We start from the raw sequence: 62,485 nt of genomic DNA on the forward strand, positions 1-62,485 counted from the left end.
AGCAAGCAATTTGATTGAACTCTTGCCAACTCTTGTCAGATTCTCCAGTCTTGTGCACTTGAAAATTCAAAATTTGGCTTCGTTTTATAATCACCTTAAGTGATCATAAGAATACTAAGTTTACTAAGAATACTTTTCATCGAACAGTGCCTGTTCGATTTTGACTCGGTTTGAATTTGGCAACACGGAAATCCATGTACACAAAAATGGATCATGGTCAGTCACACATCCTGTCAATCTCAATGATTATGTGGGCCTTCTTAAGGCTTACCATATTCAAAATTGGTAAATTTAATTCGTGGTCATTATTACGGTGATACAAGTTTTAACATAAACAACCATTAAATTTTGGAACGGTTTAATTTAGGCAACATGAAAAAATTTGCATGTTGCCAAAACCGAAAAGGCACTGTTTACCCTTCCAGTTTGTCCTTGTCTCTTTCTTGTCTTGTCCCGCTTTCCCTACTATAAAAATGTTTATAATAAAATAATGTAAAAATGTTCATAATATGTAGAAAAATGAGCTGAACATATGTGGCTTTCCCTAAAATTTATTTTAAAATCTCGACCTTCCGTGATTCGGTATTTTGTATGTTTCGGCCTTTCTCCTTTGGGCCATTTGTGGAAGACCCTCGAAAAATTATTATTATTATTAGCTTTATTAAGGAGATTTTCAGCCCGTGGCTGGTTCATCTCCAACCCTCGAAAAATACAGTATAGGGTACCAGCAGTGCTCATAAGAACACCAAGCTGAGAAGCAAGCAGGCTCTGTCCCAGTGAAGACGTTAATGCCAAGGAGAAGAAGAAGGTGCCAGTTATAGACACACCTAATAATTCCCTATTTCATGATACGTGACAATTTAATAGTTTTCAAGTTTTTAATCGTTCTTGATATCAAATATATGTATTGATGTTAAAATAATCAAAATGCTGCAAGTTTTTGAGAATTCACATATGGGCCACATAGGGAACCACTATGGCCATAATTGATACACCTACCCTAGTGGTTCAAATGAAACATGACAAACTTGTAAAACGACTAAGGCATAGTTTCCCAAACTGTGGGTCGCGACCCCCTGGGGGGTCGTGAGCCAATCTTTGGTGGGTCGCGAAAAAAAAATCCAAAATACCCAAAGATTTTTATGTTTCCTAAATTTTTAGCTACTGGTTGGAACTTACTCATTATATTCTTACTTAATCGCTAAATCAGTTTTTTTCCAGTGATCAAGCAAGTGATCAGTTGGCACTATCAATACTATTGTTAGGCTAAGATCTAAAACAAAGTTCCAAGGCTAAAATATTTGAATAATAATTAGATAAAGTGTCGTCAATAATAGAAACCAGCCTTCTTTAGTTTTCCTTTCTGAATAAACCATACTTATTCTACAGTTGAACTTCTATTAGTCAAATAGATTGTCGGCCAATAGAAATATCGAGTTATTATTTTTTGGCAAGTTGTTTGACATAAGCCTCATAGTACTCTTATTTGTTTTTTTTTTAGTGTGGTACACGGTGTCAAAATCTCAATTATTATCGAACCTTCAAGCTCTTCCGAAGTTTCTACGAAAATGGTTAGCATTTGAGCTTAGATTTTATGGCTGGATGGATAAAAAACATTCCCATACATTTTGTATGGGACAGATTAGCTGTAAAATTGATTTTCTTTAATTAAATATGTAACATAAGCCCTTAATTTCTAAAACATCAAATTTTCTCCGACAGAACATTTTCAAACTTTCATAGTTTGAACATATTTGTTCAGGGTTTGGAGGCAATTTTCATGGTAAAAAAACGCATGTACATGCAACTTCGATTATAATCGAAATATTGACGCCGTTGATTCTATGAGTCAATATTGAGCAATGAAACATCGACTCATGGAGGTTTGATTTAATCGGAAAGTTTTGCGAGAATACACTTAATTCTGTATTGAGTTTTGATACATTTCTAGACATTCAAACAATTCTTAATGTTGTTATGAGAGATTTCTGTGTTAATTTTTTCAACTTGTAACAAACAGTTGCAAATAAAAGAATAGATTTTTATTCACTGTAGTTTTAATCAAGCATCGTGCATGTCAATGTCAATTACGTTTTGTAATTAGATCCCATTCCCAACAAAGTAAAAAGAGACCTCAGAAGCTTCAGTACAAAACTTGCCTCTGAACAAATTTCCACTGGTGGGTCGCAAGGAATATGCTTTTTGGCTAGGTGGGTCGCACAACTAAAAAGTTTGGGAACCTATGGACTAAGGGGTGGTCCATTAATTACGTAAGGGTTTATGGGGGAGGGGGTATTTGTACGCGCCATACGAATTACTTTTTATTTTCATACAAAAAATTCTACCATGGGGGGCTGAGGGTCGGAAAACGGTGTGACGTTACCAACAAAATTTCTAATGGATTTCTTACCTCCAGCTTCTCCAGGGCATTATTCAGCACCGCAGTCTGAATCATTTCGGAGATTGTTTTACGGATCGTCTCATGCTTCTTCAAGAGCTGTTGCTTTTCCATCTCCACCTGGGAGAACGCTATTCCCTGAGCCGTGTACTTTTCGCCGTAGTTTTGCTTCGGAAGCTCCTTGTACGACTTTGCGCGATCCTTGTAGACCTCCCGTTCGGCCTCATTCAGCTGGTTCCAGTGCGGTCCGGCTTCGCGCATCACTTGATCCATTCCGCCCGGGAAGCTCTTGCCTCGGCTCTCTTCGCGCCGGCGAAATTCCAGCATGAAGAAAAAGAACGGCCCTTTGGCTGCTGGCTTTTTCGGCATTTTGCAACTGCTAGGTTGAAAAAATTAAGCAAAGAATTTTTCATACAAATGGAGACTCTTAATAACGATTAAAATTTACTTTTTGTATCAAAGTATCCAGCACACTCTTCGTAGAACACAAACAGAAGAAACCGGACGACCTCTTGGAGAACCAGACAACGGAAGTTCACTTTTGAGCTAAAATCAAGATGTTTAAAAAAAAAACCGGCGCACGAAAGGGCCCATTCACAAATTTCATAACTCTGACGGGGATGGGTGGGTGTCCTAAAAATGTTGCAGCTCATATTTATAAAATTCAAAAATATTCATACAAAATTCGTCACGAGGGGGTGGGTGTGCGTCGAATATTGTCATTTTGGCGTTATGAAGTTTGTGAACAAACCCCAAATAAATTTCTACTCGGATGATGAGAAACAATCTCAACCACGATGCACGAGTTCACTAGTTTGACTTTTGAGCGGTGCCGAATTCACTAGGCCAGGAGAAGTGGATGAACTTGTCATTCATTTTTCTGTCAAATCTCATACAAAATCTACTTTTTCTTTGACAGAAATTCAGTCTAGGTGAACCACTTCCCCTGGCCTCTTGTTTCCATGGTCACGTAAATAACACGGCACCGCTAAAACGTCAAATAGTGAACCCGTGCATCGGTCCATAGGTTCATTCAGCAGTTCATCATTTGACGTTTTAGTGGTGCCGTGTTATTTATGTGACAGCGCAGGGGAAGTGATTTACCTAGCATAAATGAGGGATGAACTTATTGCTGAGAAAAAGTAGATTTTGTATATAATTTGACAAGTATTTAAATGACAAGTTCATGGACCGACGCATGAGTTCACTATCTGACGTTTGAGCGGTGCCGTGTTATTTACGTGACCATGGCAACGAGTGGATTCGGCACCGCTCAAACGTCAAATTTGTGATTTCTTGCATTGGTCCATAATTGTTATTCCAATTCTCCTACACGCAGCGAACTGGACTATCGAAATTCATACATTTTGCCTTATGAAAGGTGGAACGGTTATTACAATGCGAGCGCTTTATGTACCGTTCTAGCATCAATCCTCATTAAGGCGTCGATAAGCGCGTGGTATACGCACGGGCCTACCGATCGCAAGGTTCCTGGTTCGACTCCAGGTTGCCGCGTAACATATTTTGTTTTCAAATTTTGGTTTCATAAGGGATGGTACACAAATTATATCACGCTGAATTTCAACTTTTTGGACCCCCTCTCCTCCCCTTTGTCACGCTTTTTGTATGAGTCTTCTGAAATTTTTGTAAGGCTTGTCACGCTTGGTGCGTGACATAATTTGTGCACGACCCCTAAGGCAAATTTATGAATTTCAACCCGATTCCTTGTGGCGAATTTTCATAAGGGATTCTTATGTATTTCGATACTCCATTTGCCTGAGTGTAGCCTTTGCTTCTTATTCCTCTTGATGCTGCATGGCTACGAACACGGAGAAATCAGACTACCCAAAAAATAAGTTCTTTTTACTCAAATTTGGGTAAACTGCATTTAGTTTTTACCCACGGTTGGGTTGTTTTGCCTCTCTCTCAACAGCAATGATGTCAAAAACAGAGAGAGACGCACCGACCCAGCGTCGAAGTTCAATGGAATAAGCCAAATTTGGGTTCTTTCGAGTTTACCCAACGTTAAGTTGTTTTAACCCATCACGGATACTTCGAAAGCTAACGCTGGGTAGATTTTTTTTTTGCACTGAGTTGTTTGTTTTGCCGCTGTCAAATGGAAACAACCTAATGATAGGTATATATCAGTTTACCCAAATTTGGGTTATCCCACGGAAGAGCCGAATTGCGTCAAAAGAAGCCAAAGATGGGTTGATTTGCGGCTCCGTGAAAGTCTGTCAGTCCCTTGGGGCTTGTTCACAAACTTTGTAACGCTAAAGGAGGTGGGTGCGTGTCTTCATGAATTTATGGCTCATAAGAAATTTGTAAAACATTCCTACAAAAATCGTCAGTGGGTGGATGTCAAAAATGACCATTTCCAGCGTTATGAAATATGAGAATGAATCCTTCGGTTTGTTTTAATTTGAGATTCTTATTGAGATGAACGCAAAATGAATGATTCGAGTGTCACGTCTATTTGTCTGGGGGTTTGAATTTGCATTTTTCTGAAGGGCTCTTATTTGAGCTAAAGTTTAGAGGCAAAAGAGTGCCTCGACCTCGATCGCTGCGTCAAAATAAAAAGAAAACCAACCAAATCATAACAAAACCAGCTGTTTTATGGAGCATTATTTCTAAAAGTTTAGTGATTATTTCAATAATTCGTTTCACTCCAATCAGAACCTAACATAACTGTGCAGTAAGTTGTGATTTGCTCAGAATCTCTTTCCGTTGAATGATTGGTAATCGATTTCGCCAACTATTGCTTAATATGCCATTCTATGCCGTGGCAAAGGGAAGAGCAGTTGGTGTCTATCTGACGTGGTAGGTTTTCGGACCAGTTTGATAATTATGATATACGTATATAGTTTTTAAATACTCAATATCGTTTCCTAAAAAGGCCGGAATGCCAACGACAAGTGACCGGATTTACAGGTGCGAAATTTAAGAAGTTTCCTACACGTCAGCAGGCGGAGACTTTCATCCGAGAAAATGGTGGAAGCATTTCCAGCTCCAGCTCCGACAGTGCGAGCAACTCTTCTGTGGACTCACAACCCGTTTGTCCTCCGACACAGGCCGTCCGGGTGTTGGTAAGGCAATATTTTAATGTTGATTCGATTTGAAGTAGATTCTGAAGTACAGTGGCTCAAACTCATATTGGTGCAGACTCTGCACTGCAGAGCGATATTTCCACATCAAGTTGGAATAATTCTCGCGTAACTTTTCAAAACGTCCTAAGTAACAAACGTAAACAAATCGAGATTAGCATTACAAAGCATTTGTTGTGAACCACTTAATATCACATTGAAACACTCGTATTGATACATACACAAGAGATTAATCTGTTAAAAGCTTGACGAAATGTCAAAAGTTCAAATCAGCATGGCTTTTAATCGATTGTTACTTTGGACTTTTGATCAGAGAATCAGCCATAGGTCCTAAGTAACGCAATGAATAAACACAATGCTAAAAAATTACTTAAGACATTTTTAAATGGTATAATTCTTGACGACGTACGAGGGGTACGATTATGGAATTGGGTCCTGGGTCCGTTTTAGACACAAATTCAAAGCTTTTTCATTATTCCAAAAATGGAACCATTTTATGAGTTCTATGACGATCCTCATTATTGATGAAGTATTTTAAACTCATTCAATATTTCATTCAATAGATTTTTACCTACTTGATGGGAAAACAGTTGAGTCACTGTATGGGTTTGTTCATATGTTTCATAACGCTCAAAATTGGTCATTTTTGATACCCACCCACCCCCTCCAAACGCTTTTTGTATTGATAATCTACAATTTTTGTACGAGCCGTAACAAAGTTAGGACACCCACCCACCCCCTAAACTTTAGGGCCTAAGCGTTATGAAATTTATGAATGGGCCCTATATGTTGGAATATTTTCTTAGATTGACAACTATGACGGCATAAATGCGGCTTGCTCAAGGATTGAAAGTATGAAACGAGAGCTTGATGAGCTGAGATCGACAGCAGCTGATCCAGTTTCGAATGAATCGGATGCGCCACGCCCTGCCAAGCGTAAGAAAACGTCCAACGAGCCGCCTAAACCGGTAACGAAGCTGGAAAAATACGGAAGCTACAGTTTCCTGCAGGACGAGGATGGCTATGTCCATGTGTACACGGATGGTTCTTGCGAAGGAAATGGTACCGCAGCAGCTTGCGCCGGTTTGGGAGTATATTTCGGGGAAGGACATGCTCTGTAAGCGAAAATATTCTTTTGGGGTTTTCAAGATTCTATAACATTCCTCAGAAAACCATTCCCAAGAAATCCGTTTTCCATAATTTCATTCTCCATTTCCTTCAGTTTCAAAATTGATATAATGGGGAACGGTTTCAGGAGGAATGATACTCTGGGGAATCGGTTTTCAACATAAATCTCATTAAATTTCATTAACAGGAATACTTCCCAGCCTGTCAGTGGACGAGCAACTAATAATTGTGGAGAAATCCAAGCCGCTTCGTTGGCCATACGGTTAGCGAAACAACATGGCATTAAAAGACTGACTATCAATACGGACTCTAAATTCCTGATTGATTCCATAACCAAATGGATGCCAAACTGGAAGCGAAACCAGTGGAAACTGTCCACTGGGAAACCGGTGAAGAATCAGGTGGATTTTATGGAACTGGACAAAGAACTGGCGGGCAAGAACATTGATATCAAATGGAACCACGTGGATGCTCATTGCGGTATATTGGGTAACGAACGGGCAGATGCATTGGCCCGTGAAGGCTCGGCAATGTTTCGGCGCCAAAAGGCTTCTCGTTGATCGTCGCAGTGTAGTAAGTATTGGCTAAGTTTTGCCTGTTTGTTCGCGGTATTTTCGATTATTTATGTAACGCTAATTAAACTTTTTGATTATATATAGTCGTGATATTATATATGAATGACTTCCCATTATTAGAAGATTATTATTATTATTTATATTTGTTAGGGAGATTTTCAGCTCTTGGCATTAGAAGATAAATCTACTTTTATTTTCTGTTTTTTAAGTTTAAGTGCTTACTAAACCCCCTTACCGACAGAATTAGTTTGTTTAAATCGTAACAAAATTCGTTTCTTGATATTTTTGCACCTTTTTTTTTTAACTTGTCTATTTTGAGAACTTGTGTCGATTTAGATTATTGATCACATGATTTTGAAGATAATCCGATGTTCTGTGGGGGACCGACATTCAGAATATTTTTTTTTTTCGACCGCTATTTTGTTTTTGGTCAACGCATAAAAAAATGGGTATCATATCCCTTCATTCAAGTTACTCACCATTACCATTTTGCTTCATTTCTCCGCTACAGACTCTCATCTAAGTGTTGTTTTAAGAAGCAAATAAATGAACATGAATTATGTTCTGTAGTCTGAAATGTTTACGACGGTCGATCCCACAAGAAATTGATGATCAATGATCAAATTTTTCAAAAAAGAAAAGCTTTTGGGAAATGTTTAAAGAAATGATGCTGCCGAAGCGAATGTTTGACAAATTTATTCAATTTCACCTGATTCAAGATCTGATGAAACATCATCGGTGCCTTCTATTTTGAAAATTTGGACCGAACTGGCAAATGTTTCTTTCTCCACTTTTATGGCATTACTTTCTACTGCATCCTCGACTTTGATATTAGCCAACACTTTCCCGACGCCTTCTTTGAGTGACGGCTTCGCATCGAAGTCTTCATCGGACTCCGAAATAGCTTCCAACTGAAGATCGTCTTCCTCCGATAAGGACTCGTACTGTTCCACCAAACTGAATGCTGACGATACGACTTTTTCACATTTATTTGCCACAGAGCGTTCAGCAGATCTAGACTTCCTCGGTGGTCGCTTAGATCGTTTCTTATCCCGCTCATCGGACGCATCACTGTCACTGTCGCTTTCCTTGACCTGATATTGCTTCGGCAGTTGTGGCGTATCTGGCACTTTTTTGCGCTTTTTTCGGTAAGAGTCAGACGATTTTTCATTATTATAAGATGAGTCGGAAGAGCCTCCATCGTGTCGATCCTGATCATCAGATCTATCGTCCATGGAACCCCTCCGAACACGTTGCCTTTTCAAGCTCTGTGCAATGACTCGTTTTTGATGATCCAACTGCGGGAACAGATCCTTCGAGTTCTCAAGCGCCTTTTTAGCAGCATTCATTTCGGCTTGTTGAATGCTGTGGCCATTTGAGCAAGCCAATCGTTTGCCACGGAAATAAACTGCTACAGTATAAACACGGGTATTAGTGGGACCATTACATTCGATCACCTTGTAGATGGGAATATCCGGTTCTCCTCCGTCCATCGTACGAAGTGTTAAGCAACACTGCTGCAACTTCGATTTAGGATCGTTCCAGTCTTGATTCATGATAAAGTCTTGTAATCTTGGAAATAGACATACATGACAGAAGGTTTCACAATGCTCAAGCCCTTTATCTACGTAAAGAGCTCCAAGGAATGCTTCCAGAAGATCGGCACGATCTTTAGTTTTCAAATCAGCTTTTGGATTGGAATACACCGCATAAGTTGTCATTCCCAAATCGTCACAAACAACAGCCTGTGTTCTATTGTTGACCAACGAGCTTCGTAGTAGCGACAAGTGACCTTCGTGATGTTCGGGAAAATGTCGATATAGGTATTCCGAACAGATCAATTGCAGTACGGTGTCTCCTAGAAATTCCAACCTCTGATTCGAACCCAATGTTAAGTTAGTGAATCCAATCGATCTGTCTGTAAATGCTCGAGCCAATAAACGAATATGGTTAAAATTCACTCCAATCGCATCCTCAAACTTGGTCAATGTTTTCAACATTTCGAAGGATTCAATATGATGGCGATCGCCCAGGGGTTCTTGCTCTTGCAACGGGTGCGGTGGATAGTTGACCCAAATGTTACGTAAATTTGTATCTTCTTGAAACAATGCGTAGGCAAATACTCGGTCAGCTGTTTCAATGCCACCATCCAACAGGAGGGCGCCCATCAGTGCTTCAAAACAATTTGCCAAGGCGTGTCGCAGTTCCAGCTCATGGCATAGATCGGATCCGTGGGCGTACAGCATAAATTCTTCCAGGTGCAGCGTTTTGGCAAGCACGGCCAAGTGTTGATTCTGTACAATGGCAGCACGGTATGTTGCCAAACCACCTGTGAATATAAATAAAGTTTTTAGAATGAGGCTCGTGCGCGAATGCAAATGGTTTAAGAATTTTCAGTTAAACATCAAGCTTATAGAAGCACTATGGTGGTTCAGATAATCGTTTTCATTCCATTACGACCATTAGAAACTTTGTTAAACATCGTTAAAAAAATTACTCTCAGTAATTAGTTATTGATTTTATGGTTAGGCATCTACAAAAATGGCTAAACACTTCTTTTTTTCTTTTTGGCATTACGTCCTCACTAGGACAGAGCCTGCCTCTCAGCTTAGTGTTCTTATGAGCACTTTCACAGTTATTAACTGAAAGCTTTCTTTGCCAGAGTTGCCATTTTCGCATTCGTATATCGGGTGGCAGGTAGGACGGTGATACTCTATGCTCAGGGAAGTCAAGGAAATTTCCATTACGAAAAGATCCTGGACCGACCGGGAATCGAACCCAGACACCTTCAGCATGGCTTTGCTTTGTAGCCGAGGACTCTAACCACTAGGCTAAGGAAGGCCCTATTCGGAGCTATCCGAAACATATGATCACACGATTTTACCAATAATTCAAAAGTTATCCAAAATTCTTTACCTTCTTCCAAATCCGGGAACATATGAAACAGATGGATCGACGTTATAAACTCCACCACCGCATCGCCCAGGAACTCCAACCGTTCGTTATGCGTAATATTGCTGTCGGTTTCGTACTCCTTGCCGAACCGAGACATGATGCTGATCAGTGTGTTTATACCACGTTTGCGGGTATTCATGAAATGAATCTTCCTGTCGCCGTACTCTGGCTGCCGAATTCCACAGTTGGTCAAGCTGTTGCGAGCGTGGTCCGGATTGGTACCGAAGTTTTCCTTATACGAAGGATGCGTCAGAGCCAGCTGTAGGGTATATCGATTGATGAACTTGTAATCGATGTGCTCCTCCAGCACGTCAAGTGCACGATGGAATCGCAAGTGTCCCGTTAGAACCGGGATCACCATGGCATGTTGTACCATGTCACACATAATTCCTGTCCGGTGGAATCCTTTGGCGCTAACAGCAACCGTTATGTTGCGCTTCATTCGTCCTTGGGTTCGCATCTCGAGCAGTCGGTTCTCCTTTGCTTCCAGCTTTCGTTTGTCTTCGAACGATGGTTTCGACATGTTCGCTATCAAATGTCTGAATTTCACGTATTCTCTCCAGGCTTTCTGGTATTCTGGGTTTCCTGCGTAACTCAATTGAGGAGGTCGGATACCGAAGTGGACGATAACCGGATGCACATTGCCCTCCTCGTCGGTCAAATTAGCTTTTGGGACGTCCGTTACATTTCGGTCCAACTGATCTACTCGCACCGAGCAGGGTTTCATGCCGGGATTTGTCACTACCATTCCTTTCACGTAATCCACATAATCCTGCCATTCGATTTGACTAAGATCATTCATTTCTTTCAGTATATCAGGAGCCACCAAGGGGCCAGAATTATCCAATAGATAGCGCAGAACTTCACCCATCGCCAAAACTTCCTTTCCATTATCCGGTAGATCACGAACGAATCTTGGTAGGAAATGATAGCATGGGCACGAATTTTCCGGACCAGCACCCGAGGGATATACGGTAAAATCAATCAGCTCCAGTAACTCTTTGAACATAAATTGTTCGAACAGATCTAGCTCACGAATTGTGAAATTTTCCGGCATTTGCTCTTCAATGTAAAGAATTGTGTATTCGATGTTGAAACGGATGACCTTACACGTGGGTAGTTCTCCGATGGGTTGATGCGATAGAAGGGAGAATCCTTCAAAAAGGAACTCGTGTTGATCGTGTTTGATAATTGTTGGAGTTTTAGTGAGAAAGTTAGTCGGTGGTGAAATGGTTATCCTGGAAGTAAACGTTAAAAGCGTTATTGTAATGAATTTGTAAAACTCTTAAGCACCCACCTGTAATGATATAGTTTGTCGGCGTTATTCGAATTCGATATGCATTTGCCAAAACCAACTTCTCCGGGATACTTTCCATGCCGTATGCCCGTTCTCCTAGATCTTGCTGAACATCGGCACAGCGGACCGTCATTCATTTCCCCCGGATCGTTGTGCCAAAGATCCGCGTGCAACCGATAAGGATGCTTTATCTTCACCGTCAGTTCTTCCATGCTGCACTCTTCCTCAAAGTTCAGTTCATCATCCGACGAATCCGAGGAAGAACATTTGTCATTCTTATGACGACAAATGCGAACTTTGTGCTTTCTTGGGGGCGGTTGATAAGGAGCCTGTTTGGCACGAACTCGATCGGATCGACGGATGAGCTCCTCATCAAACAGAGCACAGAGTGCATCCAACCGGGGAGTTCCTTCAACAACTTTATCGGAAATCCTTCGGTAGAACAAATCGGCCGGAGACGATCTCACCCACGAAGTTTTCTCTTCATCATTGGTAAGCTCGGCCAGTTTCTTACGGATGTCTTCTGGAGTCTCACAGAAGTTCTTGCGCCACTTGGACAATATTGCTTCACGTTCAGAATCCTGAAATTGTTGAATAACCATTATTTTGAAGCCATATACTAAAATACTTAATTCAAGGTCTGCTAGCGACAGAGTGTCTGGAAAATAGGAACTCTGAACCGAAATCAGCAAAGAATTTGATTTGAATCTTGAATTTGAATGTCTCTAAGAATTATGCATTACTTTGTTTTGTCCAGAAATTTCTTTAGACCTTATTCAGGTAACCGTTTTTTCAAAATTTACTTTCGATATTTCTTTTCATCTAGAATACTTTGGGATTGATTTCAATATTCTCGTTTCGAAAATCTTCAATAACTCAAACAGTAATTTCTCCACAGATGCCTCCAGAGGTTTTTTAGGATTTCCTACAAAACTGTCTTTAATAGTTCATCTAGGAATCCATTCACTAAGAATACTTTCAGAAATTATTCGAGGTTGCTTCAGGAATTTCTTCAGAAATTGGTTGATAAACTTCCCGACGAAGTCTTTCAAACAAATGCTCAAGCATCTTCTATCGATGTCTCCAAGAAAAAGTCTTCTAAAGGAAATGAATGATGAAATACGTGTAACTTCTAAAATAACCTTTGTTGAACTCCTTCTACAAAGATCTCTGAAAGAACTAGGGATATCTCAGATAAATTGTAAACATAAATGAAAAAAACATAACTTCATAACCATGGAACTTAATGAGCAATCCCTGGTTAAAATTATTGAGGAATTTCAACAGAATTTTCAATAGATTTCTCGGCATAATTCCTGAATGAATTTTCAGAGCGATATCTGGGAGTAATTGTGGATGAATTCTTAAAGGAATCCGTAAAAATATGCCGTGAAGAACATCTGGAGAAATCAACGTAAGAATTTTTCATTGAGAAAAAAGTTACTAAATTCCGTTTTGGTTAAAATAGAGACTTCAGAGACTATCCATAAAAAATGAGACTTTTCAGACTTGCATAAAAACAGTGACCAAGTTTCTGCTACTAACCCTGTAGTTCATCTTTTATAATATTCTTACCACTTTGAATCTGGAAACGCGCGGTGGCCGCTCTTTGCTGTCCCCAGAAGCAGAATCGGTCCTTCTTGTGTGTTCTGTCCGAGTAGAAGATCTCGTTGATCTATCGCGATCACGTTCTCGGTCCCGACTTTTCGGTCTACGGTCGTGATCCCTGGTCGGAACAGAATGACTGCGCCCGCTACGGTATGAGTAACTGCCGGGAGGTGGAGAAGACCGACTTCGCGAGTAGCTGCTTCTTTTAGAATGATCCGAGTATGCCTCCGATCCTTCTCTCCTCTCATTAGTCCTCGAACCAGATGAGCTGTAATAACGCGAAGATGTCGACGCATACTGACCATAGTACGGCTGGGATCCGGAGGAATGATACCGTGACGATACGCCATTTCCACTTCCGGGCATGGCACCATGTTGAGCCGGTGGTAAGGACACTGGTCTTACGGGTGGAATTACCGGAGGAGGTACACTAAAGTTGGTTGCTTCCGCGAGCAAATAGGAATCGGCAGAAGTTCCCGGTGGCGGAGGATCTCTTGATGATGAATGACTGGATCGAGGATTGCCATTTTCTTCGCCCTTCGATGAACGTCCTGCGTAATACGATCCGGAGTAACTAGATTTTGGTCGGTAGTAGCTCATTTTCCAAACTTTTGCAATAATACGGGAATCAAATTAAAAAATAGTGTTCCATTATAAATCCGCACTACGACAGAATCTGTTGTTGAGCACTATGCGAAAAACGCTGAAGAGTCGGACGAAATTGGTAAGCAAAACAAATATCAAAACTGTCAAAGTGTAAAAATCGAACGTTTCTCAAGGGGCACGCGTAAGCGTTAAATTCTAGAGAAACATTAGATAGGGGCCTGACTGCATAGACGTTGAGCCGTACCGTATTTGTACCGCATCTTGAATTATTTTTTTGTGTCAGTGTTCTCAAAAATTTATAAAAAAAACATGAATGCTTATGAACAAAATACACACTTAGATTAAATTACTGGGGTCGGTAAAATTTTACTGGGTTTTGGAACTACCGAAAAAGTCAGTAAAATGAAAACTTTCGCCACGCGTAATTGTAAAGCAAATTTCACCATGTTTTATTTTTTATCGATATATGATATAGAAAGAAAGCTCTCTGCAAAATTTAAATGAAAAATCTCTGTTTTTCGATTTCTGACATTTTTTTTTATTTTACTGAATTTTTCGATAGTTCCAAAACCCAGTTATTTTTACCGAACAGATTGAGTGTGTACGAGTGTGACTCTTACCACTCGGCTAAGGAAAGCTGAGTGTTTATTATATTCATTAAAAATTATTATCTTTCAAAGAAAAATACAAAACTGGGGTTTAGATCTGACGGAAATGGTCTACTCTATATTATGTTTCTGGTCGATTAAATCACATGATGCATTTTTGTAGGATCCATTACAATAATACTAGCAAAACATTGTATTTTTTTTCTATCTCTATTAACGAGATTTTTAGCCCTGGGCTAGTTCATCTCGGGACCAACGGCTTCACAAATTTCATAACGCTGGAAGGGGTGGGTGGGTGTCCTAACGATGTTACGGTCCATACAAAAAATGAATGATATTCATACAAAAAGTGTTACAAGGGGGTGGGTGGGCCAATGGCCAATTTCAGCGTTATGAAATAAATGAATGAGCCCTTACTTCCCTTCCGAAGGAAGTCGTCACTGATTTTTTTAGTGACTATCTCGGGGATGGGATTCGATCCCAGGTCCTCGGCGTGAGATGCGTGTGTTCTAACCACTACACCAGGTCCGTCCCCTCACATTGTATTTGCCAAGTTAAAAAACTTAAAACTGTTGCGCCACCCATCCCCCCTTTTTCAATTTGACAGCAGCCATTGCGCAATATCATCATCAAAATCGAAGTTTTGTCTACCTTCTTTGACACGAAGGGCGATAGTGATCCTTCTGCCACACTCAATCTCAAATGCCCGGTTACCGCAGGGGGGAAGATGGGTGAAATTAACATAGAAGGTCGTATCGAAAGAGAATATCAAATTCGCCTTTATGCTTTCCTCATTTATTTTATAAAAAACGTGTTCTCTAAGGAACAGTTGTGCTTCATATGACAATGTGCTTTTATATCACATTGCTTCATATGATTGTAATTTAAAAAAAAAATAACTGTTGTATTCTCAGTTTTTACATTTCTGGAGAAACATTTGAAGAGAGCCCAAGAAGTCTTGAGCCTTTTTTAGAAACGTTGCTGTTGAGCTCTTTCTTAGCCCGCCCACGCAAACTAACGCCACCAGTGAAGCGTATAATACATTTTTGATGCTATTGTCGCATTGCTGTTACATTCACATGCAAGAGGTTTCAAAACATTCATTTGTGACATTCAGGTTGCTACTGATACATTCCTACTGCAGCCATGAATGTATTACCTGACATGGATAAGAGTAGCGTGCAATTCTTTTCAGCCTCCCATGAACGTTATGCTGTTGTGGATGACGGGAATGCGAAATGAATGTAAAAAACAATCACGACGCAGCTGCGATCGTAGCGACAACTCTTCATTCGTTTGCTTCTGATCCAAATCGCCACTTCAACACAGCTGCGTTTTCACTGCTGCACAATGGACCGATGCACGAGTACACTATTTGACGTTTGAGCGGTCCCGTGTTTTTTACGTGACCATGGCAACGAGTGAATTTGGCACCGCTCAAACGTCAAATTAGTGAACTCGTGCCTTGGTCCATGGACCTTTGCACAAGTTCACTAATTTGACTTTTGAGCGGTGCCGTATTCACTAGCTACCATGGTAACGCTCAAACGTCAACAACTGAACTCGTGCATTGGTCCATTGGAGGAGAGGGCGTTCATTGGAAGCAACAAAAAAGTGGTACAAACGGAGCACCAGGGTTTTTTAGGTTTGCTTCTACCCTTTTTATTCGTAGGTTTCTGCTTCGAGCCGTTCTCGCACAAGGTGCTGTCCATAAACAACGTGGTCATCCATGGGGGGAGAAGGGCAGGGGTAGTTTGTTTGACCAAAGATCCCGATCGGCACATTTTTTTTGTATAGACGAAAAACCGACCGACGAAGGAAGAGGAGTCTAAAAATAGAGAAATAACCCGTGAGTTATGGACATTGAGGGCTGGTGCGGCTGGTTGATAAAATAATGAAAAGAGAAACATATTTCAATCGGTGCACATTGTGAGTGGTACATTATGATAATACAGATTAACGTCTACTACAGTAATTCATTACAACCATGATACATTTATTGCTGACCAAAAAATAGTCACAGTCGTGCATGACTTTTATTTTTAGTATCACATGAAAGTTTTTGTTGCATGAAAGTCATGGTAGTCTATGTGTGATTGTCACGCTCACTACAGTTTTTGACGGTACATTTTGGTTCACTGAACGCCACTATCAGAGAGATTGGTGTTAGCTATTCCTGATAGTGGTATTGGTGAGCGTGATCGAGTTGAATTGGGCTCAACAGCGTCTTACAAGGTCAATGTGCCCTTTTGTAATGTGTGTCCAGATTTGTCAGTTACACTGGTACTGGTATTGAAATAACAAAATTGAATAAACACAATAAAATTCATTTCCATAGGCCTTTTCATGTGACAGATCCGTCTATGCATTTGTTTACATCGGTGGAGGACCGGTGCTAACACGAGCCTGTCATTTTCATAGAAGAACTGTCAAAGTGCTTCCCGATCAGCTGATTTGAGACGTCATATGAATAGGCCTATTGTTCGTTTTTAAGCAACAACCAACGAGGAGTTTTTCAAATGTATCGCGCGAATGAGTGACCGAAAAGCTGTCAAAGTTGAGCGTTCGAAATGAACAAAAACACAAACGACGAAACGTCAAAAATTTTCTTCAAAAGTCGCTCACGTCTCCTCGGCGGTGGACGTGTTTGCTGCGCGTTTCCGTGCTTGGAAAAGTATAATCTAATAAAATTGTTGTGTAAATCGGTGTCTGAAAATATTGAAAGTGTTGTAAAATCATAGCTAGTATATAATGGTTGCAGTAAAGTGTTGGAATAGATCCGTATCTTAGCTAGGCGGAGAGTATTGGCGAAATTATTTACACCTGTAACATCTCGCGTCATCGTATTCGTCGTCGTGTACTGGTGAATAGGGTGTATGTGGGTTGAAGTGGGTAGTTCTTTGTGTGCACCCGATAGTAAAGTGCCACCGAGTGCGTTTTCTTCGTGTTATCAGTGAAATAAGTAGTGTCCTCGTTTGCATGACCCCGGAGGAATAATGGTGTCTATAATCAAGAACCAATTGCTGAAGCATCTTCAACGGTAAGGATAATGATTATGGAACGTCTTGCTTGTGGTCCTCACTCCAAGGAACCTTTTTCTTACACTCATACACTGTTGTACAATCCTTCAATGGAATGTCATGTCAAGGAAGTGATTTTTTGATGATTGGGGTTTATGCTAACAGCTGGTAACGAAAAAGTCACAGTTCGACGGGTTATTTCAAAGATTAGGAGATAAGTTATCGCTTGCCAGATTTAGACCACGCCTTATAGGATGTAGTTATCATCAAAAAGTCAGCCAAAGAAAACGGGCAATTTGCCATTTTTCAGCCAGCCATCCAGCACTGCATTAAACTCTGTCACCCCCATTGTAATTCCATTACTTTGTCGCTAGCTGTACCCATTCTATCATCTTGCCCTTTTTTCCTAGAACTGTTAGTGAAACCGCAGAGATGCCAGTTTTGATTTAGTTTCTCATTGACCATCATAACTTCGAAGATTTTTTTTAATTGCTTCAAAGGTTTGCAGCTAATTTCAGATTTCGGCCTAAGTGCGTATTTTCCGTTTTGAAAAGCAAAGTTAAGAAATTCAGATAAAGTGATTCGCTTTAAAAGTTATTGGAGCTTTGGTTGGTCAACAATATTATTAGTAAAGTAGTTCAAAATATCGTTTCAGTGACCAGGTGTGATTTTTTCTTGGGCGGGACAAAATTATCTCCGATTGCGATAGGAAATACATTTTTTCTTCTGTAGAAAATATATAAAGTGCAATGGTACAAAACAAACAAATATTGCAGTTTGTCCAGAATACTTTGAGGCATCAGCAATTCCAACACTTGTAAAACTGAACAAGCCAGTCAGTTGTGAAGTTTCTTATGAAGAAATAAAAAAAGACAATTACTGCAGAGCATCCTGTTCAAGAATCTATCAGAATTCCTCTAAAGTATACTTAAAGATCGAGGTTTAGAATTAGAACCTAGCCCAGAATTCTTTGAAAAATACTGTGATAAAGATCTTCAGGATTTTATATAAATCCTACCTCCAACTCTATCAATGTTATCTTTATCTCAGGGCTGGTAGCAAGTCACTTTTTAGTGACTTGATCACTTTTTTCGACCTGGTCACTGAAAAGTCACTATTTCCAACAAAAAGTCACCAAAGCCACTTTTTTTCAGAAAACATTGTTACTAAAGTCATCATTTTCGTGATCTGATGCTCAAATTTAAGGCTGGTTTAAATATAAAAGTCACAATTCTTCGCAGTTAGTTTGAGAAAACTTTATCGATAGACGACATATAGGGGGGCTGGGGGCAAGAAGGACACCTTAAGATATATAGCTTCTAATCATGGTTGATTAGCACAATTTTGAAGATTATTCTAGTGTGGGGGTAAGCTCACCTCTGGTTCTAAATGATGTTATCGATAGATTTCAAAAATATAAAAAAAACACATTTTTGATTTTTGAAAATGTCCCTTCTTATGAGGTTTTTCGACGAGGCACGGGGCAAGAGTGCCACTCGTATGGGGCGAGAAGACCACCAGAGCAAAATGCCACACATTTTGTATATTATTATTTCCCCGCCTAAACGATACATTCTAGAGTAAGTAAAGATAAAAACTGAGGGATAAAAGTTGACTTATAGTTAAACAGTAATTTTACAAAATTAATTTAGTTCTCATCTTATTTGACTGTAACAATAAAAGTAAAAAATGTCAGAAAACATTTTGAATGTCCAAGACCGTTTGTTTTGATTTTATTTAGTAGAAAACATTGATTTAATACAATATTAAACAAGAAAAATAAAAGTTCATTTGATTTTATATGAGAAAATTGCGGTGTCCTTCTTGCCCCATAAGACATACTGTTTTTATATATGTAAAACTTAATGTCAAAAGAACTTTTTCAAAAAAATTTCCTCAAAGCTATACTAAACAATTGTAAATCATCAATACTGTGCGGAAAAATCAATATGTTTTGTATTTACTGGGAGTCAAACCTTGTTTTCCAGTCTTACATTCTTATAATATATCGCACTTTTCGCGTTGGTGAGTTAAGGACATTTTTCTAATTTTTTGTACCAAACATTTTTAACTGTAATATTCACACAACCCTCAATTAGTACTTATCCTGCGTTAAACATACAAAAATTGATTTGAACTACGTGAAATTAGAGGTGGCACTTTTGCCCCGGGTGTCTCTCTTGCCCCATGTCCCCCTACTTTGAAGTTTTGGACCTATGTTTAGGATTTGTTTTCCAATCGTTTAAAATAGCGCTCGGAGCCCGCATTTTATAATTGCGACACACATTAATCTAACAGATTTGTATTACACTTGTATCTTTAATTGAAGAAAGACAGTGCTTCGTTGCAGCACAAGTAAATGAGTTCGTTTTTGAATATTTTGTTTCATTCTCGGTGTTTTGCTGAGTAGTGGTTCGTTATAGCCAAATAAGCGTATTGATGAGCCTGAACAATTTGAAGGTGGTTCCTTTTTGCTCAGTCAAAGATGGGTTATCAACTGGTGAGATTGTTTTATGCTACTGTTCTAAATGGGCTCAATATGATGGTTCACAAATTATTCGTGACAGCGTAATCGATTATTGCCAAAATAAACCTTGCTTCATGCTTTCCATAATATGTTGATGCAGTAAGCCTTATATTTAGTTTAGTTTTACATAATAACACAGGATCCTTAAATTGTTGATACTATAAGAGCAGACTTTTCCTTTAGGTACCGATAGATTTCTTTTTGAATTAATGTTGCATGATTTGCATCATAAAAATTGTTTGAACGGTTCGTGATCAAGGGTGTCTTCCATAAAGTTTTTGACTTGTTGATTTTCAACGTGAGCTGTTGTCAGATTCTCCAGTCTTGTGCACTTGAAAATTTAAATTTTGGCTTCGTTAAATAATCACCTTAATTCTTCATAGCATGCATGTTTTTTCTCATTATTCTCCCTAGGAATTTCATCAGAAATTTATTCAGGTATTTGCCCAAACATTCAGATATTACTTCGGAGATTTCTAAATAAATTTATTTGGTGATTGTTTTCCAATGAATTTCTCCACGAATTTTCCTATGGAATTTCTACAAGAATTTATGGAAGATACCTTTAAAAATCAACGTGGATTTTCCAAGAGGAACCACAGAAATGGAAATTCTTCGAAGATTATTTCAGAATTCATCTGAATTCCTCCAAAATTTATTTGATATATTTTTAAAGAAAGTCCTAACTCCTCCAAGATTTTATTCACCGATTTCCCTGGGACATTCTCCAATATTCCCGGTCAAAACATCTTCTAAATTCCAATCAATAGCTTCACCAGAAAATTCTAAGATTTCCTTTAAAATTGTTTTTCAGGATATGCATAAGATTTCAACTAGAAATTTTTCTAAAGATACCTTCAGCATTTGCTCCAGAGGTTCCATCTAAGATTTGTAAAAAAAATTATCCAGTATTTCCTTGAGAATTTCTAGGGAAATGCCTGGGAAAAAAAATTGAATATCGGGATAGTATTCCTCAGAGTTAAAGAAATTACTCGAAAAACAGACAGAATCTCCATAGAAATATATGTAGGAATAATCGAAACAAATATTGGGATATTGGCTGTAGTATAAACTGGTAGGAAAATTTAAACAAACTTTTGAAGATTGCATTGAAATTTTATGAGAAACTTTTTAATAAATGCTTGGTAAAATTGGTTGTTTTAAGGACACGTCAAGGAATTTCCGATTACTGAGAGAAAACGTGGATGAATTTTTATAGGAATCTACATGAATCGACGGAGGCGTTCTTGCAAAGTTCATTGAAAAAAAAAAATCCTTGAGCTATTATTTTCAAACACTCTGGACTAAACTTATTATTGTCCTCGAAAGAAATTCTGTAGAAATCTCTGGAAGATCTCCTGGAGTCAGTGTTGTGAAAAACTCAATTTCTCATAACTCACGCTTGAGATTTTTCATGCGTGAGTTGTCAATCAAGCGACTCAGCAGTTGAAAAATCATGGATGAGTTGGCTCACCTTTTTGACTCATTGTCTCGTATTTCCACTGTTTGTGGCAATAATTTGTTGTTAGTTTGGTAAAATTACAGTAACCCTTTCTAACGTAAACAACAATATTCGGGTTCCACGAGTTGACGAGTTTTGCGTCTGAATCAGTTTTTACGGTTTGAGTTGATCGCGTGATTTTGCATCAACAATTCAAGCGTGAGATTGGCGAAGCAGATCTCTAATGAGTTTGCTCTCGCGGGAGAGCGTATTGATTGAGATTTGAGTGTGAGTCTATCAACACTGTCTGGTGAATTCGGTTGAAGGATTAGTAAAAATATATCTGGAGGAAATTCTAGAACAGTTTTGAAAAAAAAAAAAATCATAGTAAGGCCCGAGGAAATTACTGGAGATAGTAGCTTTGGAATTTTTATGGGTTTCCTGGATCAAATTCTATAGGAATTTTTTTTTGCATCCTTTGAAAAATTGCTTGAAGAATTTCTGGAAGAATCGATAGAGAAATTTCTAGAAATATTTCTCGAGAGATCCCTGTAGGAAACCCTGAAAGTATACTAAATAAAATCACTATGATAATTCCTACTGCTTATCTTCGGGTTTCTTGGTGCCTGTACAATTTTGCATCAGGATTCAATACAAGCAGAATAAGGAAAAAGAGACTTTAGAGACCTTTTTGGATTGAATAGATACTTTAGAGACCTTCATTTAAAAAATATAGACTTTTTAGAAATTTTCAATAAAACGGAAACCAAATCTCTAAAAAGAAATCTCATTCCAGTGCTGCCTTTGGCATTACTGATTGAATCAAATTGTGTTATCATTCATTAAAAAAATATGAATATCCTTTATGTTTATATCTTATCCAACTTTACTTAATTAAATTATAAAATAAAAAATTGTTTGAACATTGTTTTATCTTTCAGAAACTCCATTAAATACCTTATCGTATCTAACGACGTTGATTGAGTTTTATGTATAATGAACAGATAATAAATAGTTTAACCTTCCAGTCGTCACGCGGTTCGCCACCGTCAGGACCACCACGCTGCTGTTGTGAGCGAAAAGCGAGCTTTTTTCACCAGTGTTGTACAAACTACAACAGCGTGACTACTGAAGTGTTAAGCTATTTTTCAATCTTTCTGCTAAACTTGTTTTATTTTAATCGTGGGTAGTACATCCCTTTGACTGTCCTGTCCTCCCAGGTGTTATCGTGCATAGGACATGTCCTACCTGTCCTACCCACTTCCCGCGCCACTGTTTGACAATAATATGTTGCAATAAGTCATGGTTAAAATATTGAACGTGCTAATTAAATATTTAAAATTTGCTTTATAATAGGTCCAAAACATCAAAGTACTCTAGTTATGTTGTATTTTGATGAAGTTTTCTCAAATGCACTGCGATAATTTAAACTTCATAAAATAATTGAAATTTACAAATCACCGTAACTTCTGATTTTCCCGAAGAAATAATTTTAAATTTATAGAGAAGATGCTTAGATATCACATGTTTTGAATGCTTAATGCAAAGATGATGGGTGCTTGGCTGGTTTGCAAATGAATAATGATGCACTGTTTGATTAAAATAGCATATGAATATCCCTTGTATAATAGCTCAAAACATTAAAACCTCGATAACTTTCGATTCCCTCGTTAGAATATTTTCAAATTCACGGAGAAGATGCTTGAATACTATATTTTTCGAATGGTAGATGCCACATTCTTAGACATTTTTTTGCATTAACCCCTCTACTAGCAGCTTCATTTTTTTACCACAAAAAAAAAACTCGGATCGCGATAACTTTTTTCACAAGTTCTCAGAAACTGTGCAAGTTCAAGAATCTTTGTCCATATTGATCATTCGTCATCGGGATCCGGAGATATCTCGCATAATTTATGATCTCGCCCTAAAAGCCATTGGTAACCATGTGTGTAGCTCGTTGTTTCTGAGCATGTGAATGGATTTACACGTTATTTAACAACTTTATCGTGAAGAAAGGATCATTATCTACATGAAAGTGATGTTGGTTTGGATGTTTATTCATTAATTTGCTCAGAAACAACGAGCTACACACGTGATTACCAATGGCTTTTAGGGCGTTAACTCAGATTATGCGAGATATTCTACAATTCCTTGGGTACCGACGGGTAACCATAACCCACGTTAATTTCCCAGACTACAGAATTTTTATCGCATTTGAATATTCACTTTTCGGAACAATACATCAATGAGAGCATGGTATGAAAAAATGAAGCAATTTGGTGCAGCCGTCTATGAGTGATAAGCATTTAGGTTTCTAGTACCACGCTGGACGAATAACTGGAAACTGAAACTGAAAACTTCAAAAAACATCATTACGTAATTTTCAGATATCTCTTAAGGGGCCGTCCATTAAATACGTAAGGGTTTATGGGGGGAGGGGGGGTTCGAGATTTCTTACGCGCCAAACAAATTATTTTTAACTTTCATACAAAAAATCTTACCATGGGGGGAGGGGGGGTCTAAAAACTGCCAAAATTGTCTTACGTAATTAATGGACCGCCCCTAAGTATTACCGATTTGTATGCTATTTTCATAGTAGCTCCTTACTACTTGGGATTGTATAGTCCACATTTTATTTTGTTTTGGTAAATTGACCAAAAACAAAAGGGTCGCCTAAGAAATTTTATATGGAGAATGTCGGTCCCCCAAGGAACATCGGAATATCTTCAAAATCAGTTCACCAATGAATAATAGCGACAGGGATTCTCAAACTAACAGTTTTTTTGAGAATTTGTGAAAAAAATGTTGCAAAAATATTGAAGAACAAAAAAGTTATCACGATTAGAATGTATTTTTTGTGGTAAAAAATTAAGCTGCTGGTACCGTGACATGCCCTATTACCGTGAGGCTAAAAAACAAGTTTTAATTAATCAGAAAAAAATAATGTATTATTATTTTCAAGTTTTTTAAGTTTTATATAGTAGACCGTTTTACATATTTTGCACAAAAAATATGGGTTGATATATTTTGATAATTTTAACCATAGTTACAGTTGCTATTGTTAAACATACCATAATTCCAAATACCGTGCATCTGACCCCGACTGCCGGGTGACATTTTGAAACATCTCTCAATTGAACGAATGAAGCGCATCATAATTAAAACTTTTGTATCAAATAACCTTTGGAGGTTTGTATGAACGATGCGGGAAATGAAATATTTGTTTTATACAGCCTTTTTGGAATCATAACCGAAACACGGTATTTGGAACTCAGAAGCAATCATGCCCTAATACCGTGTGTTGACACCAGGTGATTACATTCTAAACTTATTTTTATTTGTTTTTGTTTTCAACTTTAGTTCAAATTTGTTATGGTTTTCTAAAGACTACTTTATATGCTAGCGTTTGTGAAAATCGTTTAGAAAAATAAATAATCTAATAGGCTGAAACCCTTTATAACCCTATATACACCCCCGTTAATTTGAACGATACCTCATGCAAAGCATCGGGGTTCATTTTTAATTTGAACATCTAGTCACCCTTGAAACGTGTTTCTGGTCACCTCTTTCACTGTTTTGTTTTGATTCTGCGTTCCGTTCCACAGCGTTCCATTCCACTTTACCTCGTTCCATGTGCTAAATGACGTTTGAACCATTTATAATCTGAATGATGTGCAAATTAGCGGGGTACAGATTAAAAAGTGTTCAGATTAAATGTAGTCAAACCAACGGGGGTACCCGGTACACGGTATTAGGCAACACACGGAATTAGAGCATGTCACGGTAGAGGGGTTAATAACGGTTTTTGGCACACCGTGAGGTTCATTTAATCTCACTTAAATCAATTCAATGTGTGAGATCCGTGAAATCGGCTCGAACATTAATGCAACAATACACATATAGAAAATTATTACTATTTTTGCAGTGTAAAAAACATCGTAAATTTGTTAAAAATCATGCATTTTTTGTATAAATAATACTATTTCATTCATGTGTAAACACAATCCAAATGTGTATCATGTACGTATCCGATATTAATCAGTCCAAACATGTTCTCAAATACGTGTCCATACGTGTCCCTACATAAAATAATCAAAATAATACAAATCTTGTAAGTTTTTGTCATGAAATATGGTGATTTAAAACTTAACTATTTGGCAACACGGCTTTGCTAATGCTAAAACTGTCGAGACTGTTTCTAGCTCTACTCTGAGAAGTTACGAAAACACCTAACAGTCTGTGCTTAAGAATCTTATGAAGATTATAGCCTGCCCAAAATAAAAAAAAAAAACTGATGGATTATAGTTGCAGAAATTTTCTTTCCAAACATCATGTCTTCACAAGTATTGGACAATATATTTACAACTTTTTGCAAATTAACAGCTTTGGTAGGCTATGTTTTATGGGCACTTCCACAGTTATTAATCGAGAGCTTTCTTTGCCGATTGATCATTTTTGCATATTTATATCGTGTGGCAGGTACGATGATACTTTATGCCGTGGGAAGTCGTAAAAATGTCCAACACAAAAAGATCTTGGACTTGGTTTTGACGAATAACTGCGCGTTTACTGGTACTCTGGGCACGGAACATTGTTTGAGCTACGTCAATCATTTAAAATTTGTCAAAAATCACCTGTTACGAGTTCAAAACTTGATTGAAAAAAATATTCTAAAATATATGTTAAAATTCAGGTAAAGCCCCAACAACTGTGAAAACATAATTCAAACTAAAAACTTTGGAAATGTATTGTCCAATACTGTATATTTAGTGATGCCCACAGAGTAGCTTAATAGTAAAATCCAATTTTTAATTCAGATAAAAAAAACAATGACAAATTATTGCGACGTCCGTTTTAAAAACATTGTCCGACAGAGTTGTAGTTTATTAATGTATATAACGGTATTAGCATAGTTCTAACCATCAAGACTACATAGGAAAACATTGCAATCAATTGCAATTTAATATAACTATAAATAATGCTCAAGATTAATGAAAAAATAAGACTTTATTTATAATAATTGTTTTTGTTTGAGGAATTCAAACATTGCAAATTGATATTCCAAAAAGCTGGCAACTCTGAATCGAGTGATTTTGTTTCAAAGAAAACACGACTCGAGTTGTTTCACGTACGGCGGCAAGTGAAGAGTGGTAAAGTAGTAGCCAGTAGAATGCAAGGAAAAATAATTCATTGGTTTTGCTGGCACGACGACCTTGTCGGTTGCGGATACTATATCGAGCGGCCCCGGTGCTGGTGAAATATCGATATCAATTTTAAATACAATTGAATTATAAATTCAAATTAAATTATTGCGCAAACACAGCCCGAAATAGGTACACAGGAAAGTAATTATAAATTACTTAATTTATATTAAAAAATGGAGAACTAGACTCTGGAACAAATATTGCGGAAATTCTTGAAGTTGTCCTAAACGGACATCTTCTTAAAAAAAACCTAACGAAACCGATGGGAGAATTTTTAGGTACACTCCAAGAGGACTTTTCTTGAGAAATTTGTAAACAAAAATTTAGAGGTATTTTTGAAGATATTTATGGTGAAATATTTAGAGTAATTTCTGGAGTTCACCTTAAGAAAATTCCAGATCAATCTCTTGAAGGCATCTTGAACGAAATTCATAGAGGAATTCTTTGAGCCGGCCAAGCCAGTCATTAAAGAATCAACAAATGAATTTTTGAAGAAATCTTCATAGTAATAACTGAAGGAAGCTTTGGGCAAATACCTGAATTAGTTTCTGTTTAACTTACTTAAAAGTTATAAAAGTTGGTGTTCGTGACTACTTTTATAATTTCTTAATCCTCAGTTGCACTGATTCGGTATTCTATGTCTCGATGGAGTCAAGAAATATTTTCTCTATTCTTGCAATCTTCCTTTTCGTTTCTCAAGGGTGATGAAATTCAATCTGATAGCCTGTAGATAAGGCCAGTGAAACAAAATCGTTTCCATAGCTGAATGTGGTTCAGGGTTTAATTAAAATCACCCATAATGTGTTCTTGTGAGCCTCTTCGTCTAATCGTTTGAACGAACGGAACAAACAATAAAGCAGAAAAATATGCGAGGTAACTTGAGCTTGAAGTGGTCAAGTGATTTTAGCTCACGTTTTTCCCTGCAAGCAATACCTAACGTTTTCTTTGCTACAATGTTCGATTCGTTATCCACCTTATAGAACCGTGGTGCCCAAAGTGCGGCCCGCGGCTTACTGTCAATCAGACAAAAGTGTTTATTTAGTCACTTCAGAAGGGACGAAATACGAAAGACGTTTGGTAAAATCGATTTCATATTTGTATGAAATTTAATAATATCAGGCTTAGATACATGTAAGTTTAAACTTGTTACTAATGATTCCACCATACCGTGAATTCACCACCCGTCAATGATAATCAGATAATGATGATAATAAGATAATTTAGTGAATTGTTTGTAAATCACTACTTGCTCAATTACTGGCTGTTCATAAACAGTCGTCTGTAAACGATCTATCCAGCATCGCTCACGTTATCGACGACAGAGTATAAATAAATGTATTAGAATAATGACCAAAGAGTGCGTCTCTGCCCTCCATTTAAGGTTAAGATGCATCAAAGCCAAATCTAGAGAACCAGACAACGTTTTGAGCTGCAAATTTGATCATTTGGTCACCAGCGAGTGACCAATCGATCAAATTTTCAGCATAATCGGTTGTCTGGTTCTCTAGATTTGTGCTCTTGAAAATTTGGATTCGATGTACCTTCAACATAAACTAGTATGCAACTCTTCGTCAGATTGCCAATACATAAACAGTAGGTTTGATTTCTGGCACAGTCAAGAATATTTTATGGTGTATATTCCATGTTCTATGTAACCTTATGCACAGTAAGGCAGTTGTACGTAGAACGTCAATATAGGCGTCTCGTATATAGGCATATGGATGGTAGACAATCCATCATCAAATCTCTATGAATCATTGTGCCTTTACTCGCATGAATCTACCGCGACGAAGATCAGGCACAACACAAAACGTACAGAAATTCACTTGATTGCAACCTATTTTCTGTGGCAGTGCGACAGTCAGTCAATGGTAACAAGTACGAGGTAATAAAGGTCAAGACAGACACATATCTGTAACGGCTGCATTCAGGCAATACTTCTTGTTCACTTCATTCCAACGCTTGTTGTGAACAAACCATGATTAACCACCATGTCGGTATAAATTAGCTGGATTTCTTTTGTGATTTGATTGACTACAGTAATATGCAGTGGCTTAGTTTTTTTATGCCGAATCTCCAGTATCGTTGTTATTAAAGCCAACAATGATTTTTCGAAATTACATTTATTTCGTTTGAGATTATTCAAATAAAATTCAAACAAAACAAACTGTACAGCTGCTGTACTACAGCAAGTGAGAATTTTATTGTCAGTGTTCCTGAAGGAACGATTCTTTTTTTTTTTTTTAAATTCTGGCAATAATAATGAATCAGATTCATGAAATTTAGCTTTCAAACTATACCTAATTATGGACTTTACCAGCATAATAATCAAACATTTAGCTTTCAAACTATACTTAATTATGGACTTTACCAGCATAATAATCAAACATTTATTCGATGTTGATAAGTATTAATCTGAGCATAAGGCTTGATTCCTGAGGTCATTCTAAACCTCTAGGCCAATTTAAAAAAAATCGCTAGGAGGAATTTCAAGAAATCTTTATTTGAAGTTTTTGACTTAAAAATTCAATATAATTCATATTAAAATTTTGAAATAGCACTGAAAAAAAACTACAAAAACACTCAAAAATTTGGCCAAACTGTTCTCAACTAGCATATTACTGTTACCGTTGTTATAATTATAAAAAAAATACAACTGACTCAACTTACCAGAGTGGCTTAAGTATGTTTTTACATGGCTTACACCAGTAACGAAGCTTAGAATGAAATCTAAGAAATACATGTCAATATACAATTGATGTCACGTTCGATAAACGTGAAACATTCAATGCCGAATATTATTAATATGGCGATATTCATAACTGAAAATGCAATAGATGAATCAATAGCAGGTTTGGCAATGCTGAGCATGAGCATGATTGACCGCCCAACAGCAACTGTTACTCCGTTATTGCAAGAACAGCTGTACTTACACACGGAACCAACAGACGCTACTCAGGATCAGTAGCATCCTCAATGTGTTAATACTGCTGGTGCTCTCATTATTACAACAAACAATACCGGCGCCTGGCTGCATACGAATGCAGGTCAATTTGGGGATTGGAGGGAAATGTTGACGAGTTACTTGCTTTATAGACGCCTGCACTTCCACAAGAAAACACTGGGAGTTTTGGATATGGGAAAGGAACCGGGCCAAATTGATTCGGATTCCATTGCCCGCCCACAAAGGAGTATGCAACAGATCAAGATACTTCATCCCTACATATAACAGCTCACGAAAACTTTGATGGGATGCATCGAGATCCTGATAGTTCTTCCAAGTTTTCTAAACCGGCACAGCTGCCCCATCTTCTTCTATTATCGAAGGGGGGTTTTCTAGGGTGTAGGGGTTCAAGCATAGCGTGAAAAGCCCTACAAAATTTGTAGAGGACTCATACAAATATCATGACAAAGGAGGGTGGGGAGTGGTTACCGAAAAAGTAGAAATTTTGTGTGACATAATTTGTATACCATCCCTTAATGCTCTTGAGGGTTTGGGTTTTTGTTTGCTACGTTTCATCTTAACCGGAAAAAATAGTTTTTTTTTGCGTCACCGAAGTTTTTTCTAGTTTTTGTTTGCACGCGTTCTGAGTGCAATCGAGTTCAAGCTTTCGCGTCGCCGGAGTGATATTTTGCTTTTGTGAAATGAGCATGGTGATAAAAATAGCAACCGCTGCTCAATCAAGGATGGATGATCAATTTGGTGAGCTCGTTTAATGCTTTTATTTTGAATGTACAATATATCATAAAATGTATTTTTCTCATTACAACGTAGAAATGTTATTTAAATAAATTGATTCAACAAAATATGAACAGTTCGTCACTGTAAGTGTCGACATAGACTCTTGAACATTAACATTAAAAACCCCGTACCTATTCCCAAGGAACAATTGGTAGCTTTTAAGATACTTACGTCTTTAATACAAGCTGCATAGCAGCAACCATTGCTGAACAAATTTTTAGTTGAATCATTAATTGAATAAAATTAATTTCCGCTTATAAAAAAGCTGTTATTCCACTTGCAGTTTGTGTTTTGAATAAGAGCTGAGTAAACCTCCGAAAATGCAAATATAGTAGCTTTTGTTCTACAACACATAAGAAGTTTAACAATTGACTGATTAAAAGCTTCTATAGGTTGTAGCCATCATTTTAGTAGAATATTGAACATTTGATTAACAACAAATCGTACAAAAGTGTCAGTGTCTAATACTTAAAATGTTGACCTGCATGATTAGTTAAACTTATAAACAATGTGAATAACAGTATATGAGTATGCTCTTATTCAAGCAAAACATATTATGTCTTTTTATGTTATTTTCAAATGTTTAAAATGTTTTTCAAATCAAATCCAAGACGTGTATGCGATGGATGGATTAACGTAATGGAAGAAATGGCGACGTAATGGATCAACGAGGGTAAAGTTCGAATCACATTGGATTAAAAATATCAAAATTTAATTTTTCCACATGTAGTGATCATCATCTGCGACGTTATTGATATCGGAAAAAGTTACTAATCATAACATTTTTAATGATAATCGAAGTATAAATAATAATTTAACAACAGTTACATGAAAGTGGTTACCCAACTTACAGTCAAGTGTCACAAATAAACATACATAGTTAATGATGACAGCTGAAAAAATGCCCTACAAAGAGCTGAGAAGATGGTATTTAGATCCAAATTTAAGTCAATGTTCAACATTTTTCATTGGAATGAATAATAGTAGAATCAACACTTATTAAACTTCTCCAAAGAATCTCTGCCGACTTGTCAAGATTGTTTTACTAATGAGTTGAACAAGTCATTTTTCCTTCTATTAAAGAGCCAATATTCCACCAAACAAATATAATTGTGTAAACAGATGTACAGGAGACGAACTAACGTTTTGGTTGCTTCGCACTTCAGCTGTTTCCATGTTTAACATGAACATGATCAAAAGCTGAATAGGTATTTTATAAAATCCTAATACAACATAGATATATCATCCGAGCAGGTCATCCAAAGAAGTCCAAAATAACGATTACTAAACACATTGTTCAGCAACAAAGAAGCCTTACAAAAGAGGTCACACCATAGCCAAATTTTTGAAAAATGGACAAAATATCTAAAAATTGCGTTGTATTCCTAATGTATTGCAATGTTCAACTTACTAATATTATTAATATTTATTTTTATTTGAGTGGCTTTTCGCCCTTGGCGAATTCGCCACTAACTTACTAATATATAAAAACATGTTGGATACAATAATAACTGATGCTTTCTCAATACAATATTCAATTATGTTTAGAAAATATTTTGAATTAGTCTTCTGACATAGGATTATTGATTGAAATATATTTTATATTTGTATAATGTTTAATAGATGGAAAAAGTACGACAAATAATTAAAGTATTAACCTAGTAGAAATATTATACATTTAATAAATGAATTTTAGTATAGTTAGATGAACAATTCAATTAAAGTTTTAACAAGTTAAAACTTATTATGAAATTCGATTAATCATTTCATGTTTTTACTTTGTGAATAGACTTTATTTTTGACCAGCATTGAAATAAATTTTCTCACTGTGCGCTATAAATAGCCGACTGAGTTCAGCTCGCATCAGTACTGAACAGCAGCAGAAGTAATGCGCTTATTCAGTTGTTGATCAGCATAGCACGTGTTGATTAGTTATTGTTGAATAGAAGCTCAAGCATGATCAATAATCAGCTACAAGAGGTTTATATTGGGCACTGGTAGGCTGATATATGAATTCAAGGATGGCGCAGATGGCAAGGTATACCGCTGACGATGGGAAGGTCTCGAGTTTGAATCCAGTATTCAAGTAATTATTAAAAGTGTGGTTATTAATTCATGGTAAAGGTATACACTGCATTTGATGTATAAAGTGTTAGCTATTTTTGATCATTTATTTGTTTTCAATCAATTTTGTGGCAGTTGAATAAAAGCTGAGATGAATGCTTATAAAGCGATTTTGAAGTTGTAGAATAAAGTCAATATACAACGACACGCTTTATAACTTCTCCAAATTTGTGTGAACAACGCCTGAACAAAGGCTTCACTTGCAAATAGTTAAAATGTTGTTAAACATGATGCTGAATTAAACTGCAATAATGTAGTTTGTTAAACTAGCGTTGTTAAATCATCAAACCTTATTAAGCTGAGTGAAACCTGAATAAACATCATTTCAATATATGATTACACAGTGTTGACCAGACTCATTTCCCCGAAATTCGAATTGTGAAGCCATGAACTGTTATAACTGTGCGTTGTATTCCTGAGATGGAGGAGGAGGTGGTTGGACTTGTGTTTTGCACATGGGATCCGACAGTTTCGATCTCGGTGGGCCGCAATTCAAGTTTCGGTGAAATGATTCGCACTCACTCACTCACTCATTTCATTTCACCGAAACTTGAATTGTGGCTCTCTGGGATCAAAATTGATCGATTTTGTGTGCAGTACTCAAGCTTGACCATCTGATTTTCTATCTTAGGAGGATAGAGCATGGTTGTAGTAGTTCGTGGCTTCGTAGTTCGGAAAATGTTATTTTCGGGGAAATGAGTCTGAGCAACACTGTGATTACAGTCACTAAATGATAAGAAGCTTAATAATTTCGCCAGATTTGCTTGAACAATGTGTGCGTAGCAGCTGCAAAGTAATATAATAAAGCAACTATTCAGTATGTAGTTGTGAAAAATTGCTTAATAAATGATTATAAAATAGGCAAATGTTTCTTGGGTTCTTTTAGCTGATTTTTATAATTATAAAATAAACTTTGAATGGTTCGATTTACCGTACGTCCACGTTGTCTTTAGAGAACTGATAGATGATCACTGAGGTTGCATCACTTACCAAGGGGAATCCTGATCATGCAGCTAGGTTCCTTTCCCGCTAACAAAATTCCTTTCCATTACAACCATGGAGATGCAGAGGTGATCTCGGTATCTAGTAACAATGAATGTCACACCCATATTCCTTCCCTTCGCCGATGATCGTAAGGACGTGGCCTGCGCCGTTATTGACTTTTCAATGTTTGGGGTTCTCGAAAGTGTACATTGAAGATGGAAAGCTAATACCATGCATCTATTGATTCCTTGTGCAACTTCGATTATTCTGGTCAATCACGGAGTAGCAACTACGAATTGCTGCTTATGCTTATCGAAGGGGGTTTTTCAATGATATTCTCTCCGTCTTTGTGGTCGAAATATTTCAATTGGACTTATTCTAAGAATAATGTAATATGCTAGCTCTAGTAAGTCTACAATAGGTGGGAGTATTACAGTGTTTATCCGGCGTTTAATTTTCTGCATTACTTCATTAACTCATTCGATCTAGGGCTGAAAATCTCAATAATAAAGAATAAAAAAAAAACTCATTCGCCATTCATCCTCGTAATGTCCCCGTGAAATGCTCACTTAATCATCTACAAATACAAACTTATTATTCCGATTATTCCACCCTTCTATCAATCTGTCAGTGAGTTCATATATCTATTGCATAATAAAAACTTAATTATATTCGGTGGTAAATCGAATTATCCAGGTTGGATGGCTTCTACTAAAAGCTGATATGTATCAATATGCATGCACTGTACACTGTGTGCTCTGTTTTAACTCAGTTAGTTAGGGATCTCTTTAGTATATTTAGCAAACGTGTAGACTTTGAATGCAGTTGAGTTCAAATCTCAGTCAGGTTGAGATTATTTTCAAGTAAGTTTTCTTGTTTTTTTCTGGGAATGGAGCACTACCGTTCCTGCCAGTAGATTACTATGTTAAGCTTAGTTGCACTCTCCACTCTAGTTGCAGTGTGATGCCAGGAAGAAGAAGTACTACAAGCCCGCCTAGTAGCATACACAGGTGTACACAAAGTTCTGAATTCATTCATCATTCGTGGAGTTGGATATTAAACCGGTACATTGGTATCCTTTCGCTCAGCTCCTATATAGCCAGCGTTGCCCATAGATGGACACCAAATTGGTTGGTCATCCGAATAAACGTCTACCTACCTGATGGAATAACATCCGTGTGGGAGGTCAGAGATGTGAACTGTTGCCGTGTAATCGTTTCACGTGTTTCATCTTTCATCTCGTGTCCAAAGCTTTTATCCCCATGCCACTTAGCTGTGGTCTGTTTGGAAATGGGGGAGGTAAAAATATGCATAGAAGCTCAAATAATGGAATGAATTTTAAGCAAAACGAATTTCCTTTATATCCCAGTATGTCACGAGCCTATTTTTTACTGCCATTGATGAACGTTGAAATACTCTACCACTTAACCGGTAGAAATAGATTATGCATGTGAAAAAACGCCTAATGATTTGAAACGATAGTTAATATCGATTTTAGGTCAATTATGAAAATTTCCTAATTAGATTATAGCTTATAATATAGAGTCTTTTCTTATTACTTAGGTATAGCTATCATTCAAAAAATAAATAAACAATTGAGAGCAAAAAAATCTGCAAAATCAAAACTTATTACTCGTGATTAGTATACAGCTATAAGATTGAAGCAAACGATGTCTCTTCACGTGATCCCATCATTTTTCTTGAGCACACAAAACATCAATGCTGCTAGGAAAATTAATTTGATTGTTAGTGTTGACACATTCTGATTATTTGCACAGAACAACAAATTTCTTGTGTCTCTCGATCATCTTTTCTCGTCAGTAAATCTAAACTCGTGATGGACAATAGTGGCTACATCTAGTAAGAACATAGTAAAAACTACGGATCCAGTTCTTCATTTATCGCGGGAACAGCGACTTATTTTTTTTCTTTGTGTGAGCGTGCACACGCAAGAACCATGAAAAACGTCTCTTATTGGATACCACATGTGCCATGTCACTCACATTTTGGTTGAGTATGTAAGCAAAATTTTCTTCTCACCTATTTTCTCAAGGATCTTTCATATGAATGTGAATTAGTAATGAGCTTGCTTGTTAGCCATTATGATGCTTGGCTTTGATAGAAAGGGTCAGTTTGTGCATAGAAACAAAGGTCCAGTTTTTACATTCCTTGCATGGAAAGGTGTCAGTATTAATTTCTTTTCAATAAACGAGAAAATTGCATTCGACGGATAACACAGCGGAACAAAAATAAGCTTTTCGCTTTTCTCAAAGATTTGGGTTGTTGAATCCGTTGCCGCTTTCAGAAATGTCTCAATTTAGTTTACAGGTAGTCAAAGTTGTATAAATACGGATTTTATACATGTTTATTTTATTTTTTTAAATGATTTATTAATCTTTTTAGCAACGCATTCCACCAAGCATTATAAATATTACTTAAACTTTTGTAGGAGACATAGGGTACAGAACCACTTAGGCACTTCCATGATTCACTTTGGCATAGGGGGTTTTTCTCTGCCGAATTGTCTGAAACTTTGCAGTAAGAAGCACTTCAAGAAGACGCATGTTGTGGCCAAATATGAGCTGTAGCTTTCAAAAAACTCTACTGCCGATGTGAACCAAAAGTGCCAACAATAGGATCCGGCTCCCTAGTTTGACTCAAACTGCGCGATTAAATATCGATTTATTCAAATTTTAGAACAAGCTTGCACCCTCCATTGTCTAAATACAATACATTTGCAAACTATCTAAAATTGCCTTTATAAAAACAAAAGTATTTCAAACTTCGTTGATGTGTATTCTTTAGCACCTAAAAACTGATTTGTTTTACAAATTAGCTATTTATATAAATCACAATACAATCAAATAAACTTACATGCAAATTGACTGAAATGGATTGAGCGATTTTAAATTCAGTAAATGGTGGTATTTTAGTGTATGAGACAAAATCTTACCGCTAACATAAATCAATGATGTTTTTTTAATCAAATTTCAATTTAATTTAACTGTCTTTTATTGAATAGTTGGGAACTAACTTTACATTCGTCAATAATGAAAATCTGTAGAAACTGTTATTTTTTTTCGTAAAGTAGGTATGTGTGATTGCCATTACAAATAAAAAGGTTTTAATTATGTTGGCAGTTGGAATCAGACATCATAATGCCGATTGTAAATGCACGTTTCTTTATCTGGGTTTCTGACATTGGTGGGAACTGTAGATAGCCTTGGGAAAGGTACTAAAGTAAATTAGCTAAGAATTAACCTAAATTAGCTTTGGCGGTTTTTTTTTATTTAACTGAGCTAAAGCTGTCTGAACATCATTTCTAGACAAACATGTGAAAATGATGGATCAAACTTAAGCTTCTCCTGTCCACCACATGTAAGTGTCGACAAACGTTTCATTTTCACTTTTTAAGTTTTTCTGATAAAAAAAAATAAATATATGATGTTTCAAACATTACCGCACCTTGCATTCTCCAGTAAGCAGAATGTTGAACAATGGAATGTGCTTACTGACGAGTGACAATGGTGACGATAGTATCATATGCATCTAGGACTTACGCTGTCGTCGGGTTGTCACGTTTCACTTCTTCGGCGAATATTCATACTTATTCATTAAATCCCTACATACCGAGCTGCAGCAGCATCGGGACAACGGATGGACACAGCCCATGATTTCTATTTACTTTTCACGGTATCTTCTGCACTTTGTTCACCTTTTGTCTTCCTGTTGAACACTGACTTTATGACACTCATATTTCTATTTGTCTTTCTCTGTTACGTTTGCTCTGCAGTTATACCAAAAATTTATCAGCCGATAAGGTGAACCTGAGTGCATTTCGAGGCGAAGGAGAGCTCTCAAACCTACAACTGGACGAGAATGTACTCACCGATCTGTTGGAGCTACCGGCATGGTTGCGTCTCACGTCTGCCTGGTGCAACCACGTGTCGTTTCGAATATCCTGGACCAAGCTCAAAAGCACACCCATAACACTGGTAAGTAGAAACTACAAACTGCGCTATGATAGCAGCACCGCCGTTAGTAGTAAAGGGCGAGATTTTATTGATGGTAATAGAATGTAAGGGTGTCGAGTTGAATTGCTATGGGATGTGCAAGAACTTACAATACTTTGCGTGGCATGTAATGCATACATCTAGCGACAAACTAATTTAATCTTTGTTCCATCTTCACGATAAGATGCGTGCGTGTAGTAATCAAGTTGAATTTATTGACCCTATTATTTTTTGCGGATTATCTTCTTCACCTCAACCCGAATCTTATGCAACATAAAAGTGAGTACGGGAGGTTGTGATTTAATTGAGTTAGTGTTGTTTTCATCGTTTCAGCTGTAATTTTTCAATTAGATATGTTTTGTTTGACTTTTGTTAATTTGTTGAGCGTAATGAATTATGACATATTTCCAAGATTTAAATATATGTTTCTATAATTTGATTGATTGAAATGATTAATTTGAAATTATTGAATTAGTACCTTGATATCCTTTGAGGTACATAGGCAATGTGTATCTTGTGTCATGTTCATGGAATTACAAATTGTAATTTTATGTAACTTATAGCACATCACAAGTAATAATCTGTCGACTTTCGATATTCCGTAATCTTTAGATAATCATCAGTTGCTTCGCACAAAAACAAGCAGGCATGAGCGTAACGCGATAAGCGTACAAAAAAGTGAAAAACAAATGCCTAATTTGATTCAAGTGACTTAAATTAACAGTAAACAGTGTGTAATTTTTGGCTAATAATGGCCAGACAGTCAAATTCGAATAGAATTGTTCTAAATAAACGAAAAACCGGTTTTAGTACTATACCATTTAATATCACTATGGTCTAATCCACTGGTGTACTAAATTCACTCAGTCTGAGAATTGTGACACTTGAGCGGGGTACGCTCCCGTATGATCCCCACGTGACCTGGACCCGCTCTAGTGTCAAAATTTGTCGACCGAGTCAGTTTAGTACACCAGTGGATAAGACCATAGTTTGTATGAGGTTGGGCTTCGTGGCCGTGCGGTTAGTGTTACCAAGTATTCAGCCGCATCGAGTCAAGGGGTGTGGGTTCGATTCCCGCTTCAGTCCGGAAAACTTTTCGTCAGGAAGGTTTTTCAACTGTGCCACTGGGCGTTGCATGCTAGTCCGTTGTCTAGTGTGGTGCTTCCTTCAAAGGGCAAATCGTCCACTGGAAGCATTAACGTGTCGGTGTCTTCAGTGTCGTGTACTAAGTCGAGTCTAGTACACGACTCTGAAGACGGCCTTACAACCAAAGATGCAAACTATAGTGTAATTAAATGGTATAGTACTAAATCTGGTTATTCGTTTATTTATATATATTCCACTAACAGGGTGTCTACTACCTGGAAAAACCTGGAATTATCAGGGTATTTTATTCAACCTGAAAAAAAAACTGGAATTCTCAGGGAATTTCGGTCATAATCAGGGAAATTATTTTGCACCTGTAATACAAGGTAGATTATGTCCTTTTCGTGACAGAAAATCATTTCAATCATATAAATTTTCCGCTATCAAGACGTTACTAGATATATTCAGTCCTTATTTTTTTAAATGATTTTTATTTATCCATCATAAACCATAAACTTAAGATTGGAATTTTGGTGAAGGCATGTACAGTTCCCATTTATGGTTGTGTGTCGTTCATGAGCATATGAAACTTGGTGGAAACATTCCAAATTTATTTACAAAAATGTTTTTTGATTATTCCACAAGTTGTGGAGGACATTTCAAGGAATGCTTCAGGTATTCTATTCTAATTCAGGTTCTGGAAAACTTCTCCAAGGATGCTGCCAGCAATTTTTCAAGGGATGCTTAAATTAATTCCTTCACAGATTTTGTCAAGAAAATCGTAGAGCACTGCAACATTATTACCTCCAGTAATTTTCAAAAAAAAAAAATTACTCTGAAAACAAAAAGAGAGGGATTATCCTAGGATTTCCTTCAGATGTTTTTTCACTGATTCATTTAACGATTTTTTCCAGTTGGAGATTTGCCACATATTCCTTCTTTGAACAAAGGTTCATTCCGTAGTTTCGATATTTTTGCTAGAAATCCTACAATAATTCCTACGCCGGTTTTTTTTTTCATTTTTCATATGGATTCTATAAAAAAAAATCATCCACGATTACTTTCAGAAATTGCTCCAAAAATTTCCTCAGGCCTTATTCCGATTAATTTTTCTATGAACTTTTCCAAGAATTCCTCAAAAAAATCGACCTAAAAAATTTCTCTTAGAAATTTTAGAAAATCAAAATGTGATTGCTGTAGTTCAAACATTTAGCTAATATTTTTTCAAATCTCCTGGAATTCTCAGGTAATTTCATTTCTGTAAATACCACCCGACTAAACAGTTCAAAAATGTATTATCAGAATTGTTTTACAGTCGACTCTCCACATCTCGATGTTTTATATCTCGATATCTCTCCCTATGTCTATGACTGCTTCGGTCCCTTCATTTTGCATACGATTTCTCTCTCCTTATCTCGATATCTCCATATCTCGATGTGTTCCTGTTGATTTTTGTTCCCAATTGTCTCTCCATATATCGATATGAACATTATCAAAGGTTGCTAGAACAGATTTAAGTGATTCAGAACAATTTGGAAACTCGAAATGAAGTTTGTTTCTTTATTATTTTCCTAGTACCGGAGTGATTTTCAATCAGGTGTTCATTAAAAAAATGTTCTTTGTCTCGATTTCTCCCTATCACGATGGTACCTTCGATATCGAGCTGTGGAGAGGCGACTGTATTATCAATTTTTTTCATTGATGAAAATAATTTAGAACATTGTGAAGCTCGAAACAATAACACATATATAACAAACATGCTATTCACTATTTTCAGTTTGCAGTATGAATCTTAAACTTTTAATTTCCTCCTAAACGGAACTATCAGTTAAGAATGCTTGATTTTAAAGTTAACATAAACGAACGATGTATTTACTAGATACTGAGATGAATAATTAGTTATTTCATTTTCATTTTGAAGCGTTTGGTGGGGCAATGAGAATGCAAGTCAGTCCAAAGCCTTGGACAGGGATAGGTAATGGCCGTAATAGTCTATGCGGATCGCTTGAACACTATCGGATAGAAATGGGAGGGTTGGGGTAGGGTATAGGGAATTTGATGAGACTTGACACAATATTGCGATTAATGCTGCAAAATGTAAATGTGCTGATAGCAACTTAATTTGAGTTTTGAAATTTGATTTGCTTAATAAAATTTGAAATAGACTGGCAATTGTACAAGTAAGGAAGAATGGGCTGGTCGTTTTTTATAAATTTTATAAACAACAAAATAAGAACAATATAAGAGTGATGCTAAGGACTGCTCTTACTACGCTTTAAAAGTTTTTGGTAACAACTTTACAAACTTTATCTGTTTTTATCATGTACTGAAATAGTTCTGATTTATATAAAGATATTTGATATTATTAGTTCATTTGTTTGTGTGATTTAGCAGTTAATAGTGAAGAATTGTAACTTACTCTTGATGATAATACTTCCCTGACCAGGATTTTCCTAGTTTTAAGCACCCTTTTCGAAGCTATTCTGTCCAGTTATCCATGTACTGCTTACAATCCTGAAATAATTTTTATTGTGCATGCTCATGCATAATATTAGTAATGATTATAATCATGCAACAGATAAGAATGTGAGAAAGAGAGAATATAGGGACAGTGATTAGTAATGAGTTGATTATGTAATTTTGTTAAAGAATTCAACAATGTAGCTTCAAAAGAATTATTTTACAGCATAGCTGAGCCTTTCCGATCGTAAGACCGATGTATAAAAATTTGTTTAAAAATTGTCCGCGTTGTCTACTAGTGCCCCTGTTACATAAGAATCAGTCATAGACATACATATCGAATGTTCGCCATGACCCTATGACCAACATTAGTATATGTATAGACTTAGCTGGTGTGGCTTTTCTAATAGGCAGTTCTTTCACTCATTGATTGTCTTCAACACGTTGTCAAGTATAGAAAATTTATTTTATTTTATTTATTACTACAGTGAAGCTACATTGTACTTGTTAATTATTAGGTATTATTTTATGTTTTTATCACTATTGATATTATCAAAGCCAGAATTCCCAGTGAGTGAAGAACTTTATAGTACTAGAACACCATAGAAGATGGCTAAACATTACCTTATCATGGAACGGCTTCTTGCTCTATTATTTTAGGTAGATGCTATTGATCTCCCTTTGCTCCTATCCGCAACCCGGTGCACGCGCCCTGTTGGGTTTCGAAAACCTTGTAGAAGATTACAGACCGTCAATTTCATTCCCAATTACTACCCCACATTGCACATTCAAGGGTCTGATTGTGCTCCTAACCCACCCTCAGTTTGTTATCTTCTCGCCAGCTTGAAATTATATTTTACCGAAGTTAAAGTAATTTTGATGAGTGATAGCCGTACTATGCAGTAGTTTAACCAGAATCTTTAGGTCAGAAGATAATATCTAAATTTTGTAATAAAAAGGTTGCCATTGCTTTGAAATTTACCCAATATCTAATCAAAACTACTAACGACAGCGATCAATTATCAAAACCCATCGCTTCCTGGAAAATATAATCCAAAGCCCAGGGACTGAGATGATTAATAAGTTATGTACAAAAACTGTTTTTTTCTGTTCTTACTGTTATATGAACGATAAGTAGAAGAATCATATTAATACCTGTAACTAAAAAGTAATTTTCATTAAATCGCAATCTATGAAGTAAAGTTTTGCAAGATCGTAAAGAAGTAAAAGTTTGCTTTTGTAATATGCTTTTAGCTTCTTAGCAGTTTAGAGCTGGCTTAAGAGTAGTTTATTTTAGAAATTAAAGGATGCAATTGTTTTGTACTGCAAAAAAATATGACGGAAAATATTTTTTTAGAGATTATGTTGTGAACTTGTCATTGGTACGTATTTAAATATGTGTGTTTCATGTCTATTCACTTTTTCAAACATATATTTTTTTATGATGTAAAATACACAAACCAAAACATTATAATAAAATAAAAGTCGTAAAAATAAGACCTTTGATCATTTATTTTAACAAAACAACAATTTTAAGTTGTTTTTGTTCACAAAATTTTTATGAAACATGACGATTCGATAGTTTTGTGATGGTCTCAATAACTTCCCACGGCATGGGAAAAATTCAAACAATGTTTGCATAGGCAATGTTTTATACCTTGTGAATATTTATTCTGACTTTTTTGAAATGTTTTCTTGTTTATCCTTTTATTGTTGATGTTGTTCCAAAAAATTTTCATGCCTTGTTCAGGCCAGCAGCAAGCCACCGGGGTACTTCATCCAAGCACCGCACCAGTGGACGCAGCATTCCTCATGCTGCCGGCCACAAACACGCAATATTCACTAAACTAGCAGCACTGCATACTTACCAGATTAGCATTCCAATCATTCATCATTCCTGAAACGAAACAAACAGTAAATTTAACATAATTAAAACACAAAGTAATCAACTTACCCATCGATCATTCCAGATCACAACAAACATTGTTATTGTTTATCTTTTGCATTGTATCATTGTCTGACAGTTCCAGAAGATTCAATCTATCAATTGTATAACAGTTACCTTGCAACAGATTATTGTATACAACAATACACTTCTGGAAAATTCTATACAAGTTCAATAGGGAAGAGCGGAGTATAAATATGACACCATGACGTTGTACAAACATTCTGAAATAAATCGTGAACTCGAACGTATCTCTCTTCGTAGTAATTATTCCCTACCGGATCGTATCCGCGGGAACATGCCTAGTGGTAGAGCATATATTGGTTAATAAAAGTGCTGAAGACACAAAATTGCTCAGATTAATATTTACGCTGCAAATAAATACAAAAGGTGAGTGTCCAAAGTAGCCCCGTCCGACGGTATGTTGTGAAGGCCCAAGCTATCGGGATCGTTTTTTCGGCGCGCAATCGAAGTGTTTTTTTTTTTTCTTTTCGTTCGTGGCTCGGTTTGCGCTTCTTTTGCTGAGCAGTGTGTTGTGAAGGCCTAAGCCATCGGGATCGTTTTTAGGCGTGCATTCGGGGTGATTTTTTTTTTCTTTTCGTTCGTGGATCGGTTCGCGCTTCTTTTGCTGGGCAGTGTGTTGTGAAGGCCCAAGCCATCGGGATCGTTTTTTCGGCGCGCAATCGGAGTGATTTTTTTTTCTTTGGGATGGTACACAAATTATGTCACGCCAAATTTCAACTATTTCGACCACCTCCCCAAGCTATCGGCCTTTCGCGCGTTGTACTGACCAGTGATTCGCGAAACCAAAGCTGAAGGTGATTCGTGGCTGCTCAGTCAAGGATGGAGAATAAATTGGTGAGCACGTTCCATGCTTTTATTTCATATCTGTGAAATATGTATGACTACAAATTTTCATCGTTACAACGGTGAGAATGTTATATGAATATGATTATTCAGCAAACTATGAATGGTTCGTCTTTGTGAGTGTCGGCATAAGAGTGTTCTAAAATGGTCCAATCAATCGAGTTAATTTTGCTCTTCTTTTCAAACACGATAATACACGCTTTCTCCTGACAGCAGAAGGAATGTTGTGTTTATGTATTGTGCAATAAACTTTGAGTGGTTCGTCATTTCAAGTGTCGGTATTAATTTTCTTCCACTTGGAAATTTTTCATATTCACGAAAAATATTATATTTATAAGCATTTATATCTCACACATAATTCTTTATCATGGTCTAATCCAGTGGTCACCAAACTGCGGCCCGCGGGCCGCATGCGGCCCTCAGGAAGGTTTTGTGCGGCCCGCGGAGTGATTTTGAATATTGGAGTTGTGCGGCTCGCATCTTGTGATTTCAGAAGTTATCTTAGATAACTAGATATCTTCTGCAATATCTGGCAAAGTAAGCCATTCGATAATTTTCCAGATTTTCTCTTCCTCATGCAATGGTTATCAAGAAACGAAGGAAAACAATTTCAATTTCTTATTCCTTTGTTTGTTTGATAATCCATTGTTTCTTCAAGTCTGATATCATCGTTTCTTTAAAACACCAAAGTTTTCAACGTTCCAGTAGCGCAGTTTTCAAAGTTCAAGTAAAAAAGCGATTTTTCTAAGTATTTTTTATTTTAATTCTAAAATAACGCTGAAGTCATAGTTTTCATTCGGCTAAGGTTTTTTTTTTCTTCTATGGAGGTTAATTGTTGTCATTATTCTAATGTTACAATTATTGTATTAAAAATGTTTATAATATTGAAGATTTATCAAATCCATCCTCATCTTTAAATAATACACTCGCCTTATCTCTCATTTTCGGAAATCCTATAATTTTTGACATTTATCTTTGCACGAAGGATGAACTCTTGAGAATCCAGGGACCTCAGTGTTATTTGGAAAGATGAAAGAAATCGCTAGTAACTGCCAGACATAATAAGCACGCAAATTCCGGAAATCACCGACCCCTAAAACAAGATGTGACACCTGGCTTCTTATTAGTTCTCTTCTTCTCTTGTATGATCCTTGTGTTGCCAGAAAACTGGTACACATCATTGAAAATTGAAAAGGAGAGAAAAAAAGCTGAACACAGAAGGTGCTGAAGCTATCGTACAATAATCATTGATGGTAACGCTGTCTGGCGGACCAATCAGAGGCTGGTTCATTTGGCACGAAATTTAAGTAAGTGTTGTCTTTTTTTTTTTTTTTAAATCTTTATTAGAGTGTATTTTAACGCACGAGGGCTAGTTCTACACTTACAAGTAAGTGTTGTCGATTCTCGTTTCAAATCGACCCCAATCGTTCAAGTTAAGTAACAAATGTCGAAAAACTTGTTTTAATGAGTCGTGCCAATCGAATTTTCTTGGTCGAAAGTAATTCTAAGCGAGTCGTTTTGGTCGAACTTATATGTTTACATCTAGTGGCCCGCGACGTGTTTTAAGAGCAAAAGGGTGGCCCGCACAACCATTTAGGCTGAGGACCACTGGTCTAATCGCTCATCAAAGTGAATTCTGTGACCCAACGATCCTTCCCATTAACAAACATCCCTTCCCGTAACCTTTGTGGAGATGCAGAGGCAAACACGGTCTCCAAATAGCAAAGATTACACACTAACATTCCTTCCTCCAATCCCACCTGACTGCAAGAACGTGGCCGGCGCCGTTATTGACCCTGCAAAAATAGAGGCACTGAATTATGCACACTGAAGAAGATTGTGGTCAATCCCAGTCGATCTTCTAGTTGATTCTCTGTGCATTTTCACTGACCTTGGTCAATCACGGAATAGCAACCATAGATATGTGTGATTGATAATTTGATTAATATTTGTCTTATGTATTGAATTAATTCGGATGAGTAAATGAATGTATCTCTATTATGTAAATGTGATCAACTGAACACCAAAAATTTAATACTGATTGGCTATGAGAAACGGTGTATCCACTATGGCTATGACTGGCGTATAGCCAAAAACCGGTGCTTATACCCTACTTATGCATAATCTGTTGGAATAAAAACTGCTTGGAGACATATATTTGTTTTGTATCGTTCACTTATTTTGTACATACTCTTTATAATTATAAAAAATAATAACACCGCTTAATTACTGTGTTCTTTTCAGACCCTTGACGAAGTCAACATAACGGTAGAAACATGTGAAATTGCACGGAGTGGAACCCCGACAGCAGGTTTCTCCAGCCTTTCGGTACCTCAAGGAAAGTACAGCTTCATCCATAAAGTTATCGACGGCATAACGATAGTTGTTAACACGGTGAATGTGAATCTGAAGAGTCCCGCCTTTACGGCGTCGGTGCAGATGTCACGAATACGAGTAGAATCACGCACACCCAAGTGGCTACTTGGTGACCTTCGGGTCACTAGGCTAAAGGATCCCAATCGGGGGCTTATACTAATATTCAAGGAACTGTCGTGGCAAACGGTTCGTATCGAAGCTAGCTCTACGCAGGATCAAAGTCTGACGCCATTGCGGTTGCTCACTAATGAAGCTCGCTGTAGGATTACTATTAAGAAGAAACTGTCCGACTGCAGTATAGTAGCAAGCAGATTAGTTTTAATTTTGGATGATCTGTTGTGGGTTCTGACTGACTCGCAGCTGAAGGCAGCTCTCCACTTTGTAGACTCGTTGACGGGATTGATCAAGGCATCCACCAATGTGGTTCAAAGGGCCAAGGCCCAAAGAAAACTGGAAACGCTTCCAGAATATCAAGCCCAGCTGGCACAGTCTACGCGAATACAGGACCCACAGCAATTAACAGCAGCTCAAAGGTATTTCAACGTGTACGATGTTCGTGAAACCTCGTACCATTTCTTCAGCCAACGAATAGATTTGCATCTTTGCGATGACGCTGGTGTCGGCAGGTCCAGTCATCCCAATTTGAAAGACGGAGGTGCTTTGCAGATTTCCGTGCAAGGTTTCCAAATCGATTACTATCCATATCACTTGGCGAAAGCGGATCGTACTCATTGGCCAAAGTAAGTATAGCTTGGGGGTTATGATGGACCACCCTTATGTGTAAAAGCCAATATTATTTTCGACGTTTTTTTTTTTCTTTAAATCCGTTGTCCTAAAACCCAGTTTTACATATCTGCGCGGCGTGTGAGGTGGGACGAGTCGAATGAGGGGACAATTGTCGACTTGCTCCCATTTGATTAGCATTAGTCGTCTCACGTCACTCGCGGTGAGAGCGACTCGTCTCGACTCACACGCCGCGCAGAATAAGCACAATACACTTGGACTGTTTTTCCTATACATTTAGATTGTTGAGCATATGCTTAGATTTCATCGATTTTGTTAAAAATTTCACAGTTGGGGTCCTAAGTTAAAAATAAAAGGGAGATAGATTTTCAAATTTGGCTTTTATGTACAAGGTTGTGAAACACTAGTAAAGATTTAGAAGAAAAATCCACTTTACTGTTACTTTTTTCTTTCATGAACAGATACAAACAAGCAAGCATTCCTCCTGCCCTATGGCTTGAACAATCTTTGAACACCTTTCGCGAATCGATACTTAATATGTGTCAACCAAACAGGATACCTACGCATCCCAGTTTAGAGAGGTAATTGTTACTTGTAGAGTTTTATACTTTATCGAATGACACCTTACTGTTATTTTGTACTTTAAGAACAACCAATCTCGGTCAACAAGCACAGGGAGCTACTGGTCAGCAAACACAACGAAATCCACCGTCCGGAGGAGGTACGCAAACCGGAACTAACACAGGAGTTAACACTCCTAATACGCCGGGATCTCAGTCGGCGTCCACATCGCCGATGAAAAAACACGTCCTGGATAACCTTGCCAAACTAATGTGCGCGTGTGTGATCATGAAGATGGAAGAATTTTCCCTTTACCGCGTGACCACTTCCGGAAATAAGCAAATGCCAAAGGAATTCATTACCGGTAAGTTGAGTTCGGCGGGACGCTTTTTTTTGTTACAGAAGTTGTGGGAGATGTTTTTTGCGAAAAATGAATTGACGCTTTCTTTTATTTTTATTTGCACACTGTGATTTACTAAAATAACATGCAAACAGCACTAAGCAAAAGGAAAAAAGGTATTTCAATCTATCCACTCACACAATTTCATAGCTGTTCGTTTTTAATTTTTTCGTGTAGGGTCGATGTACCAATAGCCGCATAGCTAGGAACAAATATTCGTATAAAATTGAAAAATATCGCAAGCGTCATTATTTTTAAATCATCTAAAAGCTTTTTATCTTGGATTTGTAGGAAAAATATGAAAACTACGAAAACTCATATGTATGTATTATTTATCGCTTATGCCTATAGTAGCACTATTTCTAATGTCTGTTCCTATAGTAGCACTAGCATCACGGCGTTGGTAAAATACAAATCAAAACCGTATTTTTACAAAACTTCTATATTTTTCCTTTAAAGTGTGGAAAAGCTTTCGTTTGAAATAAAAAAGTTCTTAATTCATCAATAATTTCGTAGAATGAAAAATTGTTTCTCTCAGTAGTGCTACTATAGGTACAATAGGTTTACTATAGGTGCAACGGAGCTAAAATTTCAAGCAAAACTAATTATTTCGATCATTTTTTGAACAAAATCAAGCTGTGTATCAATGGTACTAAGATAAATAGCTCCTGACCTTCATGTCAAAAAATATTTTGAAACGATTTTTAGCGATACGGCCGCAAAAAGCCACTAGTGCGACTATATGGGACTGTCTACTAAGGGAACACTGACTCTATGCAAATAGATAATCATTACCATAAAAATATATAATTCTTTCGGGATTCTTACGAATTATTTTACATATTCTTTAATCTTTTCAATCAGTGTACTGTCGGGAATAGCAAGTCAGTCGTACCTTTCTGTAAAAAAATAAGCTTTGAGAAAGTTGATAAAAAATCTTGCGGAGTTGAAAAATTTCAATCTTTTTGGCGCTTTTACGAATTGTTTGTAACTAATGGACAGCAAATTTTATACTTTACCGCAAAAATGAGCAATATTTTATTTTTGATATGACAGTTTCTCACAATTTTATCGAACAAATCGTGTAGCAGGTCATACATAGATAGGATTTTAACTGTTTAACCGTAACCTTAAAAATGCATATAGAACTGACTTGCGATTCACGTAAATGTAAGCCTTCGTAGTTCAACATTCAACATCCATTTGTTCCGTTTCTACTGATGTGCAACCAACTATAACCTAAGTCGTGGTATATAACTAAGACAAATCATGTCAAGAACGAAACCTTCATTGGCTTTAATTAAGTGATTTCTCGGAGTGTTGATGGACGAGTGAGTAAATCGTGTGCTTTCTGCTTCCAACGTTTATGATTCGAATCAAGGCCGCGATTTTTGTTTTTTAATTTGGGCATATATTTTTTTTTGTAAAAATTGGTATGAAAAATATTTCCTAGTACTATCGTTTTCATTTTCATTTTGCAGCGTTTGGTGGGGCAATGAGAGCGCAAGTCAGTCCAAAGCCGGGGGAAGGGATAGGTAATGGCCGTAATAGTCTATGCGGACCACTTGAACACCATCGGAAAGGATAAGAAAGATTGGGGTATGGTATAGGGAATTGGAGAAGACTTGACACAGTAATGCGATTAATGCTGCAAAATGTAAATGTGCTGAAAGCAATTTAATTTGAGTTTTGAAGTTTGATTTGACTTATTAAAATTTAAAAAAGATCGGCAATTGTACAAGTAAGAAAGAATATGCTGATCGCTTTCTAGAAATTTTATAAACAACAAAATAATAACAATATGAGAGTGATGCTAAGGGCTGCTGACAGGCTTGGGAACTGTGATCACTATTTACAACAGTTAATCGATTCTGCCAGTCAACCAAAACACAAAGCAGCAGCAGCATCAATACCATCAGGCGTTGCGCTGCCAACGGTTCACACACTGCTTGACTGTTTTTGTCTCTTTACTATGGTCGTTTTCGGGCAGCCATCTCGAGGTGAATGATTGGAAAAAATGTTTAATAATTCAATTGCTAATATTTCGCTTGTGTTTTCAACCAATTGAAATCTATTAGCGCTAATAGCAAGAGCACAATAATTTCGTAGCGATACGTATAAACAAATTCAGCCTTTATCGAGCAAAAATGCAAAACCCTGAAAACCGGAAAAATCGTGTCACCACTGTGCTCGGATCTGACCATCGTCACCATCGTGTCACTTCGCATTCGGATTTGAAAAAACGTTAGGAAGAAGAAGATTACAGTTTTGAAGAGCCGTGACATTTTTTTGTTTTGAACGGTCATGGTTTGCTTTGGATTTTGATGGTCGTGTAGAAAAATGTGAATGTCGAGGTGGTAAATGTTTGCTACAGTACATTTCCCATCCCTGGCTGCTGATGGCACGATGCGACGCTTTAGAAGATTTTGATACTGATTGAACATTACTATAAAGAGCGCAATTCAATCGATGGTGATAACTTTACAAACTTTATCTGTTTTTGCACTGATTGACGATGCTGATTTATATAAAAATATTTGATATTATTAGTTCATTTGTTTGTGTGATCTAGGAGTTAATAATAAAAAAAAATTACATACCCTTGATGATAATACTTCCCTGACCAGAAATATTCTATATTGAGCACCCTTTTCGAAGCTATTCTATCCAGATATCCATGTACTGCTTTCAATCCTGAAATTATTCTTATTGTGCATGCTCATGCATTATATTAGTGATGCTCATAATCATGCAACAGATAAGAAGGAGAGAAAAAGAAAATATAGGAACAGTGATGAGTAATGAGTTAATTATTTAGTTTTGTTAGAATTATGAACAATTAAACAGTATTAATGAATAGCTTATAAAATGACTTTGCAGCATAGCTGAGCCTTTCGGATCGTAAGACCGATGTATAAAAATAATTTGTTTCGAAATTGTCCGCGTGGTCTTCTAGTGCCCCTATTAGATTAGAATCAGTCATAGACATACATACCGAATGCTCGCCATGACCCTTAGCCTTAGCTGATGTGTCTTTTCTAATAGGTAGTTCTTTCACTCATTGATTGTCTTCAAAACCTTGTCAAGTATAAAAAAGAAGTTTTTATTTCATTTATTAATTCTCAGCCATAAAGTAAAACGAAAAATGTCAAAAACGAAAGCTACGTGATAGGTCAAAGCATGTTCATTAAAAATGCATATTCTCTGTTCGAAGATCCACTTCTATGTGCAAATTTTTCTTGAGTAACGTTCACATGTACAAATTATTGTTTCCAGGCGACAGAGACCGTTCTTCATTACCACCGGACATGCCAACACTTCATGCAGAGTTCACTTACTTCTACTATCCAGGTGATTTTGTGTTTCCATGTAAGTAGTGTGTAATATTGTCGTAAGCTTTTATACAACGCTTAAAACAAATTGCAGTGCCTCCGTCGAAAGCATTCGTCCACATCAATCCAGTGCAAGTTAGTTTTGATCTGGACAGCTGCCTATGGCTTAGTTCGTTTGTTCTTAATCTTCACGAAAGTCTCCTTCGTACAAATAATGTTACGAGTAGTTTGAGCTCTCCTTCCACTCCGTCCTCGGGAGCGCATTCAGAACCACAGCCGAACCTGATGTACATGGATGTCAAAGTTGAAGTCATTTTGCCTAGGGTCATCTTTGAAGCATCGCCGGGTGATCCCCAGCAAAGAGATCGCCCCAAAGCCATGCATGTGCAAGTGGCACGATGCGCCCTAACAAACATCCGAGAAATGGGCGCTTCACGAGCTGATTTAGCACAAGCGATTTCTTCGCTCCAGGAAGGTAGTTTAGTGTTTGGGTCGGGGTTTCCATCGAAACCTGGAGACTTGAGCATCGTCACGGATAGAATTCTTTCGCACATGGCAGCTAATGACATCACTACATCCGGACAGCCTCTTTCACCACAAATGCAATCTGCTTTTAGCAATCTTACACGGTATGCCATGTGGAGCGAACCAAGAGATGTTTGGTGCTTGAAATTAGATCCAGTGTGGGTGGACTTCTATGGAGCGCGATCAGTGGGTCCGAGTCGAGCAATACCGTTTGTTGATGCGGTTCCCGTAACCATATGGTTGCATGGCCGATCGGATATTGATATGTTACCTAATGACTTGATACCTGAACAGAGACCAAACCCACCAGAGTCCACAAATCGTCCAGATTCGACAGCATCCCATGAGAGCATTATCTTATCAGTTATCGGCCTCAAACAATCATTATTAGACTTAAATAATTCGAATGGCAATCATCAGCAACAGTATCGTCAGGAGAGTACCGATACTAGTTCGTCTAATCGTAGCTCCCTTTGTCATCCACCGTTGATCGGCGATAATGTGAAAAAGAAAGTATCAGATTTAGGGAAAGAAAATGCTAACCATCAGTCGTCAACTTTACCTAGAGTCCCCGTAGATAGTGCTGCAGATGATGCATCAACAATGGCTGATCTGCACGTGATAGCGCATGTTTCAAATTTAGTTAGTGTTCAAATTGATCATTATCAGTATCTGTTCCTTCTACGCTTAGCCGAGGAACTGACTGAACTGGCAACATTCCTGTCGTTGGATTCGAAAAGAATCCTCCGAGCGGTAATACATATTATCTGAGTATTGAGCTTTAGAAATTCAAATATCTTTGGTAATATTTTCAGGCAAACGTAGAAAACTCGATCATTGTTGGCTGTGTTATACCACAAGTGGAAGTTTCACTTGTGATGCCTTCGCAAACCCCAGGCAAAGAGTCGAGTGGTGGGGACGGAGAAAGCGTTCTACCCGATTCCGCTAGTTTAGGTGATGATCTTCTTACTAATGGTAGAGTAGTGTAATGCGTGACAGCATTCCTTCGATAGTAGACAAGTGGCATCTAATATTCTCATATGTTCTCATTTAACTGTAATTTGTGGTCTTAGGTTCTGGCTGGCCAAACTCGATGGACCAAACTAGAAATTCGAACATCTTCAGTAGCACTGATTGTCCTTCACCCATAACAACTGAAGCACCGGTGGAGGTTCAACTTCATCCTATACCAAACACCCACGGGTATGATAACTATTAACTAATAAAGTGCTGAAGAACGTCAACAAACTCTCTAATATCCACAGACACAATGTTCAAATTCAAAGTGTTCCAACGACGTCGTCGACGTCTGGAGTTGTATCTGCTGAAACGCCGTCATCATCCTCAGTTGCAGCTATAAAACCACAACAGCCACAGCAAATACCTTCCCAATCCAAAAGCCGCAGCTCGGGAACGGATTCTACATCTTTTTCTAAGGAGATCAACTCCGGATTGAGCTCGGTGAAAAAGGGGTTTTCCAATTTTATGACGTCCATCGATTCGGCTCTAAAAACCAACACGTCAGACGACATTAGCGATACGCTATCGGTTCAGTCAGATCTCAGTTCCGATTCAGAGAATTACTTCATACTGTTAGGGGATTCGGAGAAGACAGCTGATTGTATGGATGTAATGTTTAAGCTCAACCCATTCAACAACGATAGCAATATGAAAGTGGCCCCGATTGAAGTGGCTAGCGAAGTTTGCGAGGATCCTTATCTGACAAACATGTCGTCACCGTCCGAACCGTCTGAAGCCAGCAGCCTGCGCCGAAGGGATCTGGTCTCGATGGTTACGTTTAGGTGAGATACATACTAACTGAAACTATTCAATCGCAATTATGATGGATTTCTTGGTGGCATTAGGTTAACCATGGTTGAAGTTATTCGCCAGAACGTGGGCAATATCTCATCCATTAGACTGCAAGTATCTGCTGTTAGTTGTGACGAATGCGGGTCTATTCCGTGGGATGAATTTCAGGTATGTTCTAGAGTTAGGCATAAACACAATGTATCGCAATATACAATAGAATCTGGAGCTCATCACCTGTTTGAGTTTGTTATTTGTTTGGTTATTCGTTTCTTCCAACTGTTTATTATTAATTTATTTTAAATATGCGTTTGCGCTCCATTACCTAATTTTCCAGTATTTTAAAAGTACTCCGATTGTGATTTGCTTGATAACTTAAAATATTAACAATCACAATTTGTTTCTTCTCAACAAGAGATACGTTTGTTAATTAATTAATTCTAAATCATTAACGGCAAATGAGATATGATTCATACTTTATCCGATTTACTTCAGTTATAGTCTTTGTACATATTCCCACGTTTTCTCATTTATCTCTATTCGTCTATTATTATCCAGCATTCACAATAAATTTGTATCAGTAGCATCAATATAAAGATTTCGTATGTAGACAAAAATAATATTATCTTGCACATTTTTTGTACAATCGAGCAAATTTATTCCAATCTGGCATGGTCAAGCTCATATGAAATCTTGGTTGAATGTCAATAGCATTTAATACTGACTCTATTATATAAAATCATTGTATACAGACTGCAAACATTAATATTCAAGTCAAGCAAAAAATATAATATCTCTTATAATACAAACTTGTTAATGTGTTGCAATCATACTTATTCTTTTTTTGCATGCTTTCTCTATCTTCTACTTAAAACAAATACTTAATAACTAATCACTAAAACGCAAACAATGTCAATCGTCTTCGATCACGTGCAACCAATTTGAATGCATTTGTTTGATTACATTTTGCAAAATACGCTTGTATTGCTGGAAAACAACTATAATCATTACAACCCAAACAACGATGAACAAACAAATGGCAAAACCCGTTAAAAATCTAAATGAGCTGAACGTTTTTGTAATCTGTGTGTGTCTTATCCCGTGTCTATATAATCAATGAATGTCGTCTGATTGGTGCGTGATATTCAAAAAACGAACTACAACTATCGATGCCATCCGTGTCGGACTCTCGATTTGCGTATAAATTCCACACCAATCTCAACGTGCCTTAACTGTAACGGAACGGATGTGTTTACACGGTGCGCCTGGCGGATGTGGTTGCGTCTGTCTGTGCCTGCAACATAATACTGAACTTTCTCCGACGACACACGCATTCACACATTCACAGAGTGGCCAGCATAAGTCGAAGGTATTTATTGCTTTTGTTCTTCACTATTAGTAGTACTTTAGTTCGTAAGTCGTGCTATTGGAAGATTTGAGATCGAGACTGGCAGAAGAGAGAAAAATATCGGTTGCCTTCTGCACAACCTTTTGTTGCTTTGTATATACCTACCTATATATTTTGACTGTTAGTTTAGAAGGAGTTCACTTTTTTTTTGTTTCTAAACTGTATATAAATTCTACATGGCTGTTGATTGTTAGGAATCAAAATGTAATAGTTTCGGTCAACTATTGCTATATTGAATTGTTTTATGACACAAATTACGTTAATGTAAATGTTTTTTACTTGTATAGATTGATTGTCTATGAAACTATGAAACAACAAAATCCAGGTGATAACGTCGTCACAAATTTCACACATGTCATGTATTTGTCTTTATGCTTACCAATCTGATGGTCATTCAACATTTTCACCGTCATAACAAAGAAAGAAAAATGATTACAACACATATCAAACAATTCTCAAAAGCTTTTGCCAATAGTTTTTTTTTGTACTAATTCACACAATACGATAACTATAGCACTACCTTCAGTAATTCTCAACTACAAGCTTTACTGCCCATAAACGCATAATTGTCCCATGTGAATAGGAAATCCAGCAAACACGGGACTGACATGCGTTTATGGGTAGTTTACACGGTAGCATTTTTAATGTATTTATCGGGCTCAAGCGCAATTTTACTTTTTGATGTGGCCCATATGCACCTAATGTTGCATCTTGTTTTAATTTAGCTATAATTCCATTATTATCTTTATCAGCTCGATTCTAAATATTTATGACCACTTCGTTTCTAGAAGGTGTTTGGTTCGCGAATACAAATTTATCTTGAATTTGTATCAAAATAAACATTCACAAAAATGAAATGCAAATATAAAGAATGGTAAAAGAAAAGTTCTTGCTGGTGCAAAAATGGATCTCGCATAATTGATGATAACTCAGTAAAAGCCATTTGTTACCAAGTGTGTAGAACGTTCTTTCTGGGCTTATGAATAAGTGGACAAGATATTTTATATATAACTCTCTCCTAGTAATGATGGTTTGGATGCTTATCAATTAATTCTCTGAGAAACAACGAGCTACACATTTGGTTACCAATGACTAATGACTTTTGGGGCGTTATCACTGCGAGAAATTATTAAAATTAAAGGGAACATTAACCTCTTCCCGAGCAGGAATTATTACAATGTTTTGAATGGAAAGAAATACTTTAGATAAAATGTGCTGAGACACAATTTGGTTAGCCTTTAGGTAACATAAGTTTTTGAAATCGTAAAGAAAGTTTTTGATTGCAAATTAATTATGATTTGAATGTTTATCAATAGTTACACTATTGAAATAACAAGTAGATTATTTGAATATCCTGATGAACCCTCAACGTCATTCCAATAACAAGTTTGAAATAAGGTTGAATTCGTCGAGAAGTGATGGTGTTCTACTGACACCATGAGCATTGAAAGGTTAAATTCAAGGTTATACTACGATACACGCATTGCTGAACAGCATGTAAGTGGAATCTATTCGCTACCTTTGAGAATTTTTTGCCGTGGCAAACTGTTTAAAGCTCTACATCGAAACTAAGAAACAAGCGTTTTGTAGGTTGATAATCTGCATGAGTATTGTATTCAAGGACCACATCACCTTTCAAAGCAAATTACAACTATTTACATGTTTTTCATCGATTAAAGTAGGTAAATTCATCTAGACTAGATATATAATTGCTGCTCTCTTATGCGATCGGAAAACAAAACTTTTCGCCTCTCTCTATGATGATTGTTTAAGTTGGCCTTAATTTTTATAATTTCCGTATATTCCTTTCCGGTGAACTATGCCATACTGTTTCTCTCTTCAATTAGCAAATCCGTCACTAGGTTTAAACGCAACATTAAATATCTCTTACAATTTTTATCATAAACTAACTTCATACTTTTCTATACCCTCTTTCTGGACTACATTTTACTGTGATGTGTGCGTTAATATCATCGTCTGTTTGGGAAAAATGTGTGATTTCGCTTTAAAAAAAATCAAACGGTAATAACACCAAATCAAACCGGCTTGACATCGGCCTTCGTATCTAAGACCAAGTTTGGAGCGAGATGTAGAGCATGGAACGTCGCAACGCATAATCCAGAAGCACCACCTTGCGTAGCGGTTAGGTTAGAGGAAATTCTGACGCTCCCGGCTGACTCACTGAACATCACGGACAAGAAATCTATTCTGAGGTACTATAATATATCACTAAGAGTGTAATACGTGATTTATATGCTTCAAATTTTTATCTCACAGTTGGTTCAAGCGGAAACTGAACGTAGAAGTGAAGAACATCGACCTCCAGCTTTCAATGAGCACCGTTGTGGGCTTAGGAGACCTAGCTGAAGATGAGGTCATTCCAACTCCTATTCCAATGGAGGTCATGTTGGAGAATGTGAAAATCAACCTAATCGAAGATCGCCCACCAGTGAATATAACATCACCGGGAACGCTTCCTATAAATCTGGCAATAGGTCGTATGTTCATCGCACGTGACGATGCCGGGGTATTTTATCTGCAGCCTGTGGACAAAGGAGATACTGCTCATCCAGCAACGATGCGACGTTCCGAACAGGCTTCCAGAAAGGAACGTGATCGAGAAGTTCTTTCGCTGCAATTAGTGATGCAACAGCTTAAAATGGATAACGAGAACTTGCGAAAACAGTTGATTAGTATCGAGAAAGCATCCGAAACAAACAAGTAAGTGTTACTTCTTCTGTCGTTAAATATTATTCAGCGCTTGTAGAAGCACTTCTATTCTGGCAATCAACTTAAGGTGAAACAGTTTAGAATCAATTTCTACGATTGCACTAAAACTTCATTTAGTTCATTCCCCCAAAAGCTACTTTAAAAGCTTGAGCGGAATACATAAAGTCTAAAGAAGCTTGAAATTTGTATGGGGAAAATGGAGTGAAATTTCGTACGTGCCTTAGATTTTTTTTTCTCGTACTATGGTGTCCGCTAAAATTGTCTTATGCATTCAAAACATACCACCATTTTTGAATTGATTTAAAACAAAATCACTCGGTTACTTATTTTTGTCTTACCATGTTACTTATTTTTGACAATCAACTGAGACTTTTTAAAACATTACTGAAATTTAAGGAATTTACTCCAGAAAAAAAACTTCAGGTTATCTGCCGTTTGTCGGAAGACACTCCATTTGTATAAAAAAAAACAGCATTTGATTGCTAACTTGTCTGTATTTTCTATTTAAAATTTCCTATGCCAGTCTCCTTCGAAAACGATTTTCAAACGTGCACCCTTTAAAACCTTTGTCATTTCAGAGTTAAAATTCGCCAAGAAAATGAATTGCTTCGTACGTATCTCGAAGCGGCCCAGGATGACGTAAGCACCTTGTTGGAGGAGAAAAGAACCTTGATGGATACGATTCGATCGTTGCAAAATCAACTAACGGCTCGGAGCGACACACATATGAATTCAATGGATAGTAAAAGATAGCACAATTGCATGGACTGCATACAGTGCTGTGGCGAAAATCCATTCTAGGGGGTACCAAGCGTAAGATTTTGTATGTGGTTTAGGTTTGTATCGCACACCGCGATTGGAATGTTTGTTACACGTAAAGGCTGAATCTTTTCTTCCTACTGTTATTGTTTCTTCTTTATGATTGGCTAGAAACTTCATTATTGATACCAAATATTTTGAACAGAGTTATGTGCCTTGTTCATACTAAAAATCATGACAAAAAGGAACGAGTCATTTTAGTCCGAACATAGCATAAGAAACTGAATTACTAATGTATGTAATAAAACACAAGTCACTGAATCGAAAATGAATTTAAAATTCAAAAGAAAAATGCTTACGTTAGGAAGTGAAGGAAAACAAAAGCATCGTCAAACATATGAAACAGAACTAACCACCCACCGTCAAGCCTGTATGAGTAAGCAGTCAGTAAAAAAACAACGTCAAAGTGACATAATTTTTAGAACAGTTCATTCATTGGTGTGCTATAGATTGTTTCGTTCGATATATGACCATCATCTATTCAAGAATCAATAAAGAAAACAGAAACTATGGAACATTTTATGGAGACAATATTCCAGCCATTCATTGCGGATAATAACGCTTGCATTGAGCAGAAACATTGTCTGTGAGCATTCAAAATTAATAAAAAACGCATATTTACATTCAGACCAACTTTCTTAACCACTATAACTGTTATTTCACCGTACATTAATCCGGCAATTCCGTTTCCGTGCACTAATTCGTATTGATGTTTGAATACTTAAACCAGATGTGAAATGATTCTCACAATGCTGTTTTCTCCATAAAATTGAGTGGAAGTTGAAATTATGCAATGTACAACATTATTTATATAATTTATCTATTGAGCAGAGGTCAAGCTGCTTCGTACAGTTGTCGCAACAGGTTTTGGTGTGCGGTTTCAATACATTCCTATTTTTTTTTACATTAGCGCCTCCTAATTCTTGATTTTATAAATGTTCAAATTAAGGTACAGTTGAAAATATTCAAAATATAATCTATTATATTTTGCAATGAGACTAGGTTGTCAGAATAATGTTAGAAGAATCGGGCTTTGACATATTCGAGTTCAATATCTGCTATTCTTTCCTGTCAATTATTCAATAAATTGCTTCATGAATAGTCACCAAAATCTTTCTAAACCTTCCCAAAGCAATAGTATGGAACTTATAGGTTAACCAGTGAAAAACTTTGATCATACATTTTTCCCAATGTTAGCAAATAGTCATTTCATGTGATATTAATTTTAGTCTTATAGGTCAGTTATCAAAAGTAAAGCTAACGTATATACGAGCAAAAGTAATGTACGTAAGACCGTTTAATGATCAGCTAGTGTATCATATGAAAATATCTGTACAACTGAAAAAAATAGACATTCAGACTCTTTATTACCGTCAGCGAAATAAACCCTAAGAGCAAACAAAATCATCGGCGTTATAAACGAAAGACTCTTTATTTATTGTGCTAGCGTATACATAACAGAAGCAAAGCCATTTTTATATTTCATGTAGATAGTTTATTGTTATCTAACTTCTTTTATCAAATTCTTTTTCTAAACGAGATGCTATTCTTGAAGCTTCTGTGAATGGAAACATTTTATATTGTAGAATATTGTCTCCTTCTTGGGAAATACTAGTTGTAAATTAGTTTGGCATAGGTTTGTTGATGTCACGTTCTAACTTTTAATGGGTTTATTTTAGATTCAGGGTAAAAATAAGATTAGACAAAGTATATTGTTTGCATAAATGCAACGTTCGACGGATGTTAAAACAACTAAGATTTACCAGATTCATATATTTACCATTATTGCAAATATTGAAACATTCACCAAAATCAATAAAAAGACCAGAAAATGAACAAATCACTCTTGTTTGTTAAAAATATCACCTCCAGTAGATTAATTGACATTCGTTTCATAAGTTGTTTACATTGAAACGTAATATATTATTATTTTTGAAATTTCTCATCCTTATAGGTTATACCAGAGCGATAAAGCTCAACCCTCTAATACTCAACTTCGCCTTTGTGAACAAGTATGGGATGGTATGAAAAATGTATCAGGCTAAATTGTGACGGTTTTCGACTGCGTTCCACGACCCTTAGACACTTTTTTGTATAAGACCTTCGAAAAATTTGTAAAACTCTAAATTAATCAACTCATTACGCGTGGTAAAGATGGACAAATTATGGGTGAAATTATGAAAAAAAATCCACGTGCTCGGCTGGGATTTGAACCCAGGACTGTTGTATGTTAGACGAGCGCTTTACCAACTAAGCTACCGAGCCACTTGGTGCCCCAATAACTGAGTTGGTTACAAGTTTAGAATTCAAATCCTTACAGACCACGCGGACCCCTTTCATAACCCATATCCATCCATCTCATGTTAACTACACACGCGGGAAGAGCGAGTGCGATTTATTTAGTGTTGAAACTGTTTGTCTATCGTACCTACATCGCTTCCTCAACAACTGTATTGTGGAAGAGTAAAGATGTGGGAAGGCTATCAACGTGTCGTTCTCACTCAAGTGACGACATGACTACTACAGAGAGGCAGTAACACTCTAATATACATTGACGCTTATACCGTAAAGTGCCGTAATTCAGCGCAGTTAACGAAAAAAACATTTCAAATGCTTAGTTAAAAATAAGTATTGCACCAACAAAAAAGCTTTCTGGGTGGATCGCTAGCAAATCTGTTTTAGATTATGGGCCCAGATAGCCGTAGCGGTAAACGCGCAGCTATTCAGCATTGTATGAAAAAAGGAAAGTTTTGTATGAGCCGTAACGTAGACTTTTTTATAATTTTTCGACTATCACATGATATAAGGATAAACATTTGTTATATTCTTTTTCTGAGACGAGACTCGCGAAGACGATCTTCTTTTTCTGTCATTGCTGAGTTTTTTCTTATTCATCTCTGTGTTTCCATCAATCATGCGCAAGCCGTTCAAACCCTCACATGAACATCCCCGCAAATATGCAATTGCAATTGCATCATACTGAAGCATAAAAAGCCTTTGAAGTGAAATTTCATACCAGAAAAAGTAGCAGACATTAAAAATAACTATAGTCTTGTGTTTAGATTTATCAGCATCTTTGGAAAAACTGCTCCGAACACTGAGGTTTTTATAACAGTTTATTTTGAATACAATTCTTTTCAATTTTTCAGTTATAAAAACCTGAGACGAGACTCGCGAAGACGGTCTTCTTTTTCTGTGATTGCTGAGTTTTTTCTTATTCCACTTTGTGTTTATACCAATTATGCGCAAGCCGTTCAAACCCTCACATGAAGCTCTCAGCAAAAAATGATTGAGTTTGCATCACATCGAATCATAAATAGCCGTTTGAGTGAAATTTCATGCCAGCAAACCTAGCAGACATTACACGGGAAAAAATTCTGTGGTAAAAATAACTATTTTAGCTGACTACGCCCATTCTTAAAACTACCATGGAAATTCAGACCAATTTACTATGTTTACGGTACACCTCACCGCATTACTGGTACATTTGACAGAAATAATTTACAACAATCTGATTCCAACTACAGACATGGTAAAATCAAGCGCATTTCTGGTCTGCTGAAAATTGCCGGTGCAAGCGCTTAAGTTAACCCCCTAAAATAGTAGTTTTTACCGCACAATTTTTTTGCGTGTAGAAATAATTAATCTTCTGCTTAGATTTATCAGCAACTTTGGAAAAATCTACTCCACCGATTGAGGTTTTCAATAACAGTTTACTTTGAACACAATACTTTTCACTTTTTCAGCCATAAAAACGGTGGGCTGCATTTGACGTTTCGTGAGAGGGGAATCTGGGCTGCATATGACGTTGATATTTTTCGTCTTCGCGAGTCTCTCTCAGATAAAAACGACTGGCTGCATTTGGACGTTTCGCGACAGCGGAATCTGGGCTGCATATGACGTTAATATTTTTCCTCTTCCTTGTCAACTTCGGGGATTGCATGTTATTCCAGAAGAAATTTCAAAAATTTATGCAGTTTGGCGAAACCACCCCGACTACCTCTACACACTTAAATTTTTTTACCGTAATCCGTGAATTTCACCGTAATCTCAACAGCTGAACAGTTCGGTAAAATAAAACACCGTAAT

At 37.1% G+C, this 62,485-nt stretch overlaps 4 protein-coding genes and 1 non-coding gene across 6 annotated transcripts in view; 2 read left to right on the forward strand and 3 right to left on the reverse strand.

Moving 5' to 3' along the window:
• The window catches only part of LOC5570832 (protein maelstrom homolog), a 7,627-nt gene extending 4,667 nt beyond the window's left edge, over positions 1 to 2,960 (reverse strand). The window contains exons 1-2 of one of the 2 annotated variants that reach the window (XM_001653289.2): positions 2,847 to 2,960; positions 2,411 to 2,774 (exon numbers count right to left, since the gene is read on the reverse strand). In XM_001653289.2, coding sequence (XP_001653339.1) covers positions 2,411 to 2,767 — 357 coding nt within the window. In that variant the 5' untranslated portion in view covers positions 2,768 to 2,774; positions 2,847 to 2,960. Of the gene's footprint in view, positions 1 to 2,410; positions 2,778 to 2,846 lie in introns of both variants that reach the window. The other variant, XM_001653290.2, reaches the window with a different exon arrangement.
• A 1,965-nt stretch (positions 2,961 to 4,925) lies between these two features.
• Positions 4,926 to 7,284, forward strand: LOC23687521 (ribonuclease H1). The gene is made up of 4 exons (XM_011495149.2): positions 4,926 to 5,218; positions 5,295 to 5,484; positions 6,309 to 6,619; positions 6,818 to 7,284. Exons 1-4 carry the CDS (start codon positions 5,130 to 5,132, stop codon positions 7,188 to 7,190), a joined length of 963 nt encoding a protein of 320 aa, XP_011493451.1. The 5' UTR covers positions 4,926 to 5,129; the 3' UTR covers positions 7,191 to 7,284.
• Positions 7,285 to 7,885: 601 nt separating this feature from the next.
• LOC5570831 (ribonuclease 3) lies at positions 7,886 to 13,792 on the reverse strand. The gene is made up of 4 exons (XM_001653288.2): positions 13,033 to 13,792; positions 11,458 to 12,038; positions 10,122 to 11,398; positions 7,886 to 9,534 (listed from the first exon to the last, which is right to left on the reverse strand). The coding sequence occupies exons 1-4, from the start codon at positions 13,663 to 13,665 to the stop codon at positions 7,901 to 7,903; spliced, it is 4,125 nt and encodes a 1,374-aa protein (XP_001653338.1). The 5' UTR covers positions 13,666 to 13,792; the 3' UTR covers positions 7,886 to 7,900.
• A 3,089-nt stretch (positions 13,793 to 16,881) lies between these two features.
• Positions 16,882 to 60,138, forward strand: LOC5570830 (UHRF1-binding protein 1-like). The gene is given in 14 exon segments (XM_021846485.1): positions 16,882 to 17,319; positions 37,115 to 37,316; positions 45,937 to 46,808; positions 47,274 to 47,737; positions 51,050 to 51,142; positions 51,200 to 52,383; positions 52,446 to 52,605; positions 52,704 to 52,833; positions 52,896 to 53,432; positions 53,496 to 53,610; positions 54,788 to 54,808; positions 56,918 to 57,060; positions 57,125 to 57,568; positions 58,156 to 60,138. Coding segments are annotated over 14 exon segments (4,584 nt in total). The 5' UTR covers positions 16,882 to 17,275; the 3' UTR covers positions 58,331 to 60,138.
• A 451-nt stretch (positions 60,139 to 60,589) lies between these two features.
• On the reverse strand, positions 60,590 to 60,661 carry Trnav-aac. The gene has a single exon. It is a non-coding gene; the product is annotated as a tRNA-Val (tRNA).
• Between the last annotated feature and the right edge of the window lie 1,824 nt (positions 60,662 to 62,485).

This window comes from Aedes aegypti, chromosome 2 (assembly GCF_002204515.2).
Source record: "Aedes aegypti strain LVP_AGWG chromosome 2, AaegL5.0 Primary Assembly, whole genome shotgun sequence".
NCBI classification, from domain to species: Eukaryota; Metazoa; Arthropoda; class Insecta; order Diptera; family Culicidae; genus Aedes; species Aedes aegypti.

Coding starts and splice junctions, on each gene's coding strand:
- LOC23687521 (XM_011495149.2), top strand. CDS start 5,130: ATGATTGGTAATCGATTTCGCCAACTATTGCTTAATATGCCATTCTAT. Junction 5,219..5,294: donor GTTGGTGTCTATCTGACGTG/GTAGGTTTTCGG, acceptor TTTCCTAAAAAG/GCCGGAATGCCAACGACAAG. Junction 5,485..6,308: donor CACAGGCCGTCCGGGTGTTG/GTAAGGCAATAT, acceptor ATATTTTCTTAG/ATTGACAACTATGACGGCAT.
- LOC5570831 (XM_001653288.2), bottom strand. CDS start 13,665: ATGAGCTACTACCGACCAAAATCTAGTTACTCCGGATCGTATTACGCA. Junction 12,039..13,032: donor GCGTTTCCAGATTCAAAGTG/GTAAGAATATTA, acceptor CAACAATTTCAG/GATTCTGAACGTGAAGCAAT. Junction 11,399..11,457: donor GACAAACTATATCATTACAG/GTGGGTGCTTAA, acceptor GTTTACTTCCAG/GATAACCATTTCACCACCGA.